The 72089-nt window shown below is 40.1% G+C and overlaps 2 protein-coding genes across 2 annotated transcripts in view; one reads left to right on the forward strand and one right to left on the reverse strand.

Moving 5' to 3' along the window:
• Positions 1 to 1015: 1015 nt before the first annotated feature.
• LOC128094557 (solute carrier family 22 member 19-like) lies at positions 1016 to 24251 on the reverse strand. The gene is made up of 10 exons (XM_052712984.1): positions 23850 to 24251; positions 20679 to 20782; positions 20172 to 20326; positions 19902 to 20070; positions 19224 to 19347; positions 14877 to 15006; positions 13375 to 13578; positions 11846 to 11954; positions 2233 to 2436; positions 1016 to 1076 (listed from the first exon to the last, which is right to left on the reverse strand). The coding sequence occupies exons 1-10, from the start codon at positions 24249 to 24251 to the stop codon at positions 1016 to 1018; spliced, it is 1662 nt and encodes a 553-aa protein (XP_052568944.1).
• Positions 24252 to 50952: 26701 nt separating this feature from the next.
• The window catches only part of LOC128094618 (solute carrier family 22 member 19-like), a 26509-nt gene continuing 5372 nt past the window's right edge, over positions 50953 to 72089 (forward strand). The window contains exons 1-6 of the mRNA XM_052713082.1: positions 50953 to 51354; positions 52417 to 52520; positions 62604 to 62758; positions 62860 to 63028; positions 64725 to 64848; positions 71761 to 71876. Of these exons, the coding sequence (XP_052569042.1) occupies positions 50953 to 51354; positions 52417 to 52520; positions 62604 to 62758; positions 62860 to 63028; positions 64725 to 64848; positions 71761 to 71876 (1070 nt within the window). The remainder of the gene's footprint in view (positions 51355 to 52416; positions 52521 to 62603; positions 62759 to 62859; positions 63029 to 64724; positions 64849 to 71760; positions 71877 to 72089) is intronic.

Raw genomic sequence — 72089 nt, forward strand, 5'->3', positions numbered from 1 at the left:
CCCTCAGTTGCACCCCAGGCCCAGATATCCTCATGGCAGCCTAGACCACAGTCATCCAAACGACCCTTGGTGGCAACCCAGGTCTCAGTTATCAACATAGACCCCAGCAACTGTAGGGCTACAGACCCAAACATGGCCCTCGGTAGCAGCTGGTTCTGGATGTAACTATGGCTTCAGGTGGCAGCACAGACCATGGAGTACTGTGTGACCTTTGGTGGTAACTCAGGCCATGGACATCAACACAGACTCAGGCTACAGTAACTGGTCCTTGGACCCAGATGTGGCCCCTCACCAGGACATCACCATGACCACAGGAGGCAGCACAGGACACTCAGATCAATTTGGCCCCCCGGTGACAGTAGGGCTCCCAGACATCTGAATGGCATTAAGCAACAGTCCAGACCACAGATATCTGAGTGGTTCTCAGTGGCAACATGGGTCATGGACATCCACACAGACCCCAGGTGTGACAGGACCAGGGACCCGGACATGGCCTTTGTTGACAGCCCTGGCCCAGACATCCCCATGGCCTCAGGTGGCAGCACAGGCCACTCAATCAGTATGGTCCCAGTAACAGCAGGGCCCCAGGACATCAGCATGGCTTCAAGAGGCAGCAAAGGCTCCTCATATCTGTCTGTTCCTCACAGCCTTTGAACCTCCACCTCTTCCACAGCACATGAACTGCTCTACTTCTCTTTCTCTCCCATCTCTACCACATACTCTGTCTTTCCCATGTCTCCATCACACATTTGTTCATTGTAGTGGCATCTGCTGCCCCAATCTGTGGGACGAGGGCAGGCACTTGTGTGTGTGTCATCTCCACATTTCTTACTGTGAATAATTATAGGTGTTTTATATATAATAATGTAGAAAAATGGTATAAAATATAATCCATATTTGCATCAGCATTTATTGAAACGTTTGCTAATAGCTAGCAATGTTCCTGGAACAGCACATTCTGAGTGACTTTTCTCTTTATCCTGCTATTTGACCAGAGACCAATTCTCAGAGTTCCTTAAAACGGTGTCACTTTGATGATGGCACCTTCCTCATTTGTATGCCTTGAACCTTTCCACCTAGAACACACACAACAAATACCATCAATGCATAAACGAACCTGAAAGGACACAGAGAATAAAGGCATATCCTGAATTCATAAGAACAATCTCATCCTTCACCCATCATCTTTTGTAAAGTCTAAGATTCCTACCAAAGGATTTAAGTAAATCTGGGGAAATAAAAACCAACGCCTCCCTAGTAACCTCTAAGAGTCAGCTTTGATACTTACTACCTTGGTGGTCATAGCATTCTCCAAGGGGTTTGAAGGAAAAAGAGCACAGGAAATATACCAACATTTAAAAATCCTGCTCATTCTTTTTTGTTTAATCTCATTATTGACCTGTCATTCTTTCTGTTGTGAGCTTGTCATACTTAATGAAACCAAGATAATCTGAATCTCACAGCAAAATTTCACTGTCACCTGTGTCTGGTTCTATTTCCTCTAAGTTATTCAGTGATCATGGCAGACCCCTAAGCCTCCAGAAACTGTCAGTTTCAAACAGCTTGCCAGCACTCACTGGGCTGACAGATGATTCTGATTCTTAAGGATGGAATGCCATTTTTATTTGTGCATACTTGTGAAATAAAGGCAAGAACATCTGTTTCATGGTTTAATGGGTAAGCTCAGTGCATTGAGTATTTTGTGCAAAAGAAGCAGGTCCTGAATTCAAATCCTAGGAACTTGTGTAAAAAGCTGGGCATGGACGCAAATGCTTCTAATTGTAGTATTTTGGTACTCGTTAGTCTCCATCCCAGCTCCTGGTTCATTGATGGAATCCTCAGAATGGGCAAAGTATGAGTCGAGCATCTGATGCCCTTCTCTGGCCTCTGTATACATATACCCATTACACAGGCACCACATTAACACATATGCTTTATGTGCTTTACATGAAGGCATAGTGGGCAGAAGACCTCAGTTGGCCTATTCATCAACACATCTCCTAGTGCATCCTAGTGGAGCGAGCCTTTGTGTCTGGAGAGCTCCACGCCCATTTGCATCGACCTTATGAAGGGAGACAGGACAGACTCCTATGCCAAGATCAGTGACCACATGCGAAAAAGCCTAATGTCTGATTCCTTGGAAGAGAGATGGTCTGAATGCTATTTCGCTTTCCACATCATAGACCATTGACATACAAGTCCCCTTAAGTGGGAGGTAGAGGTGTTACTCACTCATTTTCCACATCTTGAATGGAGTCAGGCAGAGGCTTATCCTTGGTCTCAGGAAGGAGAAGAGGAACAAAGCCAGCAAGGATGGAGATGACTCCATAGATGATCCAGGGTAAAGAGGCAGAGTACATCTCGAGGGTCATTAAAACAGGAGCCACGACTGCTCCCACATTACTAACAGTACCAATGACTCCTAATGCCCTTGCCCTAGAAAATAAAACATAATTCAGAAAAAAAATCTAGCAAACTGGAACTCAATGTATTTGTGATTACATTAACTATGATTCAATGTGCAGCATATTTTAACTTAAGATACTGGTTACTTGCTTTGGAAATTTCTGTTTATTTGATAGTAATTTTGTCAAGGTCAAAGTATAAAGTCATTTATAACGTGCTCAGAAAGATAAATACCACATATGTTCTCTTACATGCAGATCTTACATTTTAGCTTTTATGGAAGTGTGTGTGTTTGTGTGTGTACGTGTGATATGGGTATAGGGTATGAAACTAGGAATGTCAACAGGAAGTAGGCAGAAAAAAAATCACTAAAGGAGAAGAGATTAGGTGTTTCTGTAGGACCAGAGAGGAACAGGTGTTCAGGTTTCCAGTTTTCAGGAAGTCTGAGCTCTGGGTAACCAACCTTAAGTTTCTGAGAGATAATAGATCACCAAGTGATCAGACCTCCAGCTGCAACAGGACCAGAGAGCACAAGGCACTCAGGCTTCCCATTATTGCGGGGTCACAGAGGAACCTGCAACCTGGTCTGCAGCCCAGTGCTCTCAGAGTTCAGTGCAGAGTTGTCTCCAGTGTTCCCAGCATCCCTTGAGAAACTGGAGCTTTGGTTTTAGTCATCTCTGAGGTCATTATTGGTGCAGAGTTCTGAAGTTTCCAGTGTTAAAGGTCACTGCATGACCAAGAGTCTATATTTCTGTAGTCCTATAGTTTACTTTGTCCTGTGGTGTCAACCACATCCCTCTGATAGCAGACAGATTTCACTTCTTAAGTTTGGTATCTTGCCTCCAGCAGGTTCATAGAATCTAAAAGGCCAAGATTTGATTCCAGCTGGTCACTTTGGTGCTTAGTGTCTAGCCCCACCCTTTGTCCTCGGGCACACAACCATGACAACTTCATCAACTCATTCAATATCATCATGTTTCCTCAGTCCCCCAGCCATGTAGACATTCCTCCTAGAAAAAGCACTAGAACAGCATATCCCAATGGGACCTGGGACATGTCCAACAGCCCAAGAATTCATGATATAGAAGAAGAAAAAGAAAAAGGAAATGGAATAGACAGACCATTAAGTGAATTATAGCAGAAAACTCCCCAATGTACAGAAGGCACACATCCAAATTCAAGACGTTTATAGAACTCTGAACAGACAAAATAAGAGAAGAAATACTCCATGATATATTATAGTCAGAATGTCAAAATACAAGTAACGAAGGAATCCTGAAAGCAGCAAGAGAAAGGCCTCCACTCACATACAAAGGCCCCAGTGCTTAATTACCCCAGACTTGTTGCCAGCAACCATACAAGTCAGAAGAGCATCAAATGAAATATTCCAAGCTTTGAAAATAAGCAATTGTGAGCCAAAAACACTACAGCCAGTAAATTTATGTTTCAAAACTAATGGAGAAATGAGGGCATTTCAAGACAAATACAAATTAAAATGATTCCTGACAACCAGGTGAGCAATGCAGAAAGTTCTTAGGTAATGATTTGCAAGGAGGGAGATGAGAGGCAGCTTTCTTCAAATGAATACATGCATGCATACATTTAATCAAAAACACAGATGAATAAAGTACATTTGGGAAAGAAACAACTATGTCCACCATCGCAACCCAGCAAACCCTCAAAATCAATATTGGAGGAAGAAAATAAATATCAACTGTTGGGATCCAGGCCTGTCCAAGCCTTTCTTAACTGCCTTGATGAAAGTACAAAGAGAATGCTAGTTCTGTGTCCTTGTCTAGGGGCAGACTTGGCAGGGTCCTGTCTGGAGCTGGGTCTTATTAGTCCCAAGGCTTCTTTGTAATTGGTCTGTGACATATCTTGTGATCTCTTTTCACAACATTGCTTGATTAGGTTCTTGTTAACTTTATTCCATCATGTGTTAGCTTTCTGATGACTCTGTCCCATTTCCCCCTGCAAACAGTATTTTGGATGCTGTACCTTTTCATTCAACTTGCTGTCATGAGTCATCAGCTAATGTAGACCTCCTGATCCCAGCTTTCTGTCTTCATTATACTCTCACCCGTTGTCCTCCCCTCTTGACACCTCTCCATCTGGGATCCTTATTTCTTCAGGTTCTGGCCAATCAATAATGCAGAAATCCAGACTATCACCTAACAAATTGTTAGGAAATATCAACTATTTCTATAATAAACTTAAGTGTAATTATCTTGAACTCACCACTAAAAAGACACAGAACAATTCAGAGAATTAAAAAAGCAAGAACCAAATGTATGTTGTGGCCAAGAAACATCTCATCCAGCAAATACTAAAACACTCACTGTCAAATGATGGAAAACAAACTGCCAAGCAATTGTAAACCAGCAGGTGTAGCTATCATGCAAACCAAACTTCAAATCAAAGCTACTTAGAAGAGATAGAAGTGGACACTATGTATTAATAAGACAAACAAGTAAACAAAATAATATACAATTGTAAACTTTTATGCACCAAATATTGGAGCCTCTAATTCCATAAAATGAACATTAAAAAGACATAAAATATCTATAGGTTCTGATGTTATAGTAGTGAGTGATTTTAATACTCTATTCTCAAATTTAGTTAGGTCTTCCAAAGTATAAATACAGACTTTAGTGTAGTTGGAGTTTTCCTGCCTGGCCCACAGTCAGGGCAAATCTCTATCACCCGCCAGTCCCAAGCCGCTCAAACCCGATCAAGTAAACACAGAGACTTATATTGGTTACAAACTGTATGGCCGTGGCAGGCTTTTTGCTAACTGTTCTTACAGCTTAAATTAATCCATTTCCATTAATCTATACCTTGCCACGTGGCTTGTGGCTTACCGGTACTTTACATCTTCCTTATCCTGATGGCGGCTGGCAGTGTCTCCTCCTCAGCCTTCCACTTCCCAGCTCTATTCTCCTCCTTGTCCCGCCTATACTTCCTGCCTAGCCAATGGCCAATCAGTGATTTATTTATTGACCAATCAGCAACACATTTGACATACAGACCATCCCACAGCACTTTAGTGCTAATGTATACTATGGATGAACTTAACTTAACATATATATACAGAATATTCCATGCAACATTTAGGACATATGTATTTTTTTTTTTTAGCAGTAAATGGAACCATCTCCAAAACTGGTCATGTCATAGGACAGAAGCCAAATCTAAGAAGTGAAAAATTAAATCAATTCCTTGTCTCCTATCAGACCATAATCAATAAAACCAGAAATCAACCATAAGAGAACCTACAGAATCCACAAAACATACTTGGACTCTAAATAATGCTTCGTGCCCTAGGAAATTGTAATGGAATTCAGCTACTATGACAAAAGCTACTACTTGAAAGTTCAAGGACTTTTCTGAAGGTCAAGCCATGGCTTAAGAAGTCTTGGTGATAATTTAACATTTGTCTATATTTTCCTTGTTCCTTCAATGATTTTCTTGTAATGCTATGTGTGCTTCCAAGAACTCCTAACAGTGTATTTATCTAAAATACCTATAAATCATCTAAGGCCAAAGGATCTCCTGAATTAAGGTAACACCCTTGTAGAAATGACGCCTGTTTCTTAGGTCAGGCAGATAGCTTTATTTCTTGTGCAATTTTAGCTGAGACCCTCCTTTCTTATACAGCCTTTCTAACATTATAGACTCCTAACATTTTTACCTAACCACTTCTAGGATGTATTTGAGCTCATAAATTCCCCTTTTCTGATATACTAACCATTCATTAGCTCTCAGTTGACCTCCTCCTTTACCAGATGGTCACTGCCTGGGGGAAAACTCTTATCTGCCTTTATGATCATCAAGAAATCAAGCCTGGTGACCTTGCTCTGCCAGAGGATTGCCATTGCTTGGATTTATAACTAAATAATTCAGAGATGAGGGCATGGAGAGGTATAAGGAAACTTAGAGGAGGATTTTGGGAGAGAGAACTTGAGGATGAGATGGAGAAGAGAAAAGAAAATGGAAGAACTAGATGGGTAAGAACTGGAGAGGAATGAACTAGATGGGAAAGAACTAGATTGAAGGGCTAGAGAGAGTACTAGAGGAACAAGATGGAAGATGAGGAAGAGCCAGATGGGGAAGAACAAGATGAGGAAGAACAAGATGAAAAAGAAAAGACCTCGGTTCCCTTCTTCCATGTAGTAGACTGTCCTTCATTCCTTTAGCTTGGCGGTGGTGGCGCACACCTTTAATCCCAGCACTCGGAAGGCAGAGGCAGGTCGATCTCTATGAGTTTGAGGCCAGCCTGGGCTACCAAGTGAGTTCCCAGAAAGGAACAAAGATACACAGAGAAACCCTGTCTCAAAAAAAAAAAAAAAAAGAGAGATGGGAGATGAGCTAAGATGGAAAGGAACTAGATGGATGAACTTAGATGGGCAGAACTAATATGAGAGAATTAAGGTAGAATTTAGAGGAGACAGCAGATAAATATAAAAAGAAATCAGGCAAGAAAGGAGCTAGGCATGAGAGCAGAATTGAAGCTGTGAAGAGAGAGAACTGACACAGTGTAAGGAGTTTTGCACACATAGATTCATTTCTTATCATCAAAGATTAATTATCATCTGGTTGTAGATTCTTCCCAGACTCTGGGAGGGGACTGTCGAGGGGCATGACCCCCATAGTCCATGAGAAAACAACACGTTTTTGAATGAACAGTTGGTCACCAAGAAATCAGAGAGGAAATTAAAAAGTTCCTAGATACAAGTGAAAATGATAACACATCCTATCAGAACATCTGGAATGCTGCCAAGGCAGTCCCAAGAGGATAGTTTATAGCAACAAACTTTCATATGAAAATCTGAGACATATCAATTAAATACTCAATCATGTACCTCATAGGTCTTCAAAACAACAAGCAGCCAATTCTAAACACACTAGATGGCAAGACATAATAAAGAGTAATGAATAAATTAATGCAATTGAGATTAGAAGAACAGTTTACAAAGCCAAACAAAGAGTTTGTTCTTTCAAAAAGTTAATAAGATTGACAACCCCCTAGCTAATCTGACAAAAACAAAGGGGGAGACGATGAAAATTAGTAAGATCAGAGCTCAGAAGTGTGTCATTGCAACTGATTCCAGTGAAATACAGAACATCATTAGAACTGATTGCAAAAACTTATTCTCTGAAAAATTGGACAATCTATAAGAGGTAAAGGAACTTCTAAACGAATATCACCTACCAAACTTAAACCCCTGAGACATGAAAACTTAAACAGATCCATCACAGGCAATGAGATTGGAACTGTTATTAAAAGTCTTCCCTCAAAGAAAAGCCTAGGACCAGATGGATTCACTGCTGAATTCCATTAAACTTTCAAGGAAGACACCAGACCCACCCTTCTTAATTTGTTCCATAAAATAGAAAATGAAGGAGTATTATCAAATCCATTTAATAAAACCAGTAATATCCTGATACCACAACCATGTAAAAACACTATAAAAGAAAGAAAAAATAAGAAAACTGGAGACCAATTTCTTTGATTAACATATGAAAAATCTTAACAAAATACTTGCAAACTGAATTCAGGAATACATGAAGAAGATTGTATATTGTGACCAAGTGGATTTCATCCCAGGAAGGCAAGGTTGGTTCAAAAGTCAAAAAGATAATACAGTTGGGGACCCCTCAGCCATTGGTTCATAGTTCATGTGTTTCCATTTGTTTTGCTATTTGTCCCTGTGCTTTATCCAACCTTGGACTCAACAATTCTCGCTCATATAAACCCTCTTCTTTCTCACTAATTGGACTCCCAGAACTCCACCCGGGCCCTCTGAATGGGTGAGACAGTTGATTGGCTTGATCTGTTTGGGAGGCATCCAGGCAGTGGGACTGGGTCCTGTGCTAATTGCATGAGTTGGCTGTTTGAAACCTGGGGCCTATGCAGGGTCGCTTGGCTCGGCCTGGGAGGAGGGGACTGGACCTGCCTGGACTGAGTCTACCAGGTTGATCTCAGTCCCCGGGGGAGGCTTTGCCCTGGACGAGGTGGGAATGGGGGATGGGCTGGGGGGAAGGTGAGGGGGGTGAGAGGAGGGAAAACAAGGGAATCCATGGCTGATATGTAGAACTGAATTGTATTGCAAAATAAAAAAAAAAAAGAATAAAAAAAATTTTAAAAAAAATTGAGGAAAAAAACATAATACACCATATAAACCAACTGAAGGACACAAATCACATAGTTATTTCAGTTGATGCTGGAAAGGCACTTCACAAGTTCACTATGGTTCAATGATAAAAGTTCTGGAAACTTTAGGAATATGTGGAACATACCTCAAAATAATAAGGGCTACATACAATAATTACAAGGAGAAAAACTGAGAGCAATACTTCTAAAATCAAGAATGATACAAGAATGCACATACTGTTCTCTTTTATATAGTGCTTGAAGTTTTAGCTATAGCAACTAGGACAAGAGAAACACATAAAACAGATAACATCAGTAAAGGAAGAAGTCAAATTGTCCCTATTTGCATATGACATGATTCTTTACTTAATAGATTGTGGATGTCCACAGAGGCTTCCTATTAAGACCTTACTCAAGGTCAGAGAATCTGAGCTTGCTTTACCTACTATGGCTGCATAATGAAATGATTTGGCCACAGGCATGGTTACCAGGTGTTCTGAAGGGTCTGCACTTGGCTGTACGTTGAGGTTTGATCTTGAAAGGGGGAGGTTTTTTGCCTTGCTCCTTGGCATTGTATAAAAAGCTTTTTGGAATAAACTCCAAGTGACTGGGTATTGACCCCGGGCCTTCACGAAGCTATCCTGTGTCTCTGTATTTCTTATCATCTCTTATCTTCTATCTAATACTCCCTCATTCTCCTCTCCTTCCCCCAAGAGCCTTTTGACAGGTCAGCGCTGGATTCTGACAGACCTTGACAAAAGATCTTAAAAGACTCTACCAGAAAACTATTTGACCTACTAAGTACTTACAGTGATGTCACAGAACAGAAATCATTATAAAATGTCAGTAGCCTTTATTTATACTATCAGTCTACTCTCAGTGAAAGAAACTAGTAAATATATCCCATTCAAAACAATTCCCCAAAAAAGGATTTAGGAATATATCTAACCAAAGAGGTGAAAGACCTCTACAATGAAAATTAAAGGTATGAAGGAAATAAAAGAAGGTAGGTGATTGGAAGACATTCTACATTCCTGAGTTAACAGAATTAATATTGTGGAAATGGCTATACTACTAAAATTAATTTACAGAATAAATATAATACCTATCAAAATTCAAGTGTTATGTTTTCCATGTTTAGAAAAAAACTATACAAGAATTCATATGGATCCACAAGAGGCTGTGAATAGTGAAAGGAATCCTAAGAGTAAGAACAATGCTGGGGGTATTCTAATACTCAGTCTCATATTACACTATAGAGCTATAGTGAAAAAGACTGCCTGGGACTCACATAAAAGCAGACACAGAAGACCAATGGAAAAGAATAGAGGATATGGAAATAAAATGACAAAAGTATGCTAAAAAAATCAAAGTGAGTTTTGACAAGGAAGGAAGAAATTAACACTGGAAAAAGGATAACCTGTTCAACCAATGGTGCTAGCCAAGTATCAGCAGAAGAATAACACTTGATTCTTTCACTTTGTGTAAAAATCATTTCAAAATTGAATAAACACCTCTAACTTTAAACCTAAAATCTGAAATGTCTAGAACAAACATAAGGGAGACCATTTAAGATACTGAGGCAAGCCAACTTTCCAAACACCAATAGAACAACAATGACACAGAAATCAAATCCTGTTACCAACAGATGAGACTAAGTGAAAATAAAATTTCTGCACAGCAAAAGAAATGATTAGCAGAGTAAAGAGACAAAAGCCTGCAGCTTTGGAGAAAAGCTTTACCAGCTACACTTCAGAAAACGATGAAATATCCAGAATTTATAAAGTGCAGAAATTAAACATCAAATAAATAAAACTGGGCAAATATACTGAATAGATAGCTTTTAAAAAGAAAGAAAGAAACATAAATGGCCAAGAGTATTTTAAAAGATGTTCATTATCCCTAGTAGTATAGGAAAGACAAATTTAAACTACTTTGAGATATCACCTCACCTTGATCAGAATAACTGTCATCAAGAAATCTGACAACAAATACTTGAGAAAATGTGCTGAGAAAGGATCACTAATTCACTGTTGGTATGGTACAAATTAATACAACCATTGAGGAAATTAGTTTGGAGATTTCTCAAAAAGTTAAGACTATAACTACCAAAGGACCCAGTAATTGCACTTTTGGACATAAACCCTTAGACCTCCAGATACTGTTATAGAAATATCTGCACCCTCATGTATATTGCTGACGTATTTATGATAGGAAAGAACTGGAATGAAAGTAGTTGTTCTGGAACAGTTGAATGGTTAATGAAAATGTGCTGTATAAATACATATAAAAATGGAATACTACTCTGCTCTCCAGAAAAATGAAATTACAACATTTGTAGGAAAATGGATGGACTTAGATGTATGAAATCACACAGCTCAGAAAGAAAAGTACGTTTGTGGTTGATATATTGTGCACCCCAATAAACTTATGTGGGGTCAGAGAACAGAACAGCCACTAGACAGACATAGAAGCCAGGCGTGGTGGCACACACCTTTAATCCCAGGACTTGAGATCTCATGTCTTGCTTGGGAAAGACACATGGCTTTAATCCCAGGAAGTAATGGCAGGAAGCAGCAAGGTATCTAAGGTGTGAGGACCAGGAACTAGAGTCTTTTTAAGCTTTTAGCAACTGTTCAGCTGAGATCCATTTGGATGAGGACTGAGAGGCTTTCAGTCTGAGGAAACAGCATCAGCTGAGAAGTTGGCATTGATCTGAAATGACGAGGACAAGGGGTTCTACTGGCAGGAAGAACGGCTTGCAGAAGAGGGAACAAAGGGATGAAAACGTATTTGAAAATGTGATGACCAGATCCATTGCTCACACCCACTTTAAGGCATGTACATGAGCACATGCAGGAGTGCTCAAGTGCATGTGTACATGTGTGAGCATGCACACCCCCCCACAGGAACACAAAGATGCAACGGTAGATGTGGCACCAGCTGAGAAGAAGGAATTCAGCATGAATGGCATGCAGGTCAGAGTGATAGAGGGTGAATGCAACCACAGTACGGTCTGTATCTGCATGAAACTGCTAAAACAAAATAAATGTCATAAAAACCTAATTATAAATGAAAGGGACAGAGGTCTTATTTCTCATAACACTTATGTTTTGGGTAGCTCCAAATATCCCCATGAGATCTTTATTAGTTGATACAGCTGGATGACATCTGAACTAATTTATCTTGCAAAAAGCAAACTTCTTAGAAACTTTAGTCATTCCTGTAATCACTACTATTGATTGCTGTTGATAACTACCCAGATGTTTACACCAAGTCATGTACCTGATCACTGTGGGGAGTAGCTCATTCGAGTGTAGAATATTACTGCCAGCAATCACAACATAATTTGCTCCTGCCAGTGTTATCAAAACTGCACGCAGGGTCCGCATTTCTGTGGAGAGGAAAATCAGGGACAGTGGTCATTCTGAGGTGAAGGAATTCACTTTCCACTTGTAAGTGGGGAATACAGAGTGGAGAAACTGCAAGAGGAAAAGTCCTCAGTGGGTAATAATTTAAGGAAGGTGACCCAGCTGCATGTACTGGTTTATGGAGAATCAACACTGTGGTTCACTGTATTCCTACACCTGGATTCTCTGACACATTTCAGAAGTAGAGAGCTTGATGAATCAAGGAGATACTCATTGACTTTCCTGTTTTCTACCCAGCATCTCACTGTCCTTCCAACAGAATGTAGGGCTGTCATGGGGAAATTACAGAGGACTGTGTAGGCATTTGAATATTCAGGAGTGTGCCATGGATAAGAATGATGGAGGATGAACCTGACCATAGTACATTCTATCTACACCTGCATGAATGTCAGAAACCAAAGGAAATGTTATAAAAACATAATAAAAATTAGAAGAATAGAAGTTGTATATCTCATGGCACTTGCATTTTGGTTGACTCCAAATATGCACATGAGATATTTATTCATTTTCTATTTCAATATGGTAGAAGAGTGCCATGGAAGGAGAGATGTGGCAAGCTGGGAATCAGTTTGATTTGAAATGGTGTTTCATGATTCAAGAATAAGGGAGTTGCTACAGACATTCAAGAGTTGTGCAGAGTTTTAAAACATACCACAGTCCCGAGCTTCAGCAAAACTTCAGGACTGCCTGGGAACTGTGCTCCTTGCCCACATCCACATAACACCACCAGGTTCAGCCTGGCAGTCCTGCTGCCTAGACCACTCTTACTTCCTTGCAATTGGTTTGTACTTCAACACAAGCAATGCTTATTATCTTGATACAAATCTCCAAATTAGGTTTGTACTTGCAGTGTCCCGAGAGTCATGACTACATTCATACAGTTTGGGAAACACCTTGTCACTGAAGTTGAAGCAACAAGATTCAGTGGGACAGAGGATGTGACAGTACATTTAGATCATTTGGGATCAGAATTATAAGAGCTGAAACCACATGACTGCTATGAAATGTCATTGAGAATGAATGAGGGAGGGGCAGATACTTCCGAGGGATTGGAGAGAGGGCAATAAAGCAGAAAATGATGTAATTACATTTTAATCAAAAATGTACTTGAACAATGCATAAATGATTTATTACTGACCTGTAGAAACTTGGGAATAAATGGCTCCAATGTCCCAGATACTTCTTGAATGTATTAGACTTTTTATAATTAAACCACTTACTGATTTTGGCTTTTCTCTCAATGTCTGAATGGAGGAAAGTTCCTAAATGTCTGCTTTCAGAAAAATCTCTGGATGTATTTTTTTTCTGATAAGTAGGACCTGAAAAACACTGATGAAAGGGACTGGATATTTTTTCCTCTCTCACTGTAAGCTCTTTATTTACCTTCAGGAACAAACACTATAGCCAGGATGGTGATTCCAAACAGGAAACTGAGAAAGAGTTGACTTATTCTACGGCCAATGTGGTTCAGTAAAAACATTGCAGCAACACAGGCTGGGATGGACATTGCAGCAGAGAGACATTGCATTAGGAAGACATTACTTTTCAGGTGTTGGAGATGGATGCTGAAGCCAAATATAGGAATTGCTATTGTAAATCTGTAAGAAAAAAAGAGGAGAGTCACATCATACTACTTAGAGTTGACGTCCAAAGCCAAGAAGATGATCATCTCAAGAAGATAGTGTTAGTTGTTAAAGTATGATGGCCTATCTGTATTTTGACCTATTTGTATTTACTTGAGCGAAGATGTAATAATCATCATAAAATCATTGTATCCTGACAGGACATATTATTGTTGGAATTTTAAGGAGAGGCAGAGTATTTGTGAAATGCATGATAGATCCAATCAGCTTTTAAGAGTTTTTTTCTCTAACTTGATCTTAGTGAAGATTATAAAGTTTTTTTAATTTTAAAAATATTTTCTTAATTCTTTCACAAATGAATACAATGTATTTTGATGATGTTCTTCCCTAATTCTTCCTCACAATTTCTCCCGAGCCCACTTGCACATCCTGACCACTCCCAGCTTCATGGCTTCTTTTCATTAAAATAGGTATATTTTAATATAACATATTCTGATTAAATCCCCCCAACTCTTCCCAGTTCTTCCTCACTTTCCCTTCCATGTGGGTCCACATCCTTTCTGTCTCTTTTTAGAAAGCACACAGGCATCTAAGGAATCATAATAAACTAAGGTGAGATAAAACAAAAACAGTTCTGAATAGGACAAAGGAACAGATAGAACAAAAGAGCAAAAGAGTAAAGCATAACAAACACATATAGATACAGAGACACACATGTTCACACACACAGGATCCTATACAAACACAGGAAGCCATAATGTATACAGAAATGATTTGTAAGATTAGAAAAATGCCCTGACACAACAATATGAAACAAAAAACCCTCCAAAGATACCATTGTGGTTTTTTTGTGCTGGCCATGTACTGTTGGGAATAGGGCCTACCCTTAAGAGTGGTTTGTTTCCCTAGTGAGACTCCATTGGAGAAAACTAATTTTTCATTTGCAAGTGGACTGGGTCCTTAACAGGGCTTTTCCCAAGTGAGGATATTATCACTTTACATTTGTATATATTATTGAAATGTATATACATATGTGATTTACATTAGACATTTTATTTCCTTTGAAATGGAGAATAACAAATGGCAAATGCAGAGAAGTCTGGAACATGATTGAAGATTCATCGTAAGTCTGCATTGACAACCTTGCCAGGGTGCTGTAAAAAAAAATACCCCTCACTCTATAGTTAGTTCTGTGCTTCTATATTCCAAACCTCTAGAATACCACCACATACAGAAATCCCTCATTTTTATCTTCAACTCTGTTGTTGGGAAAATTCATCTCTCTACTGTTTTAAGAGTCACTGTATGAAGCGTACCTCAAAAGGCACAGGAGAAACACACGCTTTCGCAAGTTGGGGGCGCGGAATAAGTCACGTAGAGAAGGTTTTGTTTGTGTTGCCTCCAGCTCTCCCCTCATGGTGGTTCTCACAACCTTCAGGAAGAGCATCAAGAACTGTTTAGTTTTCACAAAATGATGACCATTTTGGAGCATACTGGGCACTCACAGAATACCAGGCCAGAATCTACTAGATGTTGTTGTTCTCACTCTTTTCTTGGGAGGCCCGCCACCCAGCTCCCAAATAAACTCCACACGGAGGCCTATTCTTAATTATCAATGCCTGGCCTTAGCTTGGCTTAGTTTCTGGCCAGCTTTCTAAACTTAAAATAACCTGACTACCTATTACCTCTGGGCCTTTCTTTTTCTCTAACTTCTGTAAATGTTACTCTTACTCTGTTGCTTGCTGTGGAGCTGGATGTCTGGCCCTTGGAGTCCTCCTCCTCCGGCTGCTCGATCTTCCATCTATTCTTCCAGTTTTCTTTTTCTATATATACTCTCTGCTTACCAGCCCCATCTATCCCTTCTCTTGCGTTGCTACTGGCCAGTTTTTTTTTTTTTTATTAAACCATCAGGTGTTTTATACAGGCATGATAACACGGCTTCACAGAGTGAAACAAATGCAATATAAACAGAAGTAACACACCTTAAAATATTCTACTACAACTACTTCTGTCTATTGAAAACACAGACATCAAGAGACTTATGGCAAGCATAATAAAAATGTTAAGAAGTGAGAGCCAAGAGTTAAAGGAAACTTTTGTTATATCTAGAGAGGACCTTTTAAACAGTAGGTGGCTACAGAATGTTGACAGCAAGTAAAGAGTTATTTATATTCTGGTCCAAATCTCCATTCATATCATAAAGAATTTGAATGATATAGCAACTTAGTATGGTTCTCTGATTTGTGCATTCATGTGTTTGTGCACATGTCTGCCGGTTTTCTTTGCTTTATTTCTTTTTGTCTCATTCTTCTTTAATGAGCACCCCATGTTTAGTCATTCCCATCACTGATGGAAAAATAAACACAGAAAAATGAATTCCTTTCAAGGTCTTTATGTCCATTTTGAAGTTCTGATATTTCCTTGAAGAATACATAGTGTGATATTGAGATGCTGGGTCTCTGGCTGGTTGTATGTTCAGAGGCTGAGGAGCTCTCAGGAGGTAAATCTTAACCTCATGGTGGGGGGGCTTTGAAGGTGGTAGCTGCCTTTGGTTAGGCACCACCATGATGTGATGAGCATTTGCCACGAAGTCCTGTCTCAGTATTGCCATGCCTGTTCACTATGATTAACTGAATGTTGTGAGCCGTGAGCCCAAACCCTTTTTATTCCATTTTGTTGTTTCTGTTTATAGGTTTGGTCACATTGATCTTGGTCATAGCAAAGCAAATGTTGCCAACAAAATAATTGGGTGCCATATGTGCAGTTGTTATTCTTAATAGCTGAGTAGCCCCCAACTGGATCAGGCCCTCTGGATAAGTGAGACACCTGATTAGCTTGAACTGTTTGGGAGGCCCCCAGGCAGTGGGACCGGGACTTGTCCTTAGTGCATGAGCTGGCTGTTTGGAACCTGGGGCCTATGCAGGGACACTTTACTCAGCCTGGGTGAAGGGAGGAGGGGACTGGACCTGCCTCAATTGAATCTACCAGGTTGAGCTGAATCCCCAGGGGAGTCCTTGCCCTGGAGGAGATGGGAATGGGGGTGGGCTGGGAGGATGGTGGGGGGAGGTGCAGGGGGGGGCGGGCGGAGGGCGGGGGGGGCGGTAGCAGGGAGGACAGGGGAATCCATGGCTGATATGTAAAATTAAGTTAAATTATAAAATAAAATTTAAAAAAAAAATCTGACCATGGTGTAGACCATGTGTTGTGGTTTGGTGGTGGATTTTGGGAGAGTTTTCAGAGGCAGGGTAGAGAGAATGTTTCTTTGGAAGTTCACTATACTGATGCTGATACAAATCTTAACAGTGAAGGTCTTCTCTTTGAGATTTCAGATGGGAAAGGGCATATCATTGAGAATTTGGGAGGAGAACATTTATCTTTCCCTTTTGAGGAACAACAAAAAACGATAATAAATTCTGGCAGTATTCTGACCATGTTCTGAAAGTGTGAGGGAAGCTGAAGTCAAAGCAGTGCACTAATTTATTTACAGAGGAAATTCAAGACTGCACAGCATTTGGTCGTGACATGGTGAAGAAGAGGGAGTCATGAGTGCCTATGCTGAGCTAGGTTTCTGTTCGTATACTCAGAGACGCAAGTTCAGGGCTGGTCTTCTGTCCTTTAGAGTGGATGTTCCCTCCTCAGTTAACATAATCAGGATAATCCCACAGAGGCATGACCAGAGGTGAACTAAACTAAGTCATCCCTTCCAGATGTGCCTGGAGGTTTTCTCCTAGATGATCTTGTTGAGCTGACAATCACAATTAACCACCACAGCTCTACTTTTTGTCAGCTTCACATCAGAACACATCACCTTTGAGCCATAACTTTCTAACTCTTATCTCCATGTTCTGATAGGAATTAGTCTATGGAGAAATACAAATCATTTAGAAGTCCAAAGTCCAAGGTTCATCTGAGACTCAAGGGAGTCTCTTTTTTTCTCAGTGCCCTGTGAAATACTTCTTTATTTTGAAAATCAATAAAATATGTCAACAATGCTTTTCCCTTCATAATTCAAACTTTTACATAATAAACTAGATGATTTACTTCTAGTATTCAAGGGAACAGAATAAATGTTCCTATTTCAAAAGAGAAGTGTGGGGATATAAGAACAAATGACTGTACCTATGCAGGACTGAACCTCAGAAATGAAAACATTTAATACTGAAGGTCCATGTCTGGCATCTGGGGCTCATAATGGAATCTTCTAAGCACTAAAAAATTAAGTAGTCTTTAAATATCTTTGTTCATGGCCATAGGTTAGACCTCCTGTCAGCCTTAATAAAGATTTTGTACTTAGTGAGTAGAAGTCATTGAAGACTCACAATTGTCAAAGTAAGTGACTATTCAGTGTTTATCTCTAAGGAAATGTCTCTATCACCCCTTCCAGTTACAGAAACACCATGGAAAAGGGGGAGGAAAGGTCTAGAAGAAGTGGTGGAAAATGTGTGGTTCTATCTTATAGACATGCATTGAACGATGAACTTTCATCAGCTGTGGTTACTTGCATAAGACTTACCAAAGTTATGCCAGTCAATATACCGTCTGTGGAGGTAGATGGTATATTTTTGGTAAAATGGCAGGAGAGAGTCCTTGGTGGGTTTAGCCAATGTGCTCCAAGGCAGGTGAAGGAGATACACCATGCAGACATGGCCGGCAGCAGCCAAGGGGGCATGGCGGAAAGTCACTCACACCATGCAGACACAGCACCAACGTGGAATGTTTTATTGGGGGAAAGGGATAAGGGAATGGAGGGAAAGAGAGGAAAAGAGAGAGAGACTGAAAGAGAGGGTAGAGAAAGAGAGTGAGAGGGAGGGATGGAGAAAGAAGAGAGGATCAAGAGACAGAGACAGACACAAAGAGAGAGATAGAGTGTGTGTGTGTGTGTGTGTGTGTGTGTGTGTGCCTTTTCTGACTGGAGAAAGGAAGGGAGAGAGAGAGAGAAGGGGGAGGGGTTTTCTCTTAAAGAGGACTTTACACAAGATGATGTTGTCAGGATGCTGGGCGGGTCCCCAAGGGGCATGTCTGAATGCTAACATTATTGAGTGAAGAGCTCATGAGTCCCATCTCCATTTCACAACCTGTATGTAGTTAGTAATTGTTAGTGCATAGGGGCTCATAAAGCCATACTCCCTCCTGAGGATATATTGGCAGCTAATGGTTGCTGAGAGATAAATAGACATTTGTTCAGTCATGTACCCACATCTAAGTTGCCCATGTTACTGTGGTAAATCCTCAACATGTTTCTTTAAGTGACCTAAACTAGACAAATTAGATCACAAAAAAGAAGATACAAAAAGATTGATAGGATATTAGAAGGTAGAAATAGGACTAGTTAGAAGTATATGAGAATCATTAGGTTTGGTAATAATGAGGGGGAATAAATAAATCAAGGCATTATATGCATGCATAAAATTTCAGACAATGCATTATATATAACTTCTATATCCTAATAAGAAGTTTAAAAGTGAAAGTAATCATCAAGGAAGGATTTTCTTTTTTTTTTTTTTTTTTTTTTTTTTATACAAAGTCCTCTTTGAATGAAAGAACTGTATTCAATGATTTAATAATGGCACATTGTTTCCTGGACACTAACTCATACACATATTAAGCTTGTATTTCCTTTATGCCATAACAAGTTTGCATTATGCTCACCTCCATGGTTAGGGCATCTCCAGAATTCTTCACTCCATTCTTGCATGCAACTTTTCTAAGTTCTTGTAAGCCCTTCTGGGGTTTGTTGTTCACAATCAGCCACCTAGCTGACTCTGACAGCCACCTACTCAACAAGATATTTGTTCATAAATTCTCAAGAAGTCATTTACTGTACTAAATTTATTCTTGAATAGTTGTGTTAAAATCGAATACCTATCAGTTATTCAGTTATAACAAAATGTATAATCTTATATCATGGGGTACATTGCCTAGGAAAACCAGAAATTATTCAGGCTTGCAGTGCATCTGCACTCCTAGAATGAAGACCTTGAGTCACATTGATCTGTCCCCCTCACTTGGAAACAAGTTTTAATGGAGGTCATAGAACTAGAATGTGAAGGATGTTTCTCCAGATAATCTCCAAATTTCTTGTTAGGCTGTAGGGAATATTTATTCATCATATGTCTGTTCCCTAAATTAAGAACCCAAGAATAATTTTCTCCTAATTATATCACCCAGAGAAGCAAGGATACAATGAAACATTGTCTTCCAGACGCAACAGGACTGACACATATATGAGCTCACAGAGGCAGTGACAAATGCATTTCTTATGTGCCAATTTAATGGACATGGTCATCTCAGGAGTGCAAAACATAGAGGAGGAAAGAAAGCTCATACCTTGTGGGTATAAGGAAGAAAAATATTGGCACAGACATTACCAGCTGGAGGTGGTGCCAGTTTCGAAATGCAAATGCCAGGCCTGTCATTACTATTTTTCCAAAACTGGAAGCACACAGTGTCAATGTTGTCACCAAGGCTTTGAATTTAGGGCTTGTCCATTCTACCACTGAAAGGAAAGAAAAATGAATCTTGATTTCTACTAATGGTGGGAAGGACATCCACATCAAACAAAAGCTTGAACAATGTCCATCTAAAGCTCTGACTTACTGAGCAAAACACTATTCATGTATATGGGTGTGACACAAACCCCCTTCAGGAAGTGAAGTAAGCAGTAGATGGAGAAGGTGGGAGCCAAAGCTGCACAGGTCCCAGTGATGGCCACTTTCAGTAAAGCACATGTGAAGACTAATCTCCTCCCAAACCTGAGGAAAAGACAAAGACTCCTTCAGGGAAATAATGCAGTTGTTAAAAAGAACAGACAGGAAGCATTTTGTGTAATCCCTGTAGTTAACTTTTCTCTAAACCATGTTTTTCTTTGTCTCTTAATCTTTCTTGACCTCTTCCATGTTTAACAGGATGTTAGTTCTGTGTCAACACAACACACAGACTTTTAAACACCAACTCAAATGTCTGTTTGTGTTTCGTGATCTCTAGGGTCAAAGTTACACCCAGAGGAATAATACATAATCTGCAATGACTGTTTTCTAGAGTGAATGAGTTGTAGATGATGAAAATACTCATATGTAGAGAGAACTGCAAAGCACAGACACTCACCTGTCTGATAAATGGCCACCTAGGAAACTTCCTACCAAAATTCCAATCATGAGCACAAATTTAGCCACTGAACCCAGTACCTGAGATCCACATACCAGGTCCCACTGGAAGAGAAGGAAATCAGCATGACAGCCTGTCACTGTAATTTGTTCAAAATTATTCAACATGAGCTTCCCATTCCACTGAACCCATCTTCCTCTCTAGCTTCCCTTTTCATTATTACATGATTTCAACTATCCAGTTATATATATATATATATAAAAAATAAATCTGTTCCCAGTAGTCTTTCTGTAATTGTATAGGTTATAGTTATTTGTAACCTGTGCTAAGAATTCTCAAATGTGGCCTGTGGTTGATATATTGTGCACACTTATCTGGGGGTCTGAGACAGAATAGCCATAATATGAAAGATAGGTTTAGGCAGTGGTGGCACTTGCCTTTAATCCTAGCATTCCAGAAGCAGAGTTCCAAATGGATCTCTGTGAGTTCAAAGCCACACTGGAAACAGCCAGGCATGGTGACACACGCCTTTAATCCCAGGAAGTGATGGCAGGAAGCAGAAAGGTATATAAGGCATAAGGACCAGGAAATAGAGCCTTTTTAGTTTTTAGCTTCTAGCAGAAGTTCATCTGAGATCTATTTGGATGAGGACTCAGAGGCTTTCAGTCTGAGCAAACAAAATCAGCTGAGGAATTGGCAAGGTGAGGTTGGATAAGGCTTGTGCTGTTTCTCTGATCTTTTAGTGTTCACCCCTATATTTGGCTCTATGTTCTTTATTTAATAAGACCTCTTAGAAATTTGTTTACAGTGATTCTAGAATGCAATGATTAATCAACCTTAATTTTTTTTCTTACCAGATCCTATTCTTCAGTGCACAGCCTCTTCTATGACTCCTCTCAGAGTACAGCACAGCTAGAGCCTGATCATTGTTTTTGTTTTACTTATTTACTTGTAAACTTTTGGCAATACAGAGGATGGAGCTCAGGGTCATTGAATGGGTGCAATGTCCTAGCAATTACCCACATTCTGGTCTATAAGAAAATGTGAACTACTGGGATTTTTTTTGCAGTGGTCAGTACTGAATGTTGATCCTCACAAGTGCTGCAGATGCACTCTATCATGGACCTTCATATGTAGTCACAACTGTGGCTTTGTACAACCTCCTATATGTTTTAAATTTAAATCAAATCTGAATAGTGCTTGCTTGTCACAACACTTGGGCACTTAAACTAATTAGACACACAATAATTATGTCTTTTACATATATTTTCTGATTATTATTTAATTTATTCTTTGAAATTTCATACATGTATACAAAGCTCTATGATAATATCCAACCTTTATCGATTTTTTTACAAAGCTTCGAAAAATTTATTAAAACAGATTATAGAGATATTCAGACCCAGAAAAAGGAATTTAAAGGAGAACCAATCTCAACATTTCATTATAACATTACGGAGAAACAGCCTAAGTCTTTCAAACAGCCAATCTTAATTCATCCAGTAACCTTACAGGAACTGCCCAGTGTGCATGAGCTGATCAGATTCGTGTGCAAATGTTAGATTTGAGGAGATTCAAAGAAGCAATAGTCTCATATGGTATACATTCACATATCTGAAGCTGATGTTAAAGTCATGGTCAACTTGTAATAGAATTATCCCTTAAGACTGAATTGATTTGGTTACAGCTGTCTTAAAGACGGGTCCCCAATTACAATGGAGGACCTGGTGGAAGGATGAGGCTAAGACCATTGAGCAATGAAGTAATGCTAAAGTATGGAAATTTACCAAGATCAACTTTATGCTGATATACAAAGACAATCTTTATATGATAACCACACACTACCTTTATGCTGCATGGTAGCCTTGAATGCTTATATCCAACCTTTATATCCCCTACAACTACCTCCAAAATTTCTGAAAACATCCCTTTCCAAACCTCATGTCCTTTATCTTTTTTTCTATAGTTTACTATTTGCTTAATGTTGCCTGTATGTGCACTGGAGCATAGGTAACCTAGTACTGGCCATCCCCCAAAGCAGGGTAATAGTCCTTCCCCTAGCAACCATTAACTCCTAATAGATCTTCAGCTAGGAGTGGGGCCTTCTGAGTTCTGTTCCAATCTATGCTGGCATTTTGATTGGCTTGACCTTGTGCTGGTCTTGTGCAAGTAACCACTATTTCTGTGAGTTCATGTATAAGGATGTTTCTTCATCTTAAAAATTTTAAACTGAAATATAATCACATTACTTCCATTCTTCTCATTCTTCCCTCCAACACCTCCCTCCAGCATCTCTCTGAAGGGTGTCTGTAAAACTTTACGCAAATTCCCTGTTGAGTAAGCTAATTTCAAAATATAATTTAAAATAAGGAATTTGAAAGGAAGTACAATACTTGGTTGGACAATGATGCTCGAAAAATACCTGTGATCTAAAGCAGTAATCCCAGTGCCAGGCATACGGAATAATGTTATACTAGTTACAAGTCAGAGAGGTCCCACAGTTCTCCAAAACTACACAGGTTGTTACTATTGCTCATGGTTACCTACAGTAACTAAATGTTAAGACCCTGTTCCTCAAGACAGCACACACATTTTTTTTTTGCATGACTTGGAGAACACTGTCAAACCAAACTGGACACTTTCTCCTTGTTGGCTGCCTTTCATAGTTGCAGATGTTGCTATGTAGACTGTAGGTAGAAAAAGGATATCAATGGCCTTACCTAGTACTTTACCCTACACACTACAATACCAACCTACATGACAGTGTGGTCTTTGGTGCAATAGTGACATAACTGTTATATGAAACAACCATTTCTGATTGGATTTGACCTTCTACAGAGAAAGAAAGTCATGTCTGAAAATGTAAAGTCACTTAGAATCCCATGACATAGAAGGAGATTGATCCTGAGGAAGAAGCTACTGTTGTTATTTTGCTAAATGGTCCTGTTGTCTAATTTCCTTCCAAGTATTACTTCTTAACATGAGCTCATTACTTGAACAAAAGGATCAGAAACATACATCTTTATTTATGTTTGAGTCATTAAAATTATTGAATAAGACTCTTGCATTTAACCAGGCAGTAAGTCAGCTCCAATAACATACACTATTTGTGCTATTGCCGGACTGTAGTAATGAAGTCACTGAGGGGGTGATATTATTGAAGTCACTTACCTCAGTCACAGTGGTGGAGAGGAAGGTGCTTCTGTCATACACCCAGCCATCCACACAGGGCTCTGTGTCTGGCTCTGTCACATTGGAGAAGGTGCCATTCAGATGAAGCAGATGCCACTGTGGTTGGACAAAGCGACGGCACTTGTCTGGCCTCAGGTTGGAGTCCAGTGGGATGGAGATCCTCAGGAGGTCATCTTGGCTCAGGGTTCCACTGTCACTGTCAGAGAAAGTGTCATTGTCAAGGATGTGGACCCAGCAGCGATGACCAGGGATGGCTGCAGTAAAGTTCTCCAAATAAACATGAGGAGCCACCATGGCACTGCAAATCAGAAGGAAAGCCATCTGAAGGATCTGGTATCTCCCCATGCTTCCGACTTGATTCAAGAGATCCTGAAAGGCCATTGAGGCTGAATGACTGTCTCCAATGGGAAGCATAAATGCTTACACCCAGGGGAGTATAAATATTGAAATAAAGTTCTGTTTCACAGAAACACACTACATAGGGTTGTTTTTGAGTTCTTCTTAATGTGTCCATCTTCACGTCACACCAGTCATAGAACTGTGATTTGTTGTGTTGTTGGAATCAGGGAGGGACCTGTTTTATAACAAGTAAGCGAAAAATTCTGCTAATATTTTTTTCTGTAATCCAGTCTGTTAAACATTTACTTTATTAGAAACTTTGAGCACCAACCCCCATTGTAAACTCTGGAAAATGACCTGTAATTCCTTGAAAATAAACCAGAGTTAATCTGTTACATGGCATGAAGTCATTGGTAGATCATACAAATTTCCAGGAACTGCAGTGGAGCATTTTTCATTTTCTGTTCCTTGGGAGTAATTTTGCTTCATCTTGAATCTGTTTAACAGCGTTAATGAAAAGAATCTGGAAGTTAATGGAAAAGAATTATGGTGCAATTCCCCACCTTTGCTATCTGACATGATTTAGATCAATTCATTCCCACTGTATACATATTCATAGTTGTGAGAGGCTGGACAAAGACAGCTCACATAGAAGTTTGATGATTCAGATAGTAAATGTGAGGATCACTTGTGTTCTAATACCAGAAATGCAGCAAGCGAAAGATAAGTGTTGGAGATCTTACAGTTCCATGAATAATAGTGAGGCACACAATGATGTATATGCTGCTATTTTAAATTGATCTCTTTGTGTATAATATACACACTTACCTACCTAGGCATATATATATATACACATGTGAATGAAATTTCCTGGAAAGAAGCTGCTACTATAAAGGCTATTCAATGATTAGAACTTCAATGGTGTAGAGAGGGTGGAATGTTGCAGGTGCAGAGCTGAATTACTCTGGGCCATCTCTCACCCTCCTAATAACGATTTATTGTCCTCCCTATTTGTAAGCAAATGACTTTATGACCATTAGGCAAAGTCTTTGGAATCTACAAACTGATCACCCATTTTCTAACAACCAAAAGGCTATAATGTCATCTGATAGCCCCCAAGGCCCATAGATGAGATTTTCCCCCTTTTCTGTGACCTGCTTATCTGATGTAAAATGTCCTGATTCATAAGTATAAACTGCAGGAAACTGTTACCAGATAGGAACATGGGATTTGGCGTAAGCAAACTCTATAGTCCTGAGCTCTGGTCATTCGTATTTGGGTCCAGTGTGTTTCTTTGTCTGCTTTCATTAGTGTTGTGTTTTTACATTGACGCATACATGAGCTTTAACACACAGTGTATACGTTGACCTAACATTCTTTTCTCTTGATGTCACTTCTTGGGCATTCTTTATTCCTTTTTCACTCTGAACTTAACCCTACTTATATCTTCTATGAGCCTGCTTTCTTTTTATTTGTTTTCACCTAATATATTTTGATTATGCTTTTTCCTCATCCCCTTAAAACTTTCCAGATCCTTCTCCCCTTCTAACCCACACAACTTCATGATTTTTCTCTCTCAAAAACAAAACAAAACAAGCATACAAAAATCAAAAGTGTAAAAAATCCCTGAATGGGGGCTGGAGAGATGCTAAAGTTGTTAAGATCACTGGTTGCTCTTCCAAGGCCCTGATTTGATTCCCTGCACCTACATGGTGGCTTACATCTGTCTAACAGCTGTTCCAGGGGAGCCTGATGCTGTTTTCTGTCCTTCATGGGAACCAGTCGTACAAGTCATACACAGTCATGATGCAGACAAAATGTACACATAAAATAAAAATCTTTTGAAAAACCATTTGATAATCAAAACAAAGAAAAAATGCAATAGAACCGAAACAACAAGAACAACATCAACAAAACACAAAGCCAAAACTAAAGAAAATGAGACAAATCCTGTCCCTCAGCTTGATATGCCATGCTTTGCTAGTGCCCATGAGAAACCTGCCCCTTTCTGAGTGAATATGGAAGAGAGATGGATTGAGCATAGGGGGAGGGTGTGGGAGGAGAGGAGGAGGGGAAGCTGCAGTCGGGATGTAAAATAAATAAATACGTTATAGAAAAGCAAACCCTGCCCCACTGCAAACCACTCGAGTTTGTCTTGTGTTGGTTCCACTTACTGAAAATAAATATTTAGTATCAGGAGCATGTGACTTATTTCCTTTCTTTGCTGCTTAATCAGTTAGTAGTGTTCAGGTTCGTGAGCCCCAATAGATTCTGTAATCCCAAGGGTTCAGTCCTAAATGAATGGACTATGAGTAACACTAAATGGACTCAACAGGCTTCACGTATGTGCATGTGTGTGTGTGTGTGCAACAACAATAAATAAAGGAGAGATCGTGCATTTGAGAGGAAGTTGGGGACATGGGAGGAACTGTTTGTGAGAAGGGGGGGTTTAGAAATTTTGTACATTCAATACTCCTGTATCAATTCTAAACAGTATATTTAAATTAAAAATAATCCTTGGGAAATTCTGGGCACAGTGGTGCAATATCTTCAATCAATCCTAGTACTTGGCAGGTAGATGCAGGTACATCTCTATGAGTTCAAGGCCAGCCATGTTTATATAACAAGTTCTAGGTTAGCCAGGCCTGCACACTGGTGACTTTGTCTGAAATCACAAAAACAGCTGTTTCTGTGGTTTTTCCCATCTTGATTCTGACCCCATTTGCTCTTAATATCCTTCCTTCTTCTCTTTAATTCAACTCCAGGATCTTGACCAAGTCCTTGGCTGTGGGTCTCTGCCTCTGCATCCATCAGTCACTGGATGTAGGTTCTATGATGACAAATAGGAGACACTAATCTGAGTGCAGGGAAGGCTAGTTCAAACACCCTCTCCAACATTGCTATGAGTCTTAGCTGGGGACAGTCTTGTGAGTTCCTGGGGTTTTCCCTAGTTGCAGATTTCTCTCCATCCCCAAATGAAACACTCTGTCAAGATATCTCTTTCAATGCTCTCCCTCCCCGTCTATCCTCCATTTTCCCACCTCACATTCCCTCCTATCCCTTCCCCTCTCTTACCCCCTCCCAGTTTATTCAAGAGATCTTAACCTTTTCCCCTTCCTGGGGCAATCCATGTGTGTCCCTCTTAGTGTCCTTCTCTTTACCTAGCTGCTCTGAGGTTGTGCATTGTAGTCTGGTTATCCTTTTCTTGCATCTAATATTCATTGATGAGTGAGTACGTATCGTGTTTGTCTTTCTGGGTCTGGGTTACCTCACTCAGGATGATTTTTTCTAGTTCCATCCATTTGCCTACAGATTTCATGATGACATTGTTTTTTACTGCTGTGTAATACTCCATTGTGTATATGTACCACATTATCTTTATCCATTCTTCTGTTGAAGGGCATCTAGGTTGTTTCCAGGTTCTGCCTATTATGAATAACGCTGCTAATGGGGAAAACCACAGAAATAGCTGACCCAAGCTAATGGGAGCTCATGTGCTCTGGACTGAGTGCTGGCGAGCCTGCATGGGACTGAACTAGGCCCTCTGAATGTGGGTGAAAGTTGCTTGGCTTAATGTGTTTGTGGGTCCCCTGGCAATGAGAACAGGACTTATCCTGGGTACACAAACTGGCTTTTTAGGGCCCATTCCCTATGGTGTAATGCTTTACTCAGCCTTGATGCAGGAGGGAAGGATTTGGTCTGGCCACAACTTGGTATGCCAGCCTGTATTGACTACAGGGACCCTAGGGATGTCTTCCCCTCTATGAGGAGGGGATGGGAGTAGGATGGGGGATTGTGTGGGCAAGCAGGAGAAGAGGAGGAAGCATGAACAGGGGTTAGTGTATAAAAGGAAAGAAATTTTCTTTTAAAATAAAAAATTATAAAATAAAAAAACACAAAAACAGAAACAAAAACAAAAAACTATTGGGAGATTTAGTAAACCAGAGTTCACTGTGTACTTAATAGTCCATTCCTTCCTTTTTTTCATGAAAGATTCTAATGAATTGAATAAAGACATAAACTCCTGTCTTGGTGTATTGTAGGCCAGTTAAGTGTGGGATATCCTGTCATATTGATCAGAAATGCAGTCTTAGCTTTGCTATGCTATCTTGACCAGATGTGGTCATTAGTCCATCATTATTCCTTTGGCTTTCCCCCATTAGTTTAAGAGTTCTGACTTTATTGGCCCAGACATTAAATGTAGGTCCATGTTGAATCCTGTTATAAACACAGGAACTGGCCAAATAGTGCCTTTAAAGTCTGAGGAACTTACGAACTAATGTGAATAAAGTCTTGTAATATGATTCTGCATTCTTTATTCCCACAATATATTTACAACAAGAAAAAGTAAAAAGAAAAAAAAGCAAGCAAGCAAACAAACAAAAAACAAGGCCAATTGTATTACACATATTCTCACTGTGCATGTTCAAACACCTGGATGTCAGCCCCTTACATGAAACTGAGTCCTTCCCAACCTGTACCTTCACCAGAAGCCATCAGTTGTGGAAAGCTGCACGTCAGTATCCTTATCACAATTTTAAGAGTTCTATTTGGTGACTTTCTATCTAAACTGTTACTTCTTTTCAGGGGGTGTGATAGGATATGGATAGGAGTTGTCACAGAAGCCTTCTATGTCCCTCTTCCTCACTGCGAGTTTGTAGTCATCAATATCCTGGGAAAAGTAGCTTTCTTGCCCTATAGAGTCTGCAGGAGATCATGGACTTACACATAGTTTCTGGAGATAGCACAGACCATGGACATCTACATGGTCTCCAGCAGCAGTAGGTGTCATGAACCTCAGCATGGTCTTTGGTGGTAATATAGACCATAGACACCAACACATCCCTATGCTGCTACACATGCCATGGACACCATCATAGCCTCTGTTAGCCATAGAGGACAAGGACATCAACATGGCCTCAGGTGGCAGTGCAGTCAATCAGAACCTAATGGCCCCAGCAGCAGCACAGCCCAGGGAATCAACATGGCTTCAGGTGGAAGGAATTTCACAGACATCTGCATGACCCATGGTGGTAACACAGGACACAAATATTAATGTGGGTTTAGGTGGCAGTACATACTGCAGACATCTACATGTCTCTCAGTGGCAATACCAGCCACAGGGCCCAGGGCAGTCCCTAGCTGCAGCAGGATCATGACCAAGTCATGGCCCTCATGGCAGCATGACCACAGATGTCAGGGGACTGCACAGGCAATTCACATCAGCATGTGCCCTAGTGGAAGTACAGCCAACATTATCATAGCCTCAGGCAGCAGACAGACAGAGGACATCTGTATGGACCTTGATAGTAACTCAGGCCAGGAACATCAACATGGCTTCTGGCTACTGTAGGACCACAGATATCCATATGAATCTTGGGCTTCAACACAGCCTTAGGCAGTGGGTCATGGATATCAAAGTAGTGTCCAGGGACATGACAGACAATAGGGGTCTTTAGAGGAGGTCCAATTCAGAAAATGAACTGTTCTTCATCTTGGAAATGCTGTTGCTGCTCAGAACCAGGGTGATCATGTATCTGGGCAGTGTGTTTGAGGGCTCAGTTGGCGTGCTAGCTACAGGGTGCTGCATACTACCCTGTAGGATCTAGTCAACAAGGAGATGCTCCCTTGTCCACCATAGACTTCTCTCACACCAGTCAATGACATTGTGTCTCTAGTTCTGCCTCTCTCCACTGCTCACTCACTGCTCCATTCCTCTATCTTTCCCACCTCTCCATTGAATATTCATTTTCATCTACAATCTTGTTTACTCCAAAAAGGCTACAACTTTGTTCTTGATTTCTTCCTAACTGAGACACTGTGGAACTCTCCCTTCATGAATTCTTTCCTCGGCAAACTGTGTCATTTAATGAGTCATTGGTCTGGTTCAAGCTTTCTAGTTTCTGACACACCATCAATATTGGACCACCACCAAGACTCATCTCAGATATTCTGCTGTTGCCAGAATCATGGTGATCCCGTAACTCTGGCTCTTCAGGACCAGCTTCTCTCACACTACTAGCACTCATAAATGGTGGTAGATAATGGGGTGTACTGACTCAAAGCCCTGAATCACGGCCCAGATGCTAGCTTAGTTGGTGCTGATGGGCCTGAGGCTTCCACCACTATTGACTCAGGTTTTTTTTTATCTTTTTAGTGACTTCCACTGTGTCCTTGCTATCCACTGTTATCCTTGAAGGCCGGGGACCAAAGGAGTCAAAGAGGAATTCATATTGTTTCAGTGGTTACTTCTACAAAGACAGATGCACACTTATGGTGATATTTTATTTTGTACTACAATGTTATTTGTATGTTAATAAATAAAGTTGCCCGGGGGTCAGAGCTATTAGAAAGCCCTAGGAAAGCCCGGCGGTGGTGGCGTACGCTTATAATCCCAGCACTTGGCAGGCAGAGCTAGGTAGATCTCTGTGTGTTCAGGGATACAGCCAGCATTGGAGACACATGCCTTTAATCTCAATACCAAGCATAGAAGACCTGGAGGTCTATACAGCCAGGCAGTGATGAGGCAGTCATGTGGTTGGGTTTACAACCAATGAGAAGGCAGAACAGAAAGTCTATATAAAGACTTTAACACAGGAAGCAGTTTTTTTTTTTTTCTAGAGAGGTAGGACCACCGCAGGAGGAAGGGTAAGGTTTTAGCTCTTAGCTCTGACCTCTTGGCTTTCTTCTTTGCACTGGTTCTGTGTTTCTTATTTAATAAGACGGTTGGTTACATCTACACACACTCTTTCCCAATTTTCTTCAGGAGAAGTAAAAATAGGGAAAGTTAATGTATCAGCTTGCTTATTTCCTACGGCAAACACAGGGAGGTTTGAGTGTGCACTAATATAGTCTATCCCTGGAAATAATCCTACAGCACAAGCAGAATCTGAAATGATATTTAATGGTTTATGAATTAACTGTTATAGATGAATCAAAGCTGTCAGTTCTACCTTTTTGGGTGAAACAAATATATTAGTAGATTGATGAATATTTGGACCATGTATCCCTCCTAAACACTTAGATGAATCATCAATAAAATAAGTATCTTCCTGTGGCATGGGAGGTAGTCGGACAATCTTTGTAATCATAAATTCAGTTTGTGAGAGAAAATCCCATAGCTTGCCAGCTGGATAATGACTTCCTATCCTTCTATAGAAATATTTCTTCAAATGGATTTGAAAATCCATAGAGTTTTGCATCACATTTAAAAACTGATTGTTGGTTAAGGGTAAAATAAGACAGCAAGGATAGATTCCATGTAATTGTTGACATTGGGTCCTCCCCTGATATACTAATTGTGCAAGAAGAATAAGTTAAACAGTATCTTATGACCCTTAGTGTGTAAATAAATCCATTCCTAAGGTTTATCCTCTTGTGCTATATATAATTCCTGTAAATGACAATTTAGTGGGGACAATAAGTAAGTTTAAAGACTGTGAAGGATCCACAGGATCCACAAATGCTTCTTTAGTCTGGATTCAGATAGTTGTAGTTCCTCCCTTGCCTCTTGAGATAATACTCAGGGACTGTCCAACGCCATCTTTCTCGCCAGAATTTTCAGTAGATTGATTAGTTAGTGCATAATTGGGTATTAAGCATTAAGATTTTTCTGAAATTATACTGGAAAACCAAGCATGGCTCATGAAGCTTGGGAGGAATTAGGAAATGAATCCCTTTTCCCTACCCTCCTCTAGCTTGCCTAGGTTGAAAAGCTAGGGTTCTCACAGGCTCTCCTCAGTCCTCATCAAAGTGAAGAGAATTGGAGTTTCGACTGATTATCAAATCCTCAGTCCATGCTTCAGGGCCATTTCCGGGCAGGGAGGTGACTTATGTGAAGGAGGCTCTAGTAAAGAACTGAGGGAGTTGTCACCAGCAGCATGTCACTAATGCACTATATATACTTTTGATTTTGCCTGACTGGGAAAACTCTTCTTTTTGCCTCCTTTATCAGGTTTTTTTTTTTTTTTTTTTTTTTGAGACAGGGTTTCTCTGTGTAGTTTTGAGATCCTGTCCTGGATCTCACTCTGTAGACCAGGCTGCCCTCAGACTCACAGAGATCTGCCTTGCCCTGCATCCTGAGTGCTGGGATTAAAGGCATGCGCCACCACCGCCTGGCTCCTTTCCCAGTTTTAAGATTAGATCAAGTTTATATTCAGTCAAGAAATTAGCCATCTCTTACTTATGATTAACTTTTCAACACTCTTTCAGTCTCTCTCCAATACTTTTCATTACAAGTTCCATAGTTCCTTTTTTCTGAAAACCAGGGGTAATAATCATAAACAACTTGCAAGCAATCTGATAGTTGTGGTTTTAATCCATGTGCTCCTCCTTACTTAAAGAAATGGTGCACAAGGTCGATACAAGGCAAAGCTTCCCTGGTTTCTTCCCCACCATTCTCACTCACCTCCTTCTGTGAGCGTCTCCACTCTTATCTCCTAGCCCACTCCAGGTCCCTGGTTTGTGATTCCAGATGTTTACCACTCTGGAGGCAGTGAGACCTGAGGGAATGGCATTGATAAATGAGGCAGACTAAAGTCTCATGCAACAGCCAACTTTATTCAGAGTACTGAATATTCAGTTTATACTCTGAGGGTTAAAACCATTGAAATGAGTAAAGAGTATGGTCACAAGGGCAAGCCACACGCGTCAGTGAGCCACACATGGCAGACAAGCTGCACTGGGCTACACCGCGTTTTTTCCTTAGAGTCACAGAAACAAGTGACAATAGCCAGTTGCATTCAATAATCTGAGATAACTTGCTCCTATTCACTACTCCTGGGAAGGATACAACACATTCCAAGGACAATTCTGTATTTTTGAAGAAACTGAGATCACAAGAATCTTGTCTTGGTTTCTTGGAGTTTTCTCATAAGCACTCAGAATCTCACATGAATCCATTCTTTGACTGTGCTCCCACAACATGGTAAAAAGGGTTTAAGGTGGATCTTGTGTGCAGAGATTTGACAGAAGGTGTGTAGCTGGAGTTTTCCTGCCTGGCCCACAGTCAGGACAAATCTCTGTCACCCGCCAGTCCCACAGCCGTCAGACCCAACCAAGTAAACACAGAGACTTATATTGGTTACAAACTGTATGGCCGTGGCAGGCTTCTTGCTAACTGTTCTTACAACTTAAATTAATCCATTTCCATTAATCTATACCTTGCCACGTGGCTTGTGGCTTACCGGCATCTTCACATGCTGTTTGTCATCGTGGCGGCTGGCACTGTCTCTCTGACTCAGCCTTCCACTTCCCAGCTTTATTCTCCTCTTTGTCCCGCCTACACTTCCTGCCTAGCCAATGGCCAATCAGTGTTTTATTTATTGACTAATCAGCAACACATTTGCCATACAGAACATCCCACAGCAGAGGTGTATATAGAACCAATATTTAGAAACACAAATGTGTCTCAGTATTATTAAGAGAAGAAAGTTAAATTGTGATGTAATTTTTGTTCAGTGAAAAAGTTCCCCTAAGTTCTCTGATAATCATGTCTTTAAGAATTAGAGAATGATTTTCCTATCTTTTCTATTTGCCATTCATATAGGCACACATTAACTAACAACTCCCATCCCCTAGAAGCGATGACTTATGATTTAGACCTCAAGTAACAAACGGACAATATGGCTGCTGTTTTGGCATTTCTGTCTGAGGTCACTCAAGGTGAGTACGCCATAGAGTAAATGCAACTTTCTGCAGATTCCCATGATAAACCAAGTCCTCTGCCAGCACTTCATTATCTTGAAGATAAATTATATCCCTGGTCAAGTCTTTTCACTACTGTATTTACTGCTGACATTTTGAGTCCTACCACATACAAGAACACAAGTCAAAGGTTCAGAAACTCTTTGCGATGAGAGATTGTTGTTTAAAGTTGACTAGGTTTCAAGTGGTTTCTTTGGTGCCAGTGAATGAGTAATATAGACTTTGGTCCCTGCAGTCAGATGCCATTATATTAAACTCTTATAAATGTGACAGTAACTTTTTAACTGGTCATTCAGGAGTAGGTTGATGAAGTTTAACATGAGTGAGAGGAGCCTTGAAGAAACTGATAAAAAAAAATCTGTCATTTCAGAAAACACAGAATAGAGCAAAGAGATGGACTATGCCCTACAAAGGAAGGTCTGCTTTTATGATCTGTTTTTGACAGTTTTGTCCCAACCTTTGAGTATTGAGCAACCAACTGGGGGCAAAGTATTCAAAATATAAGCTGTAGGGTACCTAGGATGAAAGCATACCAAACCCTGGTGACTATGTGACTAGCACCTTGATCAGATACACATGGCTACATTGTGTGCTTTCACCTGCTGGTATAATAGTGTAAAAATTTGGTTATTCTGAGGAAGATAAGTGGAGTTTGCATGTAGCAGAAATTTATAACAGTTATTAGCAAGAGGGGATTGATTTTGTGCTGGGTAGAAAATATGTCCATGAGTTATCATTCTTTGTACCAAGACACAGACTCATGTCCACGTATTTGTATGAAGACAGAATGTCTAAATTTTGGTGAGTGGAATAAGCCAGTGATGACATGTTGGTCTCTGACAGTAGATGTGTCAGATAAAGTTATCATTGCTGTGATGAAACACTATGACCAGAGCAACTTTGAGGGTAAAAGGTTTATTTGGCTTACATGAATGTCAGTCCACTGAGGAAACCCAAAGCAAGAACTCACAACTGGATGGACACCTGGAGGCAGAAGCCAATGCATCAGGCTACGGATGAGTGATGCTTGCTGGCTTGCTCCTTGTAGCTTGCTCAGCCTGCTTTCTTATGGAACCCAGGACCACCAGTCCAGGGGTGTCCTCAGTCACAGCGGGCAGGGCCCTCCCCCATCAATCACTAGTTATGGAATGTCCTACAGACTTCCCTGTCTGCAGGCTGATCTTATGGAGTCATTTTTTTCAATCCACGTTCCTTCCTCTCAGAAGAATTAGATTGTGTCAAGTTGACACAAAACTAGCCAGGATACTAGGTCATAGAAAAGCTATGCTTGATCTAGCTGGGATCTCCCGCTCCCCTAAGCTCTCTTTCCCTCGAACCTTGCCCTTCATTACCCCCACTCACGTCCAGGTTGTTCATGTAGATCTCATCCATTTCTCTGTCATTGGGTGATCCCTGTGTCTTTCTTGGGGTCCTCTTTTCTAGGTAGCCTCCCTGGAGTTGTGAGTAGCAGTCTAGTCATCTTTGTTTTACATCTAGTATCCTCCTATGAGTGAGTACATACCATGTTTGTCTTTCTGAGTCTGGGTTACCTCACTCAGGATAATTGTTTCTAGATCCATCCATTTGCCTGCTTCTCTCATGATGTCATTGTTTTTCTCTGCTGAGTAGTATTCCATTGTGTATATGTATCACATTTTATTTATCCATTCTTCAGTAGAAGGGCATCTAGGTTGTTTCCAGGTTCTGGCTAGAACAAGGAATTAGAGAGCATGATAAATGAAGACCACATGAGAATAGGAAGAAGCAAAGTGCTAGAGAGGTCCACAGAAATCCACAAAGATACCTCCACAATAGACTATTGGCAATGGATGAGAGACAGCCCGAACTGACCTACTCTGGTGATAGGATGGTCAAACACCCTAATTGTCATGCTAGAAATTTGATCCAGTGACTGAGGGAACCGGATGCAGAAATCCACGGCCAGGCCCCAGGTGGAGCTCCAGGAGTCCAATTGGCGAGAAAGAGGAGGGTTTGTGTGAGCAAGAATTGTTGAGACCAAGATTGGAAAAAAGCACAAGGACAAATAGCCAAACGAATGGAAACACATGAACTATGAACCAATAGCTGAGGAGTCCCCAATTGGATCAGGTTCTCTGAATAAGTGAGACAGTTGATTAGCTAGAACTGTTTGGGAGGCATCCAGGCAATGGGACTGGGACCTGTCCTCATGCATGAGCTGGCTGTTTGGAATCTGGGTCTTATACAGGGACACTTGGCTCAGCCTGGGAGGAGGGGACTTGCACCTGCATGGACTGAATCTACCAGGTTGAACTCAATCCCCAGGGGAGTCTTTGCCCTGGAGGAGATGGGAATGTGGGGTCGGCTGGGGGGAAGGAAGGGGGAGCGGGAGCGGGGAGAACAAGGGAATCCGTGGCTGATATGTAAAATTAAATTAAATTATAAAATTAAAAAAAAGAAAAAAGAAATCCTGAAAAAAAAGAAAGAAAAGAAAAGAAAAGCTATGCTTATTACCTGTTAGTCCCACTTGCTGTTTGGGATCACACACACCCACCTACACCCCAGAGAGGCTACCATGAGATGAACAGTTATGGTTTATTGTAACAAAGCACCAGGAATGGTTGCTGGCTGCCAAGTGATGAGTGACCTATCTTGAAAGTTACTCTTCAAGTATTGAATGTATCAGGAAGCATCTTCACTCAGCCTTGAGAGTTTCTGATGGCCTACAGGTTCAAGGGTAACATAGAATTTACTAAAACATGGTATTTAGCTTCAAAATTATGCAAAGAGGAGTTAGGTAGAATAAGTATTTAGGAACTGTAAGACAAATTGCTAAATGGTCTTATTAATTGAAAAAAAAAACAAACCCAGAGCCATATATTGGGGTTAAAACTGAGAGATCAGAAGACTAGGACAAGCCACAGGCAACCTCATCTTGCGGATTCTTCAGGCTCCAAAGAGACCTACTTCCTGTTTAACCAAACTTACATGCCTTTCTGTTCTGCCATCTCACTGCCTCTCTCCACCCAGCTACATCACTTCCTGTCTGTTTGTACAGACCTCCAGACCTCTATTGTTAGTGCTGGCATTAAAGGCATGTGTCACCGTGCCTGCCTCTGTTCTCAGTGTGGTTTTGAACTCACAGAGATCCAGATGGATCTCTCCCTCCTGAATGGTAGGATTAAAGGCATGTGCTACCATATCCTGAATTCTACATTTACTGTAGTGGCTGGCTTTTTCCTTTGATCCTCAGATAAGCTTTATTGGGGTACACAGATAAAATATTACCACAAGAAATAGTACATTTTCTCTGGGTGATCATTTAATCTCCTCTTTATAATGTAAAATATGATTGAAAAGGGTGCTTTTGCTCATGTACTATTTGGTTAATGACACTTTCTGGAAGAAATAAATGTATGTTGTTGTTGGAGGTCATATTTACTATTTAGTAGAAGGTTATTGTCCTAGTTAGGCTTACTACTGCTGTGATGAAACAGCATGACCAAAAGTAACTTGAGGAGGAAATCTTTCACTTCACTCACAGTTCCATGTAACAGTTCCTCCTCAAAAGTGGCAAGAGCAAGAATTCAAGCAGAGCAGGAACGTGCAGTTAGGATCTGATGCAGAGGCCATGGAGATGTACTGCTCACTGGCCTGCTCAATCATGGCTTGCCTAGACTGCTTTCTCATAGAAACCAGGAGCACCAGCTTAGGGATGGTCCCTCCCACACCAAACACTAATTAAGGAAATATTTTAGCTGGAGGGATGAGAGGAGAATTCGTGGTTGGTATGTAAAATGAGTGAAAAAAAAATAAGAAAATGTTTAATAGGCTTGCTTACAGCCAGATCTTATGGAGGCATTTTCTCAATTGAGGCTCCCCATTCTCTGATGACCCTAGACTGGGTCAAGCCGACATAAAATTAGCCAGTGCGGTTATGCGCCATCTCCTACAGAGACAGCCTATGGTGGCCAATAGTAATATATTAGCATCCAGTTTTAATTTCATTCACAGTAGAGTTTTTCAAGTAAGTAGTAGTCTCAAGAGTTCAAATTTCAAGTGGATTTGAAATGTACTAAATTAAATAATTCTTTAAGTTTTTGACTTTCAAATGCATATATTTCATCCTCTACTTGAACCCATTTAAACTTCTAGTAATAGATTTCATTCTTTGACATAATGTATTCTAGTTATTCTACCTCTGTGTCCTCTCTTACTTCCTACCCCTTCTGCCAGACCTTCTTATTCCTTACATCTTTCCAGTTTCACTAGATTTTTGTTTTGATTTTCATTCCACAAAGTGTAGTTAGTGCCTTCTCTGATTTCCAGGGTGTTAGATGCCTGATGCTGTAGTCTTTAAGAAATTACTAGAAATCTCATTTCTTTTTTTCTTAATTAATGACCATTGAGAAGTTAGCAACTTAGCTATACCCCAACCTGTCCACCATGATGCACTACTTGAGTACAATGCAGTGGATGAAAGAGGCCTGGGGTGAGTCCTTTAAAAATGTTAAACATTTTAAAATATATATATTTCATTTGTATGAAACACACACACACACACACACACACACACACACTCATGATAGTTTGAATGAAAATGGCCCCAATATTATCATAGGAAGTAGCACTACTTGACAAGATTAAGACATATAGCCTTGTTGGAGTAGGTGTGGCCTTATTGAAGGAAATACTTCTCTGGGGGCAGGCTTTGATGTTTCAAAATCCCTAGCCAGGTGCAGAGGCTTTTTGCTCTACCTGCTGCCTATGGATATGAATGTATTACTTTCAGATACTATGTCTCACTAGGTGCCACCATGCTTCCCACCATCAGCATAATTGATTAAACCTATGAAACTGTAAGCAAGCCCCAATTAAATGCTTTCTTTTTATAAGAGTTGCCAATGTCATATATGTGTGTGTGTGTGTGTGTGTTCCATTTATCATCTTGTACATTTTCTTTTCAACACCACAAAAGAAAACAGACTTAAGGATTATTAATAATCTTTTGATAAAATTAAAATATGTTTTAAGCTAGGTCATAGGCATTTTTATTTTTCCCATAAACTATGTTAAAAAATATGGACAAAAACTATGCAAAAAATTAGTTAAGTTATTTTCTCCATAAACAATGGAGAAAATTGTTTCTCTGTCTCTGTTTCTCTTAGGTTAAATGACAGAAATCTGCTTTCTCATAGTTCTGTGGGGTAAAAATCGGGAATCATCATGTAGCTTCGCTTCACTCTTACTGAAAGCATTCCTTTCCAGGCCTCCCTCCTTGATTGTCCATGGTGTCCTTTACCTTTGTCCTCACAGAGTCCTTCTTTGTGATGCATCTCCTTCTAAATTATCTCACACGATGCCGTTCTAATGGATTACATTCTACAGTAATGATTTCATTTTGACCAAATTATAGACATAAACCTCTACTTACAAATAAAGTTTCATTTTGTCAGTAATATGAGTAAGATGTTAACATTTAAATGTCGTTGATGGGGGCATATTTCATCTTATAATACATAGTAAGTGAAATTTGTGCATACATGGTTTGCACAGAGAGAGCAGTTTGAATTTATCAAAATTTGCCCTAAAAGATACATAGCTAAAATTTGAAATTTAGAGGTAACTTAAAAAATGTGTAATGGGAGATTTTTCCATTAGTTTGTCTTTTAATACTACACTTTTTCATATATATATATATATATATATATATATATATTTATCTAATCCACCTCTTACTTCCCTGTTCAAGTCTTCTTGGGTGCCTGCCCTCATCCATCTCTGATTTCAGGTCTAATTTTTATTCTTTTTTTTATTATTCTGCAGTTTAATGTAAAATATCTTTCACTCCTGCTCCATAGTATTTTCAGCAGTGAAGGAGTGTATAAGATTTAGGTCTCAATCAACTCTCCAATTTTATCCCCATTCTAGCATTCTCAGAGTGTTCTCACATGGGCTAAGGCAGAGGTTCAGGTGCAGGTGAATGACACACTTCTTTATCCGTGTCCATCTCTGTTAAGATCAGAGATTCTTTGTGGGTTTTTTCAATCCAGAAAAATCTTTCCCACTTTGCTATTTGGTCTCTCTGCACTGGCAGTAATGTTTGGACCCCTCTCCACTGAGAAAGGCACTTTAATTTCCTGCTAGATTCTTTTGCTTTTGTCCTGGGGCTGGTACCCACATTCTGAGGGAGGGGAAGGAAATTTGGTACTATGGTTGAGGGTCCAGTTTTGCAGTTCCTTTGCTAACATTTGTGGCTGTGAGCATTCTGAATCGTCAAAGGATTTTTTTTTTTTTTTTAAGAACATCTAAAGAGATCTAGAGGTCACAGTTGGGTTAAACATTTATGGGCAGAATCCTTAAAAACTAGCTGTGAGCTGGGCAGCGGTGGCACATGCTTCAATCCCAGCACTAGGGAGGCAGAGGCAGGCTGACCACTGTGAGTTCGAGGCTAGCCTGGGCTACAGAGTGAGTTCCAGGAAAGGCACAAAGGTACACAGAGAAAGCCTGTCTCGAAAAAAACAACAACAACAAAACCCAAAACAAAACAAAACAAACAAACAAGCAAAAACCTAGCTGTGAATAAAGGTCCTTAGTCCTGGAAGAGACTCAAGGTCTCTTTTCCAAACAAGCAAAAGTGCAATGAGTTTTCAGATCTTCTTTTGCAGATATATTCAGAACCTACTGAGTGGAATCAGTGTCGTCCACATGTACATGTGTGTCAGGCTATCTACTGTAGTATGGGAAACACACTTGTGTACCACCCCAAAGAAAACTGACTTTCTCTCCACACTCATTCACTTCCTGGAGCTGAGGGCCGTGGAAGTGTACATCAGGTGACAACCAGTGTTTGACAAGTCACCCAACAGGTGTGTGACTCCCTGATGGGGAGCCCCACCTGGCATAGCTGGAGCGTCCCTGGCTGTGGAAACCAGCTCTTTTCTATCTGGAACTTCCTCAGGTGCCACTGAAATGCCTCCCTAGTAAGCACAGCTGTGGGGTTCCTTCCACAGTCCTTTGGTAGTGTGTTCTATACCTTTTGGCATACATATCGCTGTGTGTATCAGGTTATGATTTCTGTTTAAGCTGTATAATTTTGAAGTATAAAACGACACTTGGCAGGGGTTGGAGAAATGACTCAGAGGTTAAGAGGACTGGCTGCTCTTCCAGACGTCCTAAGTTCAAACCCAGCAAACACATGGTGACTTACAACCATTTATAATGAGATCTGGTGCCCTCTTATGGTGTGCAGGCATACACACAGAACACTGTATAATTAACAAATTAAATCCTTAAAAAAGTGTTCAGCTAAAAGTAAACAATAAAAAAGTTAAAAAGAAGAAGAAACAATACTAGTGTATTTAACATTACTCAGACTGACATAGGATTCTGTGGGAGTCCATTTTCAGGTTTCCAGTAGCTTTACCCAGCAGGTCTGCATGGAGAGGATGATTGGACCAGGGGCCTGAGTGCAGGTGCCTGAGATGGTCTGTACTTTGCTGTTCTGGGGGGAGGTCTTTTGCTCCACCCCTTGGCATTCCTATAAGTACCCTAGGGCAGAGAAAGTCGAGGCCTGATGGATTAGGATCCAGTTCCTCTCGAGGCTATCCTGTAATTTTTATCTGTTTCTCCCCTCAATATCCTTTTAACTAATATTTCCTGCTTCTTCTAATCAAGAGCATTCTGCGGAAATGTGGTGGTGGTGTGTAGCCCCTCCACAGATGGCACCATGAACAGAGACAAAGACAAAGAGAAAAAAATAATATATTTTTATAATATTCAGAGTGCTTGGCGAAAATATAAGCGGACCCAGGCTGTTGAAGTGGGATTAGTCCAGTGTTATAGTGGGGCAAGAAAGTTAAATAGGAAGTAGCTTTTATCCTGGAGAGAAAAGAAAAAACAGACTGGAAGGATGTCCGATGGTGCTCTATTTCTATGTGTCTGTCTGTGTCTCAATTTCTATCTATAAAAAATTAGGAAGTTATGTAGTAGTAATAAAAGTAGGAAGTAGGAAAAATTTAGGAAAATAGCATAAAGAAAACTTAAATTAGGCAACTAGACAGAAAAACTAAGTCTTCAATATTGTAACTTTGGGGGCTATGAACGCAAACTGCGAAAAACATCTATCTTCTTTGAGCTTATTGGGCAGAATAAGGATTCCTATGGAAGCTTTTGGCCTTGGGACAGCTAAAATGCTAAGTCCCAGCACCAGAGGAAAAAGATTTCCCCTGTGGTGGATGTGTACGGAAACAAAAATCCTCTGTTCCATCAGCAGTGCTTGAGAAAACTTGGTAAAATCTCTCTAAGAGAAAAAAAAAACCTAAAAAGCCTTAATCTTTCTCTCTCAAACTAAAAGCTCTCTTTAAAAAAACCTTAATTTCGCCGGGCGGTGGTGGCGCACGCCTTTAATCCCAGCACTCGGGAGGCAGAGCCAGGCGGATCTCTGTGAGTTCGAGGCCAGCCTGGGCTACCAAGTGAGTTCCAGGAGAGGCACAAAGCTACACAGAGAAACCCTGTCTCGAAAAAACCAAAAAAAAAAAACAAAACCAAAAAACCCCCCAAAAAAACCCCTTAATTTCTCTCTAAAAAAAAAACCAAAAACGCCTTTCAGAACTTTCTCTCTGAGTTTCTCTTTCTGTAAGTACAAAAATTAGATTCACCTGGACCTCAATAGGAAAATCAACTGTGATTAGCTCTAAGGGAAAACAACAAACCTCTTAGAACAGAGCACAACCTCTCTAAGCTTTAAAAATCCTCCCTGCAATGAGGGAGGCAGGGCTTGAGTTCTCAAAATTCTCCTTCTAAGCTCTCTCTCTCTCTCCAAGCTAATAAAAGGCAGTGGTCAGAGTCCCCGAGGAAACACTTGGGAGAGTGTGGATGAAGGGCCACAGAGAGACAAGTAGGGCAGGAAACTGCTAGCTCAGAAGGAGGCAATAAAGCCTAAGCCTTTCATCTGCATCTGAGGCATCAGGGGCTTTGTTTCTGGGTGGGCATTTGCTCATAATCACTTAGCACAAAGTTCCTCCAAAGTGAGGCTAACACTTTTTGTTACCATTGTATCCTCACTTCTAACCAGTCACTGAGAAGCGACTAGCCAGCACCTCCGAGTTTGAGTGCATTTGGGGGACACTAGGGTTCCTGCAGTTGTCAACAGCTTCCTCAAGCATGGAGCTGAGACAGACAGATTTTTCCCTGAGGGGAGAGGCTGTTTGGGAAAGCAGTAAAGCCAAGCTATGTCTGCAGCTGCGCTGCTGAGTCAGGAACAGTGTCTGGGGAAAGAGCCCAGCCAGGGCAGAACAGAGAACTGTCCAGGAGTAAAGCTATTTTCTCTCAGAGAAAACACCTTTCTGGGAAAGTTTTCTGACTCCTGGTGAGGAGAGGGTGTGAAGCCCTATGGGGTTGTTGCCTCTGGAGATAAGCTCTGTCTGAGAGTGCAGGGACAGATGAATGCAGCCTGCGGGGGACTGGACTGGGTGAAGGCCTGCTTAGGGAAGTGCACCTGCTGGGGGACTGGACTGGGTGAAGGCCTGCTTAGGGAAGTGCACCTGCTGGGGGACTGGACTGGGTGAAGGCCTGCTTAGGGAAGTGCACCTGTCCTAACTAATTTGAGCTTAGGGGGAACAAACACCTCCCTCAATAACAAGCAGAGGGAGATGTCTGTCTGGAAGAGAGAGTCTCTCTGAAGGAGCTGTGGGAAAGCACTGTTTTAAATGCTTGAATTTCTTTTCACTATCTGGCTAAGGCAAATGATTGAATGAAAGAGAAACACCTATTAAGGCCAGTTCAGGGAGAAGAGAAATCTCCTGATCTCCCATAGTTGAAAACTCAAAACACTTGGATCAAATCTCCCTTTGTAAAAGTGAAACCATGAAAACCCAGGAAAGGGAACCGGAAGTTGACTCCCAGACCTGAAAGGGAATATGGGAAATGGAGTCTGAAAGGTAGCTCATACAAGCATGCTGGTGTAAGGGAAATGCATTATGGGAAAAGTAGTTTTTAAGCACAAGATGGTGATACTATCCAAAAACTGTTTATTTTTTCAGCTCAGAATGAAATTTCTTTTCAAATCAATGTTAGAAAGGTCCTTAGTCCTAGAAGAGACCCAAGGTCTCAACTGCAACAAGGAAGAGTGTAGTGAGTGATTGTTTGAGCCATGCCGTGAACCACCGCCCCCAGTAATGTAGCAGGTAGATGTTACACCTGCCTGTGACCTGAGGTACATGTCCCTGGGGCGTGGCAACCAGGGACCCTTAAGTCCTAGGGTGTACATACATGGCTCCCTCTTCACTTTGATACCAGGTGGTTTTGGATGCTGGTGTGGACAAGGGTAGAGCTCACCAGAGAACTACATGGGGCCACTTCCAGGATCCTGTGAGAAATTCCCTTATTCTGTCCTGTGAGTTAACCCTCAAATAAATTTCTTTGATCACTAAATAGACTCTGTGGGTTAATCTAAATATGTGGGAGTCAATGTGGGACAAACTCCAAAGGCCTGGTGGCCTCTGTCCCCAGCCTCTGTGGCTACTGTGGCACACTTTCCACACTTTAAAATTCCTGCCCTGCTGGCAGAGTCTGCTCCCCTCTGCTCCCTGCAGCCCCACAGCTTTCTCTCTTCCAGCTCGGATCAGCCTGCTGAGTATTTCAGTCCTAGTTTTCTCCCATGTTAGCCTGAGGAAAAAGCCCAGGTGGCTCAACCTCAGTGCATTGAAGTGCAGGTCAAGTCAGACCCAGCTGTTCATTTAGACAAAAAGGGACCCAGCACTTACCCACTTCAGCTCAGTATTCTTAAGAAAAGAAAAAGAGGAATGGATAGATAGGATAGATAGAGGATATTAAGGCAAATTGTTGTATATTCTAGTAAACTAATTTAGTAAAATATCAGCCTTAGTTAATTTGCATTGTTATGGATTCTTATATATTGATACAAATGTAAATTTTTTTATATTTCTATTTAAGATAATTTGTATATTGATATAAATACAGAACTATATTTGTTGTAATGTACATATATTTATACTTCTATTTGAAATATTTTTTAATTGATACAAATATAAAATCACATTTGTCATACTATATGTGTGTTCAACCTCTGTTTAGGGTATTTTATATATTGATACATATTTAAGATTGTTGTCATATTGCACATTGCACTATACATTAACTCTGTTTAAGGTATTTTGTGTATTGTCACAATTTTGAGGTCATGATCCTCTTACTGTGCATTTGTTTACAGACTGTTTACCATTTTTATATGAAGTCTTAGTCTTTACGTTATTTAGGTAGATAAGACTTACAGATTTATAGTCATCTATGCTTGTCATCTCTACAGTTATGTTAATTAGGTTGTTCAGATTTACAGACACATAGGTCACATGGATAGGTAATCTTCAAACACTTCCTAGACCTAGAGAATATGGCATTTAAATAAGTTAGAATTCTGTTGATGTGAGACATAATTGCTCCTGGTAGCACTGATCTGATCCTGAGAGAATGTTGGGCTTCTAAGACTCTCCATTTGGACGTTTGTCTTCTTTCTGGCACATAATGGCCTGCTGGGCAAAGAACTGCCCTTACCTCAACTGCTGACAGTACAGATGCTGTCCTTTCTGGAAGAGCAAGACACCAGGAAAAGTGACTACTGAGCTCTTCCAAGACAAGACAAGATAGTCTTTCAAAATTCCTGCTTCTGAAAATGGTCTGTCAGATATTCTAGGCCTATAGCCAAATTGGATGCCCCAACAGTGCTGAGAAACTCTAGGTGACTAACAAGGCTGCCAGCTTTCTCTGTCTATTCTCAAAAGATTTCGGAAAGTTGCTTGCTTGCATTTTTCCATTTTCTCAGGTATTATTATGTTCCTTCTCAGGTCCTTGATGGGGTTGAAGATTAACAATTACAGTTGTAATCTTCTCATATCTTAGCTAGAACATACTAAGTACTAGATTCAGATTTTTCAGGATAGGACAGCTTTGGAATAATCTCTCTAACATACCCTTTACCTGTGTTCTGGACATCTCTGGATTTTAGTATGTGTCTCTTGTTTGATATTGATCTTGTTGGTTGTAGTTCCATTTAGCTTAGGTAATTATCCATTATTTCTCCTGGACAATAGTTAATAATCGTTCCTATTGTATATAGTTTTGTGTTAGGTTAGAACTTTCTTATTTAGAAAAAAGGGGGAGATGTAGCAGGTAGTTATTTGAACCATGCCCTGAAGCACCGCCCCTAGTAAGTTAGCCGGTAGCTGTTACACCTGCCTATTACCTTGAGGTACATGCCCCTGGAGTGGGGCCACCGGGACCCTTCAGACCTAGGATGCACATACGAGGCTCTCTCTTTGCTTTACTACCTCATGGTTTAGGATGTTGGTATGGACAAAGGCAGAACTCACAAGAGAACCACTTTGGACCATGCCACACCCATCCAAGATCCTGCAAGAAATTCCCTTATTCTGTCTTAAAAGTTAACCCACACACACAAAAAAATTCCTTTGATCATTAAATAGACTGCATGGGTTGATCCCAATACAAGGGTGCATGCAATGAGTTTTCAGAACTTCTTTGTAGATGTATTTAGAACCTACTCAGTGAAATTAGTGTTGCCAACATGTGTATGCCAGCATGTGTCAAGCTATCTACTGTAGTATGGGAATGGATACCACTCCAATCACTTCCTGAAGCTTCTCAGCTAGGAGGGGATCTTGTGAGTTCCCTCACTGTCTATGATGTAACATTGACTAGACTGGTCTTCTGCAAGTCTTGTGTAGGCCTCCACAGGTATTGAAAGTTTATCAGTCATGTCCAGAAGACACAGTTTCACAGTTGTCCTCTCTGAACTCTGGGTCTTGTGGGAAGGGATTGGGACATAAATAACCCATTTGGGGATGAGTTCTTCAGAGTCACTTTTTCTCAGCACTTTGTTCATTTGTGCTTCTCTGTGTTGAGCTAAGTCCATTGCACAAGGACTTAGCATCTTTTGTTTTCTTTGAGGAGGGTCAAGAGATGTGCTAATCTATGGGTATAAGAATAAGTTTTAGAAAGGAGTTAGATACTGTATCAGTTTAGCAAGATGACAGTATTCTCTCCAATGATCTATGACCTCTTTAGCCACAGGTTCATGGTCCTATTAACAGTACTAGTAATGGGTCCATTCTTGTTGAGTGAGCCTTAACCTAAGCAGACAGGTATAGGTTATTTCCCCATACATTAAAGCCATAAGTGGACATATCTTGCTGGGTCAGTTATTTTAGTTTTCATAGCCTGGTAACACTTCATCTTTTATTTCTCAGCAGCCTTTCTAGCACTTTGTGGTTATAAAAGCTAACCACGAAGGTGAGGTGTCCTGGTCAGTATTAGCTTTTTTTCTCTAAGTCTCATGAAAATTTCAAACACTAGAGAGTGCCTTCAGTGGTGTATGGTTTGAATAAGAATGACCCCATAAACTCATATATTTGAATGTTAGTCACCATGGAGTCAAACTCTTTGAAAGGATTAGGAGGTGTAGCTGGTCTTTTTGGAGAAAGTGTGTCACTAGGGGTGAGAATTAAGGTGTCAAAAGCCTATGTCAGTCCCATTTTCTCTCTCAGCCTATGAATAGGATGTAATTCTTCTTCTTTATTAAAAATTTTTAATTCATTTTACATACCAGTCACAGATCCTCCTCTCAGCCTTCCTCCTGCTCACCCCAGTCCCACCGAACCCCAATGCAACCCATACCTCATCCCCTCCTCCAAAAGGATAAGTTCTCCCACGTAGGGGAGGCAAAGCCTGGTACATTCAGCTGAGACAGGACCAAGCACCTCCCCCTGCATCAAGGTTGAGCAAGGGGTCTATCCCTGGTGTATTAGCTGGCTTTCTGGATCCCATTAGTTATAATCAGACACCTTGCTTAGGATGTAATTCTTAGCTAGCTTCTTCTCCAGGAACATGCTTGCCTGCTGCCATGCTAGTTACAACTGTGCTTCTTACCATGTCAATAATGGACTAAACTTCTGCAACTACAAGGAAGCCCTAATTTAAATGATTATTTTTATGAGTTGCTTTGGTCATGGTTTATCTTTATAGCAATAGAGCAGTCACTAAGACAGTATTGGTACTAGGGTCCGGGCATCACTCTGACAAGCCTAACTATACTGTTTATTCAAAGAATACTGAAGACTCTGAGATTTTCACTAGAAAAGCAGTTGGGTGCTTTAAGTGGAATTTAATAGGTCATCCAAGTAGTAGCATGGAAAACTGTGTGGAGGGTGGTGTGAAAGGTGGGGACCCTGCTCAAGAATTTCCAAGGGGGTTGAATATTAGCAAGTGGCCTATAAATCATTCTTATATTTCAGCAAAGAATGTGGCTGTTGTTTGTCCTTGTCCTAAAATTCTGCCTGGGGCGAAATTGAAGATTGTGGATTAATGGCTTTGGCAGAGGAGATTATAAAACAGCATTTTTGTTTGTTTGATTTTGGGTTTTTTTTTTGAGACAGGGTTTCTCTGTGTAGTTTGGGTGCCTGTTTTGGATCTCCCTCTGTAGACCAGGCTGGCCTTGAACTCACAGTGATCTGCCTGGCTCTGCCTCCCTAGTGCTGGGTTTAAAAGCGTGTAACATCACTGCCTAGCTTCTAAGACAGCACATATGGACTGTGTCATGTGGTTATTAATCATAACCCCTATGCATATCTACAATGATAAGGAGCAAGGAAAAAGGCTAAGTAAACAGTTTGAAGGGAAAAGTAGCATCAGGAGGTGTAATGGAACTAAGTCCCGTACTCAAGGAGTAAAACATTTAAAGGAAAGCCTGATGCTAAGTGGAATAAAGGGAGTATGGCATCAGGTCAAGACCCCACCCAGATAAGCTCCCAAATTGTGAGAAAGAATTTTAAAAATCTTAAGCAGTGAAGGAGACCATTGATAACAGAAGGCTCATGGAAATGTTTCGTGCTGTAAAGCAGCTGAACTTGGCTGCTTCAGGCACTAGGTTCTGGCTTTAGAGTCAACAATACAATGAGATCCCAAGATATTGTATGTGCCAGAATCATGGGACACATGCTAAGAGAAGCTGCAGAGCCAAAAAGAAGAGAAGTATGTTGCAATCAATAGAGATGAAAGGAGTCGGAGATCAGAAGACTGCTTTGACATCAGACATGGAAATGCATCCTTTGGAGTTTTCCCTGCTGGTTTTCCGACTTGCATTTGTCCAGTATTTGTCCAGTATTTTCTCTCTATGCTCCCTTTCCCCTCCTTAGGAACAATAATGTACAATCTATGACATTGTATGTAGTAAGTGTGTGATCTGCTTCTTTAAAAAACTATTTATTTTTATTTTATGTGCTTTGGTGTTTTGCCATGGGTGTTTGGTCCCCTGGAACTGGTGTTATAGGGAGTTGTGAGCTGCCATGTGGGTGCTAGGAATTGAACCTGGGTCCTCTGGAAGTACAGTCAGTGCTCTTCACTGTTGAGGCATATATCTCTAGCCTGTTTCTTAATTTTTATTTTACTAGGGTTACTCTTAAGAGATTGCCATGGGTCTCAGAAGAGAATTTGAACTTAGGACTTTTTTTTTTTTTAATTTATTTTAATTTATTTTGCAATACAATTCAGTTTTACATATCGGTCACGGATTCCCTTGTTCTCCCCCCTCCCGTCCCCCTCACCTTCCCCCCAACGCCCCCCCCCCCCATTCCCATCTCCTCCAGGGCAAAGCCTTCCCCACAGACTGAGGTCAACCTGGTAGACTCAGTCCAGGTAGGTCTAGTCCCCTCCTCCCAGGCCGAGCCAAACAATCCTGCATAGGCCCCAGGTTTCAAACAGCCAACTCATGCAATGAGCACAAGATCTGGTCCCACTGCCTGGATGCCTCCCAAACAGATCAAGCCAATCAACTGTCTCACCCATTCGGAGGGCCTGATCCAGTGTGGACCCCTCAGCCATTGGTTCATAGTTCATGTGTTTCCATTCATTTGGCTATTTGTCCCTGTGCTTTATCCAACCTTGGTCTCAACAATTCTCGCTCATATAAACCCTCCTCATTCTCGTTAATTGGACTCCCAGAGATCCACCCAGGGCCTAGTCATGGATCTCTGCATCCAGATCCCTCAGTAGTTGGATGAGGTTTCTAGCACAACAATTAGGGTGTTTGGCCATCCCATCACCAGGCGAGGGTCGAGGGAAAGAGAGCTTGGGGGAGCGGGAGATCCCAGCTGGATCAACAACAGAGAGGGAGAACAAGGAATAGGAGACCATGGTAAATGAAGACCACATGAGAACAGGAAGAAGCAAAGTGCTAGAGAGGCCCACAGAAATCCACAAAGATACCCACACAACAGACTGCTGGCAATGGTCGAGAGACAGCCCGAACTGACCTACTCTGGTGATGGGATGGCCGAACTTAGGACTTTTAAACAATGTTGAGACTATGGTAGACTATGGGGACTTTTGAAACTGGACTCAATACACTTTTGCATTGTGATATGACTACCAGCCTATTGGGTCCAGGGAATGGAATGTGGCAGTTTGAATAAGAATTTCCTCCATAGACTCACATATTTTAATGCCTAGTCTTTAGGGAGTGGCACTATTTGAAAAGATAGAAGGATTAGGAGATGTGGCCTTGTTGAGGAAGTGTGTCATTGGGATGAGCTTTGAGGTTACAAAAGTCCATGCCAATTCCAGTCTCTCTATTGGCCTATGGATCAGGATGTAACTCTTAGCTACTTTTCCAGGGCCACACTTGCCTGTTACTATGATCTTTGCCATGATGGTAATGCACAGTTAACTTGACTATTTTCTGGGAATTTGAAGATCAATGTCCACAGCTGACCATGGGGCAGTGCACTGACAAAATTTCTCACAAAGTAGATCTTTAACAGATTCAATTACAGAAAGCAAATCATCAGGCTATTTCTCTTGGTGACTTTCAAGCAAGCAGCTCTCTTCCTAACCCTGACTCAGAAGAGAGACACGTGAAGAAGAGTTCAGGATCAACACTCTTTTAGTGTGTCTTAGTGAAAAAGAACTTTTGGAAGCCTAGATATAATCATATGTGCCTCCCATTGGAGATAGGGATTCAGCCTAAATGGCCTTTCAGGAACTTCTTATTCATGTTGGCAGCCTGGGGAGGTTCCAGATTCTTCAGATGGCTTTCCTTCTGATCTGCAATGGCATGGTGCTTCCTCACACTCTTTTGGAGAACTTTACAGCAGCCATCCCTGGTCATCGCTGCTGGGTCCACATCCTTGACAATGACACTGTCTCTGACAATGAGAGTGGGACCCTGAGCCAAGATGACCTCCTGAGGATCTCCATCCCACTGGACTCCAATTTGAAGCCAGAGAAATGCCGTCGCTTTGTCCAACCTCAGTGGCATCTCCTTCATCTAAATGGAACCTTCTCCAGTGTGACAGAGCCAGACACAGAGCCCTGTGTGGATGGTTGGGTGTACGACCAAAGCACCTTCCTCTCCACCACTGTGACCCAGGTCAGTCAATTCCTTTCCCCATCAAGAGTTCATGATGGGACTTTACTGATAGCCTAAAGAGTGCACATGTTTTGAAAAGAGCTTTTTTTTTTAGCCATTGTAATTATTTCTTTATTTACTATGAGACACATTATTTAATGCATCTAGTGATTGTTATACAAATTTTAAGAATTTATTCTTCTTATCTTTTCATTATAGGGATGAACATTGTTTAAGAAGTAATTTTTGTGCCAAGTCAGTTTAATCAAATAATTCATGTGGAACCTCATAAACATTGTGACAAGTCAGTGTCATTTAGCTTTAATTTCAAAAATAAGATATCTGGATTACTATACAAAACTACAGTGGCTAGCTAGGAATGTGTCCCAGTGCTATAGTGAATGTGCAGCATGTGTGTGGTCGAGGATTCAAACTCTAAAACAAACACCCTCAAAAAAATGTTACCTTCTTTTATGTCTAGAATGTGGCTAATGGCTAGCATACTTCCAAAAGCCCTACAATCCATCACCAATATTACAAAAAAATAGATAGATAAATAAATAATAAAGTCAGTGCCCAGTCTCCACACCTCAAGTAGTCACAGGGAAGATGGTGCGATGACATACAAGATCCCATAAATTCTCCAATGGTCTCAAATCATTGCATGACACTGTCACATCGGAGAACTTCTTTTTGGGGAAGGAATGTGTTTTGAGCCAGGGTTTCTCTGTGTAGCCCTGGATGTCCTGGAACTCACCCTGTAGACCTGGCTAGCCTCAAACTCAGAGATCTGCCTTCCTCTGCCTCCCAACTGATAAAATTAAAGGTGTGTCCCACCATTGCCTAGCCATTTGAGAACTTCTTAGCACAAGTTACAAGTCATTAATGTAACCTACAGAATTACAGGAAAATTCCTGGAAATGGGTTTGTTTAAGCTGAACCTGGATGGTAGAAGTCAGATGATGATGAAAACAGAAGCTGGAGAGGAGGATGGGACTGGTACAATATAACTGGAATCTCAAGTTGAATTATTTTGAACAAATTACATTGAAATGCTGCCATGCTGGTTTTCTTCTCTTTCAGTGGGACCTGGTTTGTGGATCTCAAGCACTGAATTCAGTGGCTAAATTTATATTCATGATTGGCATTTTTATAGGACATATCATAGGTGGCCATTTATCAGACAGGTGAGTGACTATGCTTTACAGCTCTCTCTACATGTCAGTATTTTATTCATCTGTGAGTCGTTCATTCATAAAGAAGTAGTCATTGCAGATTATATTTCTCTTTGTGTACCTTTGAGCCTGGAGATCACTGAGCACAAATGAAAATGTTAAGTGTTAAAAAGTCCATGTATTGTGTGGACACAGAAGAAGCTATTCAAGATATGGTTTAGAGAATAAGTGAAATAACATGATTTACAAAGATAAGAGTTAGCTATGGGAATGAAACAAATGTTTCATCATATAGAATTAAACCTATTTGAATATCTTAATGAAATACTTAGTGGAAAACACCACTGTCACTCTTGGTCTGGGTCACTAGACTCCAGGTTTCACAGACATTGCCCTAAATAGTCATGGTGACAAGAGAATAGAAACTATGCTTTAATTGGGCAAGCATGACAGTGGAATGTCCTTTGATTCCTGTGGCGTATGTGCAAGGTGCAATGGATGTGGCTGGGAAGCCATGCCTGTTGTTTTTATTTTTGCTTCTGCCAAAACAATTTCTCTCTTTTTTTAATTGAAAAGAAAATTTTTTCATACAATATATTTTTATCATGTTTGCTACCCCCATTCCTCCTAGATGCACCCTACCCATCCAACTTCAGGTTGTGTTTTCTCTCCCATTTTAAAACAAACAAGAATACAAAAATTAAAAAAAAGCAAGAAACACATACAAACAAAACCCAAAAAGCACAAAAAAGGAATCAAAAATAAACAAACAAAAGACCAATGAGACCCCCCCCCAAAAAAAATATGTCCAAACAAAGCAAAATGAGGTAAAAAGTCTACAAAGATACTACTGAGTTAATTTATTTATTGGTCAGCTACTCCTGGGCCTGGTACCTACCCTGAAGTGTGTCTAGTATACCCAATGAGACTCCATTGGCGAAAACTTTCTTTTCCTACACCAGTGAGTATAAGTTTCAGATAGCTTCTTGATTAGGGGTGGGAGCCTGTGTCCACTTCCCCCTCTCAGTGCTGAGACCTTGTCTGGCTTAAATCTATGTATGCCGTGTGTGTTCTACCACAGTCTCTGGGAGTTCATATGTGCATCAATCCTTTTATGTCTGGAAGACAGTTTCCTTGGAGGCATCCCTCCCCTCTGGACCTCACAGTCTTTCCGCCTCTTCCACATAGTTCCCTGATACCTGAGGGTAGGAATCCCATTTAGAAGTCTCTCACTCTCTACACGTTGTCCAGTTGTGGGTCTCTGTATTAATTCCTATCTATTGCAAAAAGTAGTCTCTATGATGATAACTGAGCAAGGCACTGACCTATGGGTTTAGCAGTATGTTAGTAGGCATCATTTTAATGTTGTGTTCCTTTAGCAGAAAAATAGTAGTAGGTTTCCCCTATTCCCACGACCTCCCTAGTCTGGGGTTCTTGGCCACTTTAGTATTCTCGGGTATGGGTTCCAGCTCAGGGGGTGGGCCTTAAATCCAATCAGAAGTAGTTGGTCACTCCCTTAATATTTGTGTCGCTCTGTCACCAGCGTTTCTCACAGACAGATCACTGTCACAGATTACAGGATTTGTAGCTGGAAGCTATTGATGACTGCCTTTCTCCTTGGGTAACATGCACAGAAACTTCTAGTCCCATGAATGCTGACCCATAGGGGTAACCCTTCTAGTTAGGCACCAGTTTGACTTCTCCATGTTCACTGATATATGTAAGTGCAGCCTTCAGTAATAGGCATTTTCAAATGCCATTTAGTGTTAGTTGTCTTTTGCCATATTCCTTCCTTCACCCTTCTCTCTCATCACCTTCTCTATTTAATCCTCCTATTATAGTTTCCCTTTTGTCTCTCCATAACAATATATTCTATTTTCCCTGCCTTAGGAGATCCTCTCTTCGTTCCTAGTTCTTACTATATACTCTGTGGTTATTGAGATTTCCATACACATGAAAAGGCTTGAAAGCTAACATGGACATTATGGTGGTTTGAATAAGAATGGCCTCCATAGGATCATAGATTTAAATGCTTGGTCACCAGGGAGTGGCACTATAAGGAGGTATTACCTTGTGGAGTGTGGGTGGTCTTGTTGTAGGAAGTGAGTTCTGAGGTTTCAAATGCTCAAGCTGGGCCCAGTGTCTATCACTCTTCTTGTTGCCTTCCAATCTGGATGTGAAACTTTCAGCTATCTCTTGAGCACAGTGTTTGTCTGTGTGCTGCCATGCTTTCCACCACAGACTAAGCATCTGAACTTAAGCAAGCCCCAATTAAATGTTTTCCTGTGTAAGAGTTGCTGTGGTCATGAAATCTCTTCACAGAAATAGAACATTAACTAAGGCACACATACAAAAGAACATATATACTATTTGTCTCTTTGCTCATGGTTACTTCACTCAAGATGATTTTTTTAGCTCCATCCATCTACTTAGAATTTTATAATTTCATTTTACTTGACAGCTAAATAATATTCCATTGTGTAAATGTACCACATTTTCTTTATCTGTTCTTCAGTTGATGGGCATCTAGGCTATTTCCAATTTCTGGCTATTTTGAATAGAGCAGCAATGAACATGGATGAGCAAGTATCTCTGTAGTAGGATGTAGAGTCCTTTGGGTATATGTACCAGAGTAGTATAGCTGGATCTTGAGGTAAATCTGTTCCCAGCTTCCTGAGGAACTACCACACTAATTTCAATTGTGACTGTACAAGTTTGAGGTCTCACCAGCAATGGGTGAGTGTTCTCCTTACTCCACATCCTCTCCAGCATGAATTGTTGATCTTGGCCATTCTGACTGGTGTAAGATGAAATTTCAAAATAATTTTGATTTGCATTTCCCTGATGGCTAAGGACGCTGGACATTTCTTTGTGTCTCAGCCACATGTGCTTTGTCTCTTGATAACTCTCTCCTTAGTTCTGTACCTCATTTTTAACTGGGTTTCTGTTTGTTGTTGTTCAGGTTTTTTTAGTTCTTTACATATTTTGATATTAATCCTCTTAATATTTTGCCATTGTGTAGGCTGCTGCTTTGCCCAAATTATGGTATCCTTTGCTGAACAGAAACATTTTAGTTTCATGAGGTTCCATTTATTAACTGTTGTTCTTAGTGCCTGTGCTGTCAGGGCCCTTACTGATTTCTGTCTTGACCCATTGTTCATTCAGAAGTGACTTGTTCATTTTCTATGAGTTTGTAAAGTTCCTGTTTGGGTGATATGTTCTTTAGCTATCCATTTGATTCATTATAGGTTTTCCTACAACATTTCTCCATTTAGTTTTTGTTTGGATTCCCTGGTTATTGGTGAGACTGGGTTATTATGATCACCTACTATCAGTGTGTGAGGGTCAATATGTGTTTTTAACTGTAGCAGTATTTCTTTTATGAACTTGAGTGTCCTTGTGTTTGGTGCATAAATGTTTATAATTGCAATATCCTCTTGGTGGATTTTTTTTCTTTGGTGAAAATGTAATTTCCTTCTCTATCTCTTCTGATTAGTTTTGGTTTGAAATCTATTTAGTCAGATATTAAAATCTCTATACCTGCTTGTTTCTTGGGTGCCCCGGCCAGCGGGGTGTCAACAGGGGCAACTCACCTGCGGGAGAGAATGAAAGGGACGGGGAGACACGAGAGAAGACAGCAAGACAGTGTTCTGATCAAGCTGCAAATTTTATTCTCCTCAGCAAGGCTTATATAGAATGGGGGGGGGAGGGGGCAGGAAGGAGGGAAGGGGTGCAGTTGAGGGGAGACATGCAGGTGAAGGAGGACATGCAATTCGTGAGGTTGCAGGATGTTGTGCTAGGTGATAAGGCCCATTGTTCTGTTGCTATGCTACCTGACCTACCTGACCTGTTCTTTATCTTTGGGGGCATCTGGTTTAGAGCAGGGGCTTGTTCTCTGGCCTAGCTAGTACTTTTCCATGGTCCATGTTTGGTCCCTGACACTTGGGTCCATTTGCTTGTATTACCTTTTTCCATCCTTTTACCCTGAGGTGATTTCTGTCCTTGGTGATAAGATGTGTTTCTCTCGGGCTGAAAAAGATGCATCCTGTTTTCTAATCCAATATGTTAGTCTATCTTTTTATTGTGGGAACTGAGACCACTAATATTAAGAGTTATCAATGAGCAGTGTCTACTGATTCCTGTTTTTTTTTTTTTGTTACATTATAGAGTTTTTCCCCTAGAATTATTTATTCCTTGTGATTTCTTGGGTGTGGTCAACCTCTTCAAAATGAAATTTCCCTTCTTGAACCTTCTGTAGAGCTGGATTGGTAGATAGAAATTGATTGAATTTGGTCTTATTGTTGTATGCTTTTCTTTCTCTGTCAATTGTGATTGATAGTATTGCTGATTATAGTAGTCTGGGCTGGGTATCTGAGGTTACTAAGAGTTTTTAGAAATCCATCCAGGCCCTCTGGCTTTTATTCTCCATTGAGAAGTCAGGGGTTATTCTAATGGGCCTGTCTGTCTATGTTAGTCTTTTACCTTAACAGCTTTTAATACCATTTCTTAATTTTGTACATTTAGTGTTTTGACTAAGTGTCATGGGAAATTTCTTTTCTGGTCCTATGTATTTAGTGTTCTGTATGCTTCTTAAATCTTAATAGGTACCTTCTTCTTTAAGTTTGGGACATTTTCTTCTACAATTTTGTTGAAAACATTTTCTATGTCTTCATCTTGGGATTCCTCTCTTTCCTCTATCCTTATTATTCATAGATTTGGCCTTTTCATAGTGTACGAGATTTCCTAGTTGATTTGTCCCAGATTGCCTGGGTATTTTTATATTTAACATTTCCTTTGACTGAGCCATCCATTTCTTCTACCTTGTCTTCAACCTGAGATTCTCTCTTCCATGTTTTGTAATCTGTTGATAAGGCTTACCTCTGAGGTTTTTGTCTGACATCTTAAATTTTTAATTTCCATGTTTGAGTTTTCTTTAGTGATTTTATTTCTTTGTTAAATTCTCCTTTTATATCTTATACTGTTTTCATTATTTCACTCAACTGTTCCTTTGTGTTTTTACACAAAGGACTTCATTAAGGTATTTATTCATTATCCTCTTTAAGGTCCTTGAATATATTCATAATTGTTACTTTGAAGTCCTTGTCTTGTACTTCAGCTATATTGTTTTTTTCAGAATCTACTGTAATAGAGTTCTGGTGGAGTCATATTGTCTTGGTAGTTCATTTTTGTGCTTTTTCACTGAGATCTAGGCATCTGGAGCTGTAGTATTTGAGGTGTTTCTTAGTGTAGATATTTGGTCTTGTTTTTGTTGGGTGGGTGTTCTATTCTTTGGTTGTTGTTGCCCTCTATGGATGCTAGGCAAGTGTGGTGGCTGTGGGGTCCTTGGTAGAGAGTGATTCTGAGGGTTGGTGTGCAACAGAGAGGAATGGAGATGGGCTGGGAGGAAAGGCTAAGAGGGTAGGTGGAAAAGCTAAGTTGTCCCAAAGCAGATTCTAAAAATCACACTTCCAGCCAAGCAAAAGTAATTCATCTAACAACAATGGTCATCACAATTTGTGGTATATGAATTTGGATTCTGTGCCTGAAAACATGTCTTTTAAATAGAAACCCATTTCTGCCAAGCAAGTGGCTACATTTTCACACAGCAGAAGAAGTCAACATGGGGCTCTCACATAGTACACAGTGCATTACAGCTCCTTTGCTCCTCTTTCATAATCCAATGAATGAAGGTACCACCCTCATAATTAATGAAGTCTCAGAGATCCAATTTCTTAGCACTATTGTTCTGGCCCTAAAGTTTAAATGTGTGAATCCTGGAGGAACACATTCAGATCACAGCAAATATGTCTTCTGCCATTCAAGGGAATAGGATGGTATCTATACCAATCAGGTTATATTGATGGGAGGGATCCATCCTTAAATCTTGAATCTTGTGATCTTTCTCTACCTATTGTTTTCATTTATGAAGTAATGATGATAAAATTTGTCTCTCTGTGACCTATTTCTTCCTTTACTTTTGTGTTTTCATTTTCTGTGTGTTGAAAATACTGTATTTATGTAAATATAAAATTAATATTTTAGTATACACTCCTCTATATCTCAATGAACACCCATTAAAGTATTACCTACTTAATTAGTTTTCATATTTATTATTCCTTTTTTGACAACTGTGTCTCATTATGTAGCACTATGTAGCTTATGTTGGTTCTACATGTATCCCAAGGTAGTGTTTAAATCACAATTCTTTTAACTCAAACTGCCAAACTTTAGGATTATTATGGTTTGTTGTTGGTTTTCTTTTTTTTTTTACTCTATGTTCTTTGAGGGCCCAACACCCAGCTTCCAAATAATTACATGGAGACTTATTCTTGCTTATGAACGCCCAGCCTTAGCTTGGCTTATTTCTAGCCATCTTTTCTTAACTTAAATTATCACATCTACCTTTTGCTTCTGGGCTTTTACATTTCTCTATTTCTGTATATATTTTTTCCTTCTTATTTCATGTCTGGCTTTGTGGCTGGGTGGCTGGACCCTGGTATCTTCTCTCCTCCTTTTATTGCTCCTCCTTCTTCTCATTCTTTCCTTCTGTTGATTCTCTCTGACTGGCAGCCCTGCCTATCCTCCTGCTTAGCTATTGGATGTTCAGCTCTTTATTAAACCAATCAGGTATTTTAGGCAGGCAAAGTAACACAGATTCAGAGAGTTGAACAAATGCAACATAAAAGAAAGCAACACATTTTTGCATCATTAAACAAATATTCCCCAGCATAAATGAATGTAACATATCTTAAATTAATATCCCACAACAAGGGTTGAAACAGATGTTAAGGTTGAAACAGAAAGTTTGGGAAAACAGGGCAATATAAATAAAAAAGCAAGCAGCTGGCATGAGATGAAAAATTACATGGACAAAAGGAAGGACCGTACTCTGAAAAATAAAGCTGGTCCCAACAGGCTCTCCTGGCCCCCACAGAGACCCTCTCTGAGGGGCATGCCCAAAGCAACTTTACTCTAGTAAATTTCTCAAAGCCATGGGCACTCCTACCTTCATAAATATTCATGAAATTATTGTATCTAATTTCAACAGTCTGAATTGTGGGTTAAAAACAGCTTCTAAGAAGCTTCCTCCTCTTCCGAGGAGGAGAATGCCCCAGACCATTCCAGGAAGTAACAAGGGGAAGACATCTAATAGACACAGACTTACAAACTCAGATATTAGAGGAAAACTTTATTGTTGTCACTTGGCTCATTTGACTGTCTACTCTGGAGTAGACTTTGTGCTCTTGCTCACTCTCCTGATTAAAAATAAACTGGGACCTATTGTTCTGCCTGAACTGCTGTGAATTCCTATACCTTGGCCACATAAGAAACAAGACTTGTGCAAACAGAACTCCTTCTAATGTCTTACTGTGTGGTCCGAACTGGCCTTGAATAATTTGTGTGCTAGAGTACCATTCAAATCATGATCCTGGTGCCTCAATGTACCACATCATGGGATTACAGGTGGATACCACTGCACTTGGACAAAGAGTTCTATAATGCATTTCTGTCCAATATTAATATTGCCTCTTCAACCATCTCTTTCTTGCATAGACTATGTTGACAACATTATTTTATCTATTGAAAGAACTAGTTCACATCTAGGTCTTTATCTTTAATTCACTGTCATTATCTCTACTTTTTCATTGAGGTTTTTAGCCTTTTCACATTGGGTATTTTTCTAATATGGTTGTATGTAGCTAGAGTTTTTCTGCTTGGCCCACATTCAGGACAAATCTCTCTCACCCGCCAGTCCCACAGCCTCTCAGACCCAACCAAGTAAACACACAGAGACTTATATTGCTTACAAACTGTATGGCCGTGGCAGGCTTCTAGCTAGCTGTTCTTATATCTTAAATTAACCCATTTCTATTAATCTATAATTTGCCACATGGTTTGTGGCTTACCGGTATCTTAACATTTTTCTCATGGCGGCGGCTGGTCGCATTTCTCTGCTTCAGCCTTCCACTTCCCAGAATTCTCCTCTCTCCTTGTCCTGCCTATACTTCCTGCCTGGCTACTGGCCAATCAGTGTTTTATTTATTAACCAATCAGAGCAACACATTTAACATACAGAACATCCCACAGCAGTTGTATTTAATCTATCATTTTATTTTTAATTAATTTAGCAGACATGTGTGTGAATATAGAACATTATCATATAACTAGAGATGGCATACCTCCTCAAACAACATGAAGATGTTAAGCTTATACATTAAACTAGTTCTAATATTAGAGCAATATTAGTTTCATCTTCAAGGAGTATCCTGACAAATGTCTGTCTACCACTAAAAACAGGAACTATGCTGGCATTCCAAGAAACATGCATAAAACCTTTAGACAGTATGATATAAAGAAATTTAAGACTTCTATGACAACACAGGACAAAAGACTGTCTTTGCGACAGTTTGGTAAAGTCATAAAAACTGCAGGGCATTATACTTCAAAACTAAAATAAATGAAGAACATTCTTTGCAAAAGTGAGAATATGAATTTCAAATTTCTATATTATAACAATCAAATACAAATTTTTACAAGAACAGTAAAGTCATAAATATGACAAGAAAAAAGAAGTATGGCCTATTCAAAATGAAACATACTAGGAATGGTCTCTGTGGGAGATTCAATAGACAAATACTTTAAAAGACATCTTAAATATATGCAACAGGATGAAATCAAGCATAGACAAAGTATTAATGACAACTAGGAAACTAGACTATAGGAACATAAGTGATTGAAAGCATATAAAAGAACAAAACAGAAACCTGGATTTTAAAAATACAATAAATCAAAAATTTCCTAGAGACATTTAGTAGCATGTGCCACTAATACAATAATGAATTAGAGAAGAGAAAATGTTAAAAATGTCAAAATTAAGAAGCCAAAAGATAGATTTACAAGTAACTAGCATTCAGTGGACTTCTGGGACATCAGGAAGCTGACCAAAAATATACATTATGGCAGTATAAGAATGAGGAGAGAGTGGGGAAGGAACAGACTTTTTGAAAGATATAATGATATGTTTTATGTAATATATCAATATTCAAAGCCAACAAGGTAAAATCTAAGACAGTGAATGCAAAGGAATAATCAATAGAGTCTATACATCAATAATCAAAAGATTGTATATAAGCAATTGTATAAAAGTGATTCATTCTCATTTTAGATTTTCTATTTTGAATTTAAGTCTTTTGACACCACAGGTTCATGTATTTGATTATTTGGTTCCCTAGCTGAGGGAATGCTTTGAAAGTTATGAGACTTTGGGATGTGGGAATTGACTGGCAGAATTGGGTTGCTTGAGGTTGATGTTGAAGGAGATACCCACTTTGGTTTCTGTGTGAATTCTAATTGGTTTAGACTCCAAGGGAGGAAGTCTGTCACCTGCTCCTGACACTGTGGCTCCTCCCTGTGGCAGATGGCACACTCGGAAGCTGTGAGCCCAAATCAATCTTTCCCTTATGTAGCTTCTGTCAGACATTTTGTCACCGTGACTCAATAAATGGTTAATAGACATGTTATGTACATAATTTAGTATGACATACTTGTGTTAAAGTTCTAGATTTGTAGTCTGTCATACATGGCTTAACTCATATGGAAAACTAGTGATATGAAATGAAGAAAAGCCAGGCAATGGTGGTGCATGCTTTTAATCCCAGCACTCAGTTGGCAGAGGCAGGTGGATTCTTGAATTTGAGTCCAGCCTGATCTAAAGAGAGAGTTCCAGGACAGCCAGAGTAACACAGAGAAACCCAGTCTTGAAAAACCAAAAAAGGAAAAAGAAAGAAAAGAAAAGAAATCAAGAAGAGCAGATGTGGAGGTACACACATTAAATCCCAGCACTTAGAAGGCAGAGGCAGGCAGATCTCTGAGAGTTTGAGGCCAGCCTTGGTGTCATAGTAAATTCCAGGCCTGCAAGGACTACATAGTAATACCCCCATCTAAAAAAGAAAGAGGTTGAAAAGAAGCTCTTGGCTGTAGGGGAAGTCTGTCCTTTTAAATTTCTTGATGATTTATCATTTCAAAGCACTTCCTATCTTCATTGGTTGTGCAAACTCGCATTGTTCCCATAATCAATTCCTTCCTTTTCCTCAGGTTTGGGAGGAAGTTCGTTTTCACAGGTGCTTTACTGCAAACGGCCATCAGTGAAACCGGTGTGGCTTTCGCTCCCACCTTCCTCGTCTACTGCTTGTTTCGCTTCCTGGCAGGAATTTCGTCCTCATCCATGAGGACAAACAGTGTGTTGCTCAGTAAGTCAAAGCTTTTGATGGACATTGTCCAAGCTTTGGGTTTGACATGGACGCCCTGTCCAGCTTTCTTAGAAGTCAGACATCATTTTCTTTTCTTTCAGTATTAGAATGGACAAGCCCTGAATTTCAAGCTTTGGTAATGGCACTGGCATTTTGTGCTGGGGGAATTGGGCAGGCAATATTGGGAGGCCTGGCTTTTGCAATTCGAAACTGGCACCATCTCCAGCTGGCAATGTCTGCACCACTGTTCTTCTTCCTTATTCCCACAAGGTATGAGATTTCTTTCCTCCTCTGTTGTATAACCCAGGGATGACAATACACATGGAATCAGGACATAAGAAAGGCATTTGTGCTTGGTCTATACAAGACAGTGCGCACTTCACTTTGTCCTTATGTGACACGAGGACAAGCAACTCCATCAGACAAAACTGAGGATGCTGAATTCACTTGAATTTAAGATGAGCATGAAGTACTTTTATAAAATCATAATCATACATATGCATAGTAAAAGACCCACATTTTCTGACAAGTACTCATTCTTTATTTGAAAACTGTTAGTTCTGTGTTTTGTTTAATAGCTGGTAAAGTACACGAGATTTCAGTGTATTCATATTACTTAAAAATAATAGATACTTTCAGTGTAACTATATCCAAAGTAATGATGTAGTATATTTACAGTAAAAAATGTATAATAATTGATTGATGTTCAAATTTTACCATGCACAAATTTATTTTATTTACTAGAGAAAAAAACCCAAAAGCAGAAATTAGCAATGAATTCTTACCAGAATGTTCTTGGCCTTTCTATCTATCCCTGCTACTAAGTTTAAATTATCCAGACAGTAACAGAATAAACATTTAAAGATCATATTGCTTCTGTCGTAGTTTGTATTTCTATGAGTAGTTTTGCAAACAAAAAAAATTCTTTGAAAATTGTGGTAACACTGATATTAATAAAAGGCATATAAAGTAAGTTTATCTTCACAACTGTTCAATGAAGGAAAATCATGTCCTCAGTTTAAAGCTGTAGGCAGAATGGCCCATTTCTCTCACTGGCTCTTTGGATTCTCTTGCTTTCCATTTAAAAAAGAATTAAGAAGTGCTATGATGCCATCAACAGAGGAGGCATATTTGGTCAGGAAAGACCACAAAATGTTTATAGATAAATATAGTGAGATGAGTCCATACAGAGAAGAGGGAGGACCCTCTGTCAGGCTCTTTCATATCGCTTTATCTTCATAGCACAGCCAACAAAATTATGATGCTGCTATAGCCAGGCGGTGGTGGTGGCACATGCCTTTAATCCCAGCACTTGGCAGGCAGAGGCAAGTGGATCTCTTTGAGTTTGAGGCCAGCCTGGTCTACAAAGTGAGTTCCAGAACAACCAAGGCTACACGGAGAAACCTTGTCAAAAGAAAAAAAAAAAAAAAACAGGAAAAAATTTGATGCTGAAAAAAAAACAGGAAAAAATTTGATGCTGCTGTCCCCATTTTACAGATTAGAAATGAAGGTAGAGAGGTAGAGTTAACTTGCTTTTGTGACCAGAAAGCATTAGTTGCTAGGAGTAGGACTGCACTTTGAATGACGGAATTAGTGAACAAATTTATTCAGTGGCTCTTTTTTAGGAAAAGAACAAAGTAGGAATAAATGTTTACCTTAACAACAAATTTGGAAAATGTCTACAAGTATCCTTCATGTTGCCATTCTGGGAACTCCATGTAAGTGCATATTTGAGTAAGAATGAGCAGACCAACATAATTCCAGGTCTGCATTCTGGAAAGTGTGGGTATAATGTACGCATGAGTCATTTCCCATTGTCCTTGTGAAGGTCTAGACAGTGTAAGATTATATTTATTAATATAACTGAATGAGTGGTAGGTATTAAATTAAAGAATATAATGGTTCAAGGATAAAGTAGTTTAAAATGACTGCTGGAGAATTATCTCACATCCAACATCTTGAGCAGATGGCTGTCAGAATCAGCTAGGTGGCTGATCGTGACCAACAAACTCCAAAAGGGCTTAAAGGAACTCAGAAAAGCTGCATGCAAGAATGGAATGAAGAGTTCTGGGGACATCCTAACCATGGAGGTGAGTATAATGGACTTGTTATGACACAAAGAAAACACAAGTTTGACATATACATGAGTTAGTGCCTGAGAGACAATGTGTGGTCACTAAAAAGACTTCATAAGGATGTTTCATTCAAAAAGAATTAAAATCACAGTGACAGTGGCACATGCTTTCAATCCCAGCACTTGGGAGGCAGAGGCAGGAGAATCTCTGTGTTTGAGGCCAGCCTAGTTTACAGAGAGAGTTCCAGGATGGTCAGGGCTATGCAGAGAAATCCTATCTTGAAAAAAAGAAAAATTAAAATCACTTCTGTTTTTCTTCATTTTGTTTCTTGAATTCTGTGTGTGTCACTTTTTTGTTAACACAAGCTAAAGTCATCTGGGAAGAGGGACTTGGAAGTGAGAAAACGCCACCATTGGATTGGCCTATAGGCAAGCCTGTAGGGCCTTCTCTTGTTTGATGTGGGAGTGCCGTGCCCTCTGTAGGTGGTTGTCACTCCTGAGTAGGCAGTTCTGTGTTATATAAGAAAGCAAGCTGAGAGAATCAAAGAGAGCAAGCAAGTAAGCAACCTTCCTCACAGCCTTTTCTTTTCCAAGTTCCTGCCTCGAGTTCCCACCCTGACTTCCCTTCGTGGTACACTATAGGCTAAAAGATGAAATAAACCCTTTCCTTCCCAAGTTGCTTTTGGCACTGTGTTTATCACAGCAATAAAAAGCAAACTGGACAAATTCAATTTTTAGAACCTTTAACATGAATCTTAAAAAGTCTTATTAATAGAAAACACTCAGAGGCAGATATTGGGGAGAATTCTGAAAGATCAGAGAAGCAGAACAAGCCACAGCTAACCTCATCTCGCCAACTTCTCAGCCGATTCTGTTTTCTCAAACTGAAAGCTTCTGAATCCTCACCCAAATGTATCTCAGCTGAACTGCTGCTAAAAGCCTAAAAGCTTAAAAGCCTCTAGCTCCTGGTCCTCATACCTTATATACCTTTGATTCCTGCCATCAGTTCCTGGTATTAAAGGCGTGTGTCCTTCCCATACAAGACATGAGATCTCAAATGCTGGGATTAAAGGTGTGTGTCACCTTGCCTGGCTGTTTCCAGTGTGGCCTTGAACTCAGGGATCTAGAGGGATCTCTGCTTCCCAAGTGATAGGATTAAAGGCGAGACCATTTTCTGGCCCTCTATGTCTATCTAATGACTGTTCTGTTCTCTGACCCTAAATAAGTTTATTAGGGTGCACAATATATTGGGGGACAAAATATCACTGCAAGAACCATCTCCATAGGATTTGATTTTTTTACTTTTTATTAGAATATATTGGTTATATGTTGTATTGGTTTTCATTTTTACTGCTTCATACATGTACATAGTGTATTTTTATCATTTTACATCATGCCAGCTCTATTTGCTTACCCCCACACTTCTGCTTATTCCTTCCCCTTCCCAATTAGTCCCTCTTCTACTTCAATCTCTCTCTCTCTCTCTCTCTCTCTCTCTCTCTCTCTCTCTCTCTCTGAACAAGTAATTTTAGTTAAATTTTCTTACAAAAGCACTGTGAATTGTGAAGATTTAATTACAATGTTTGGGCAACTCAAGACATGGCTACGTCACTGAAGAAAATATCTCTCCTTGCAGCAACCATTAATGGATGAACTCCCTATACATCCTCAGGAGGGATTTATGAGCCTTTCCTAATTAGCACTAGCTAACTACTTATAAATATTCAAGGAGAGGTAGGACTTCAAGAACTCCTCTACTCTCCATGATGGAAGCTGATGGGCTCTCTCCCTTGCAGTTTAAAACTCATGGGCCATGATAAGACAAGAAGACAATACTATACATCACTCTACACTTTCCACTGCCTTTTACCTTCTCTCTTTCCCCACTTTCACAATGTTCCCTGAACTTGGGAAAGAGCGGTATAGATATCCCATTTATGGCTGAATTCTCAGCATTTGACCAGTTATGACCCAGCAGTAACTGCCACCGATTACAGAAAAAGAAGCTTCTCTGACCAAAGCATTGATCTGTAGAAATTAAAAATAAAAATTCAGAAGCAATTCAATTGAATACCATCTCTATTTAGCAAAACAACTACAGTAGTTTCCCAATAAGGTCAGTGACATCCATAGTCATGGGCTTTTGATGGAGTTTAAAGCACCAATGTAAATTCCCTCCTGTGAGCAGGCCTCAAATACTGGTTACCACCATAACAGTGATATCAGATACACTGTGAATACAACTTGCCAAGCAATGATCAGTCATGCAGCACAAATGTCTACAGCTGAGTAAAATTATGATGACAATTCTCCAGAGCAACATACATAGCACCTTCTAGAACTATGAAAGCTAGCCTGCAGGGAGGAAGTTTGCAAATTAGTTCTAGCTGATTTCTCTATGTCCTGCAACCAAAGCATGTAGTATACTTAGTAATAGGTCCTTAGCATTGGTTCTTTTGGGAAATTTAAATGAAATTGTGTGATAGTTACTATTGATTGTAAACTTGAAACTATCTAGAATGTCCTAGGAGATACATTCCCAAACATAGCCGCCTGTGTTTGACAATTTTGATTAGGTTAGCCTCTTGGAATAATTGAGCTTGGAATTATCATGATTAGGTTAACTGAAGTAGGAGAACATCCAAAAACTGACAGCAACATTTCCTTGGGCTTGGGTTCCCAATGACATAAAACGAAGCAATCTAGCCAAGCATAGACATTCATTACTTTCTGCTTCTCACACGCAAATGCAGTATGGTCAGACACCTCCACAATTTCCTGCTGCCATGATTTTCCCATCATAAAAGACTAACCCCTCAAACCATGAGTCAAGATAAACCCTTATTTTCTTATCTTTCTTTTGTCAGATTATCTTATCACAGCAACAGGACAAGTAAGTAACCCAGAAAATAGTACCAGGACATCAATAGGACATTGTGGTAGGACTTGGGAAAACAAGAATACTGAAAGACACATGGACAGTGGACTCAAACTCATGAGGGTTCAGAAGTGAACAATGAATGTATCCAGAAAGAGAATAAGTGTCATTCATGTGATTAATTTTACCAAGACTCTGCCTCCGTTCTGTCCATATCTTGAGAATTTACATTAAGTGAAACTTAAAGATAATGAATAAGTGTGTTTGATGGGGGAAAGGGTAAAACAGGAGACCATTTCAGACTATTGTATGGCTAGTCTTTACTGAATTACACAGGTCTGCAGTGGAAAAAAAAAAAAGAAAGGTTGAGCAGTTTGTTAAGAAGCAAAGAAATCAAGAAACTTAAACTTTGCCACCTATGCATGTTCTAAAAAAAAGAAGCTGAAATTGTTAAAAACCTCTTGTATCTGAAACAGTGGAAAACATACCCTGGGGGCAAGACCTACATATCATAGACTCCCACTTGTGAAAATGCAAACTTATTTAAAAATACAAAGCTTGAACTGATGACACATTGATAGGATTCCCTGTTCCTCAAAAGCAACTGCCTTGTAAACTATTTCCCCAGGATGAACATATGGAAGCAGATACAGCTGTGGTTCCAGAAGGCCAGGTTTCATCCTTAGCTGGTAACGCTATTTGGCAGCGTGACCCACAGAGTGCTGGTTTTGCAGATATTAAGTGTGCAAGATAGAAGAGTTCATGGAGTTTTGTTCCACAGTTGTAGATATCAGAAGAAGCCAGACAATTGTGTGGCAGAGTTGGAGTCACTGCAATGTGACTTTGACAGGCCTATTGCATGAATTGTAAAGGGGAAACTAAATGGAATGGAGATGCAAAGATATTGTATCTGAACTGGAATGCTACACACACACTAAGTGCACTAACTTAAATAGAAGTTATGTGTGATAAACAATATATAGTTGGAGATATGGTATCATCTAACCCCTTTAAAACTAAAGTCCCAGACATTGGGCATGGAGCTATAGGATTTGATGTTTTCCTGCTAGGTTTTGGTCTTGCTTTGGTCAATTATTTCCTCACTATGTCTTCATTCTTATCTTTTGGAATGGGAATGTATACCGTGTGGTATTATGCTGGTGTGTAGTGTTTTTGTTTCTGTAGGGGGTTAAGAGATTTCCTTGAGTCCCAGAAGAAATTTTAAAGTTGGGACTGTTAAAGACTATGGGGATTTTTGAAGTTGTAATAAGTACACTTTGCATTGTGAGCTGGTCATGAGGTTATGGAGGTAAGGGACATTTTGTAGTTTCAATAGAAAATGTCCATATAGGTTCATATGTTTGAATACTTGATCCCCAGCTGGTGGCAATATTCATGAAACATTAGGTGGAGCTTTACTGAGGGAAGTAAGCCACTGGTGGTGGGCTTTAAGATTTTATAGATTGGTCCCACTTGCTGATCTCTCTTGGCTTCCTGTGTGCAGGTGCAGTGTGCTCACCCAGTTGCCTGCTCATGCCTCTATGTCTTCCTTGACTTACATACGTCTTCCTTACCATGATGGTCTCTGATTCCCTGGAACTGTAATCCAAAATAACCCTTTCTTTCTTGAGTTGTCAGGGTATTTATCATAATGACAGGAAGGAAACCAACAGTCATCTAAAGGTTTGTAACATGTAGCCATTACTATATTGAGATATGGCCCATCCATTCCTAGCCTCTCTAGGACTTCCATCCTGAAGGGATAGTGGATTTTGCTGACTTTTTCTGCATCTATTAAGATAATTATGTAATTTCTGTCTTGAGTCCATTTATGGAATTACATTTTTTAATTTACCTATGTTGGAACATCCCTGAATCTCTGAAGCCAACTTGAATCTCTGGCCAACTCTTGGCCAGAATTAAAAACTTTGTTTTCTTGAGAATGTTTTGGCATCAGGGTCATACTGATTCAATAAAAAGATAGTAAGCCTTCCTTTCTCTTTTATTTTGTGGAATAATTTGAATGATGTTGGTGTTAGTTTTTCTTTGAATGTTGGGAATTCTACAGTGAATTCAAGTGACTCTTGGCAGTTTATATATCTGTTTAAGTTGTTCATTTTATCTTCCTTTAATTTTGGTAAGCCATATGTATCTACAATTTCATCTATTTTTTAGATTCTATAGTTTCATGGTATATTGGTTTTGTGTATTGTATTTGCTACTGATAACTAGCTTTATTACACTGCAGTCTGATAGAATACAGGGTATTATTTCAATGTTACTATGTTTGTTGCAGCTTGCTTTGGACTCTAACATGTAGCCTATTTTGGACAAGATTCCAAGAGTTGTTGTGAAGAATAGATATTCAATAGTGATTAAGTGGAAAGCTCTGCAGATGTCTGTTAGGTCCTTTTGATTTGGGATGATATTTTAGCTTAAATCTCAAGATGAGTTGTTGGGCTGATGATTTGAAGATGGCCCAGAAGAGCAAGGCCAATAAGGGAGCTGGTGCTAAGGTAGGACTGCTTACTGGATTTGAACCTATCTTGTGGCAGTATAGGGAATACACAGGGGTCAGAGGAACTATGTGGCAGTATAACTATAGGTGAGGCTGCACAAAACAAAGTCTTGTGTGTGGGGGTTGGGGAATTCACTAGAGCCAAAGGACCACACAGAATGATATTCTAGAAATTTGTGGATGGGGTAGTCCAGGCCCACATCTCAACAGGAACAGAAGAATTCACCATATTCAGTGGAATCTCATGAAATCTCATGACCCTTCACTATTCATGTTTTTATCAGAATTCTAACCTGAACTCCCAAGAGAATCATCCATTGAGCTCTGCTTTTAGCATTCTAACATTTCCTTACCCTGTGTCAACACTCTTCCACATCCCTCCAACAAACAACTTAATGTAATATCATCCTCCAACTTCATTCTAGACATGATTCTTGTGGGGGTATAGCATGCCATGATGTGATTCAAAATAGAATGAACCCCAAATGAAAATAAATACTCTCTGTAAAGAATTAATCCTCCTGAGACTGTTTTTTTTTTCTTTTGAGGGGGTTTGAGGGTGTGAGGTAACTATGTTACCCTACTGCCTCTGCCTTCCGAGAGCTATGGTTAAAGAAGTACACCACAGTGCCCAGCCTAAGACTATTTTTTCCAATCATTAAAAAATCAGTAGAATTTCCCCTTCTGTGTTAGCATGTATATTGGTGTTATTTTTGTTCATATTTTGATGAAGCAGCCATGCTGATGGAACTTCATGAATGTAGTTTCTCTAACATATCTAGAAGACAAAAATCTCACAGAAAGTTTTCTGTTTCTTTTGTTCTTACAACCTTTCCACCAATGGAAAGGGGAAACTCCATGGAGCCCCAACCATAGACAAAGAATTGCAGCGATTAAGGAAGGCTGGGAGCAACAGAGATCCCATGAGGAAGAGGCCCAAATTGGTTATCTAATGCCAAGTGATCATCCCTTTATTTAGGGGTGTGTGTGTGTGTGTGTGTGTGTGTGTGTGTGTGTGTGTGTGCGTGTAACAGTAATTAAATAAATAGAGGCCATATATTTGAGAGAAAGCAGGGTGGGTGGCATAGGGTAGATGGATGGAAGAAAAGAAAGGATGAAAATTATGTAATTACATTTTTACTTAAATTTTTTTAAAAAAATATCAGTGAAGCACCAGGCTCAGATGTCAAGTTATACCAATATATCTGCGGTGTGTGGAATGGGGGACCATATTCTAAATAACTCTTCACTTTTTTCCTTTCTAATCTGGATTTCTAACCTTTATCTGTCTTTCAATAATCTACATACAACTATGGTATCCTGTTAACATGTCCTCATTGTAGAAATGCCTGAGTTTCCTTTCACTACTGGGCCTACATTTCTCACCACTTCTATGCCTGCCGTTATTTTCTTGGTTTCTGTATATTGCTCAGTAGACAGAAACAATAATTATTGATCTAGTCTTCTGTAGGTTACCAGAACACTCACAATGTTTATCATTTTTTGACAACAGTTTGTTGATGTTGTTGAAGGTTGTGAGAAACACCATGAAAGAGGAACTGGAGGTGGCACAGACAAAGCATTCCCCGTTGGATGTGTTCCGAACACCCAACCTACGTAAGCGGATCTGTCTCATGTCCTTTGTGAGGTAGGCTTCACACAGATACTCTGAAAATGGTGTAGTGGTGGCTCCTGCTTTTAATCCCATACTCAGGAGGCAGATTTAGGCAGATCTCTATGAATTTGAACCCAGCCTGGTCTATACAGAGTTCAAGGCCAGCCAAGGCTACATATTGAATCCTGTCTCAAAAAACAGTGCAGATATTTATCTTCTTATTAACAGACTTATAGAGAAATGATG

This window comes from Peromyscus californicus, unplaced genomic scaffold, assembly GCF_007827085.1.
Source record: "Peromyscus californicus insignis strain IS unplaced genomic scaffold, ASM782708v3 Scaffold_4__1_contigs__length_199733344, whole genome shotgun sequence".
Classification (NCBI taxonomy): Eukaryota; Metazoa; Chordata; class Mammalia; order Rodentia; family Cricetidae; genus Peromyscus; species Peromyscus californicus.

What these genes read in the sequence shown, in the direction of transcription:
- LOC128094557 (XM_052712984.1), bottom strand. Translation starts at nt 24,251, where the DNA reads ATGGCCTTTCAGGATCTCTTGAATCAAGTCGGAAGCATGGGGAGATAC. An exon ending in TTTGAGGTACGCTTCATACA is followed by an intron (nt 13,579 to 14,876) that starts GTGACTCTTAAA and finishes GATTTACAATAG; the next exon opens with CAATTCCTATATTTGGCTTC. An exon ending in CTACTCCCCACAGTGATCAG is followed by an intron (nt 2,437 to 11,845) that starts GTACATGACTTG and finishes TTTATTTTCTAG; the next exon opens with GGCAAGGGCATTAGGAGTCA.